Source organism: Drosophila guanche, unplaced genomic scaffold (genome assembly GCF_900245975.1).
Source record: "Drosophila guanche unplaced genomic scaffold, DGUA_6, whole genome shotgun sequence".
Lineage (NCBI taxonomy): Eukaryota > Metazoa > Arthropoda > Insecta > Diptera > Drosophilidae > Drosophila > Drosophila guanche.
In genome coordinates this window covers 16,480,749-16,547,548 of record NW_022995743.1, presented here as the reverse complement: position 1 = coordinate 16,547,548, position 66,800 = coordinate 16,480,749, and the positions used below count along the sequence as shown (strand labels likewise).

General features: G+C 43.3%; 12 protein-coding genes across 25 annotated transcripts; 4 read left to right on the top strand and 8 right to left on the bottom strand.

The window, feature by feature from the left end:
• Window positions 1-13,198: 13,198 nt before the first annotated feature.
• LOC117578626 (probable cytochrome P450 9h1) lies at window positions 13,199-14,927 on the bottom strand. Its single transcript, XM_034264235.1, has 2 exons — window positions 14,172-14,927; window positions 13,199-14,116 (listed from the first exon to the last, which is right to left on the bottom strand). Exons 1-2 carry the CDS (start codon window positions 14,889-14,891, stop codon window positions 13,274-13,276), a joined length of 1,563 nt encoding a protein of 520 aa, XP_034120126.1. The 5' UTR covers window positions 14,892-14,927; the 3' UTR covers window positions 13,199-13,273.
• Window positions 14,928-15,531: 604 nt separating this feature from the next.
• Window positions 15,532-16,859, top strand: LOC117578636 (odorant receptor 49b). Its single transcript, XM_034264246.1, has 4 exons — window positions 15,532-15,972; window positions 16,044-16,426; window positions 16,496-16,705; window positions 16,758-16,859. Exons 1-4 carry the CDS (start codon window positions 15,540-15,542, stop codon window positions 16,857-16,859), a joined length of 1,128 nt encoding a protein of 375 aa, XP_034120137.1. The 5' UTR covers window positions 15,532-15,539.
• Window positions 16,860-17,852: 993 nt separating this feature from the next.
• On the bottom strand, window positions 17,853-18,967 carry LOC117578644 (antigen 5 like allergen Cul n 1). 2 transcript variants are annotated; one of them, XM_034264259.1, is made up of 3 exons: window positions 18,819-18,967; window positions 18,313-18,752; window positions 17,853-18,254 (listed from the first exon to the last, which is right to left on the bottom strand). In XM_034264259.1, the coding sequence occupies exons 1-3, from the start codon at window positions 18,939-18,941 to the stop codon at window positions 17,936-17,938; spliced, it is 882 nt and encodes a 293-aa protein (XP_034120150.1). In that variant the 5' UTR covers window positions 18,942-18,967; the 3' UTR covers window positions 17,853-17,935. The 2 variants fall into 2 exon arrangements, with proteins under 2 accessions (XP_034120150.1, XP_034120158.1); XM_034264267.1 differs by having other exon boundaries at window positions 17,853-18,233; window positions 18,819-18,966.
• A 107-nt stretch (window positions 18,968-19,074) lies between these two features.
• LOC117578657 (antigen 5 like allergen Cul n 1) lies at window positions 19,075-20,097 on the bottom strand. The gene is made up of 3 exons (XM_034264281.1): window positions 19,930-20,097; window positions 19,484-19,875; window positions 19,075-19,421 (listed from the first exon to the last, which is right to left on the bottom strand). The coding sequence occupies exons 1-3, from the start codon at window positions 20,083-20,085 to the stop codon at window positions 19,136-19,138; spliced, it is 834 nt and encodes a 277-aa protein (XP_034120172.1). The 5' UTR covers window positions 20,086-20,097; the 3' UTR covers window positions 19,075-19,135.
• A 45-nt stretch (window positions 20,098-20,142) lies between these two features.
• On the bottom strand, window positions 20,143-21,094 carry LOC117578664 (antigen 5 like allergen Cul n 1). Its single transcript, XM_034264294.1, has 2 exons — window positions 20,522-21,094; window positions 20,143-20,466 (listed from the first exon to the last, which is right to left on the bottom strand). Exons 1-2 carry the CDS (start codon window positions 21,076-21,078, stop codon window positions 20,163-20,165), a joined length of 861 nt encoding a protein of 286 aa, XP_034120185.1. The 5' UTR covers window positions 21,079-21,094; the 3' UTR covers window positions 20,143-20,162.
• A 441-nt stretch (window positions 21,095-21,535) lies between these two features.
• Window positions 21,536-34,447, bottom strand: LOC117578675 (atrophin-1). 8 transcript variants are annotated; one of them, XM_034264365.1, is made up of 5 exons: window positions 34,218-34,447; window positions 34,024-34,164; window positions 22,238-22,361; window positions 22,107-22,175; window positions 21,536-22,024 (listed from the first exon to the last, which is right to left on the bottom strand). In XM_034264365.1, exons 2-5 carry the CDS (start codon window positions 34,124-34,126, stop codon window positions 21,865-21,867), a joined length of 456 nt encoding a protein of 151 aa, XP_034120256.1. In that variant the 5' UTR covers window positions 34,127-34,164; window positions 34,218-34,447; the 3' UTR covers window positions 21,536-21,864. The 8 variants fall into 8 exon arrangements, with proteins under 8 accessions (XP_034120256.1, XP_034120220.1, XP_034120196.1 ...); XM_034264329.1 differs by lacking the exons at window positions 34,024-34,164; window positions 34,218-34,447 and adding an exon at window positions 33,124-33,262; XM_034264305.1 differs by lacking the exons at window positions 34,024-34,164; window positions 34,218-34,447 and adding an exon at window positions 30,335-30,544.
• Window positions 34,448-35,215: 768 nt separating this feature from the next.
• Window positions 35,216-36,390, top strand: LOC117586076 (transcription factor BTF3 homolog 4). The gene is made up of 2 exons (XM_034275935.1): window positions 35,216-35,354; window positions 35,435-36,390. Exon 2 carries the CDS (start codon window positions 35,435-35,437, stop codon window positions 35,945-35,947), a length of 513 nt encoding a protein of 170 aa, XP_034131826.1. The 5' UTR covers window positions 35,216-35,354; the 3' UTR covers window positions 35,948-36,390.
• Window positions 36,391-37,619: 1,229 nt separating this feature from the next.
• On the bottom strand, window positions 37,620-39,692 carry LOC117578426 (beta-alanine transporter). Its single transcript, XM_034263890.1, has 4 exons — window positions 39,527-39,692; window positions 39,153-39,468; window positions 38,048-39,103; window positions 37,620-37,980 (listed from the first exon to the last, which is right to left on the bottom strand). Exons 1-4 carry the CDS (start codon window positions 39,637-39,639, stop codon window positions 37,660-37,662), a joined length of 1,806 nt encoding a protein of 601 aa, XP_034119781.1. The 5' UTR covers window positions 39,640-39,692; the 3' UTR covers window positions 37,620-37,659.
• Window positions 39,693-39,891: 199 nt separating this feature from the next.
• On the bottom strand, window positions 39,892-41,622 carry LOC117578437 (protein lifeguard 1). 3 transcript variants are annotated; one of them, XM_034263952.1, is made up of 4 exons: window positions 41,393-41,622; window positions 40,737-40,843; window positions 40,564-40,665; window positions 39,892-40,497 (listed from the first exon to the last, which is right to left on the bottom strand). In XM_034263952.1, exons 1-4 carry the CDS (start codon window positions 41,409-41,411, stop codon window positions 39,991-39,993), a joined length of 735 nt encoding a protein of 244 aa, XP_034119843.1. In that variant the 5' UTR covers window positions 41,412-41,622; the 3' UTR covers window positions 39,892-39,990. The 3 variants fall into 3 exon arrangements, with proteins under 3 accessions (XP_034119843.1, XP_034119853.1, XP_034119832.1); XM_034263962.1 differs by lacking the exon at window positions 41,393-41,622 and adding an exon at window positions 40,898-41,057 and having other exon boundaries at window positions 40,737-40,819; XM_034263941.1 differs by lacking the exon at window positions 41,393-41,622 and adding an exon at window positions 40,898-41,052.
• A 273-nt stretch (window positions 41,623-41,895) lies between these two features.
• Window positions 41,896-44,887, bottom strand: LOC117578434 (protein lifeguard 1). Of its 3 annotated transcripts, none has more exons than XM_034263926.1 (5): window positions 44,777-44,887; window positions 44,184-44,232; window positions 43,202-43,536; window positions 42,893-43,141; window positions 42,473-42,832 (listed from the first exon to the last, which is right to left on the bottom strand). In XM_034263926.1, exons 2-5 carry the CDS (start codon window positions 44,188-44,190, stop codon window positions 42,473-42,475), a joined length of 951 nt encoding a protein of 316 aa, XP_034119817.1. In that variant the 5' UTR covers window positions 44,191-44,232; window positions 44,777-44,887. The 3 variants fall into 3 exon arrangements, with proteins under 3 accessions (XP_034119806.1, XP_034119817.1, XP_034119795.1); XM_034263904.1 differs by lacking the exon at window positions 44,184-44,232 and adding an exon at window positions 44,020-44,126 and having other exon boundaries at window positions 44,777-44,864; XM_034263915.1 differs by lacking the exons at window positions 44,184-44,232; window positions 44,777-44,887 and adding an exon at window positions 44,020-44,059 and having other exon boundaries at window positions 41,896-42,832.
• A 1,094-nt stretch (window positions 44,888-45,981) lies between these two features.
• Window positions 45,982-48,612, top strand: LOC117587356 (aspartate--tRNA ligase, cytoplasmic). Of its 2 annotated transcripts, none has more exons than XM_034278009.1 (5): window positions 45,982-46,105; window positions 46,503-46,603; window positions 46,684-47,009; window positions 47,073-48,094; window positions 48,158-48,612. In XM_034278009.1, exons 2-5 carry the CDS (start codon window positions 46,523-46,525, stop codon window positions 48,319-48,321), a joined length of 1,593 nt encoding a protein of 530 aa, XP_034133900.1. In that variant the 5' UTR covers window positions 45,982-46,105; window positions 46,503-46,522; the 3' UTR covers window positions 48,322-48,612. The 2 variants fall into 2 exon arrangements, with proteins under 2 accessions (XP_034133900.1, XP_034133892.1); XM_034278001.1 differs by lacking the exon at window positions 45,982-46,105 and adding an exon at window positions 46,166-46,268.
• Window positions 48,613-49,766: 1,154 nt separating this feature from the next.
• On the top strand, window positions 49,767-63,998 carry LOC117589923 (protein vestigial). Its single transcript, XM_034282209.1, has 8 exons — window positions 49,767-50,536; window positions 52,030-52,999; window positions 56,293-56,782; window positions 57,390-57,731; window positions 62,630-62,721; window positions 62,928-63,124; window positions 63,213-63,274; window positions 63,338-63,998. The coding sequence occupies exons 2-8, from the start codon at window positions 52,904-52,906 to the stop codon at window positions 63,385-63,387; spliced, it is 1,329 nt and encodes a 442-aa protein (XP_034138100.1). The 5' UTR covers window positions 49,767-50,536; window positions 52,030-52,903; the 3' UTR covers window positions 63,388-63,998.
• The last annotated feature ends 2,802 nt before the right edge of the window (window positions 63,999-66,800 follow it).

The following is a 66,800-nucleotide window of genomic DNA, read 5'->3' as shown; positions in this document are numbered from 1 at the left end:
GGCCAGCTGTAGCTTAAATGAAAATGGTTTGAACATTTCCCAGGCAATTCGGAGGCTATTCGAAAGCACTGGAGCGTAAAGCTTCCTGAAATTCATTCACAAATGCCGTAGAAATAGTAAAAATAGGAGCCAGAGAGTAGTCAAAGACGGAGTCGGAGTCTGAGTCAGAGTCGAACGAGGCGAACAAGAACAAAAAACACATTAAAGTGTCTTTAAGGCCGTTGCCTGCAGATATTTGCATAAATAATTCGCAAACAGCGCAAACGGGAAGGGGAATTTCAAGCTCTACCTGGGTGACTTTTCACCCATTTCCCGCCCGTTGCAGTTTTCCGCCGTCTCCACCGATATTGTGAACAGTCGGAGTAGAAAATTTCGAAATAGGAAACGTGGGGGGCTTGGCTCAAAATATGCAAAACGGAAGCTGAACGAAATTCCGTGTGCCCGCCCGACCCTATATACGTATTTTATCTGCTGATTAATGTTATTTATTATTATGGAACACAACGTCCTCCTACTCCTTCTTCCTTCTGTGCCACATTCTTCTTCGACTTTTCTTCAGCAGGAGCTTCTGCTGCTCCTCCACTCGACCTGTGCTCTAATTATATTTTCATATTTAAGCTGTCCGTCAAAAGTGCTTGCTAAATGCTTTTATTACATTTTCCACTTGGATTTTGCCATTGAATGAGAGTCATCAGAGAGCAGAATGACAGCAGGCCGAAGGCGTGGAACGAAGAACGACGATATAAACACACACACACACACACCCATGCAATACATAAATTAAACGATATATCATGCTGACATCTTAAATATTGTTAAAAACTGTCACGTTTACGGTTTTCCTTGCTTACTCATTCAGTTGGTTCCCCAAGCAGCAGTTTCACCTTGCCTCCTCTTCCTGTCCGTGTCTCTTTCCCTGTCCCTATCTGAGGGCCGCCGTTTTGGCTGGTAGAGGATTTCGGTCCTGACAGTTAATGGACCATAAGAAATTCAATTAGAGACGTTCTGATGCTGCCGCTTCTGTCCGTATTCTCCGCCCTACTGGTACTACTTCTAGCACTAGCACGGCATTTGTGCGAGTGAGGGTGAGCTCTATTCTTCTTGTGGCATTATTTTTATTAATGATACTTTACGCTACTAGACGAGTATCTGAGGCAGCATTACAAAGCCAAGCCGAAAAGAGGCCAGCCAGCCAGCCAGCCAGCCAGCCATCCGGATGTTTGTCTGCTCTGCACTGCTCTGCTCCATCATTCAAATCAACAATGGGCGAGTCCTGAATGAGAATTCCATTTGAAAAGTAGCCAGCCCCCTCAGTAAAGTATGACCCCGCTTTGAATGGGGAATAGCTCCTGCCTTGTCTGCGAATGTGGGTGTCGGGTGGGTAGAAATGCTATCCTAATTATCCATCCGACACCTAACTCGACTAATACATATTTATTTTGAGGGCTAAGAGAGACTAAAGCTAGTCCGAAAAATCAAAGTTCAACAGCCAATTGGCCCAAACGTCAAGCGCTTTAATTAAGCTAAGCAGCGATAAGCTAAACGGTAAACAGGAATCTAGGAAAAGTCTCCATCAGAAAAGGCTGACTCACTACTGCCACTCGTATATCTCTGCCCCACCCTCAACCGTGTGGGATTGTGGCGTTTGTTTGCTTATTTGCTTTCGTGATTGTGCGCCGGCATCGGCGGTTTCTTCTCTGCCTTCATTAGCACCGCCAAGCCAACATCAGACCCTCCAGTCCCCACACACAACACCTTTCCAGCTCTGCTTATGTATATGTGGGCTCTCATTTACATAGTTCCGTTCCACCGTAACGCTCGTCCCTCTTCACACACGTTAATCTAGTGCTATCGACTTCCATCTGCACATTTGTCTTTGAGCTTTATGCGGCCATAAGTTTCGGGGCCAATGAGGGGCAACCATCAGCAATGAGACAGCAGCAAACGGCAGAGAGCATGCGAAATTCAAGTATGTCAAGAGGAATCAAATAATCTTACCCGCTCTAGCAGCTCCTTTGATTATGGCATTATTAACTGGTCTGAAATTGCTCCACAGTCAAACGCGCCAACACAAATTCCTCGGCAAATAGCCAAACATCAGGTGCCTCAGCTAAAGATACCCTTGAAGCCAATTAATTTCAATCAAATATTATGGAGCTAATATGCATAGAGAAACTTGCTCTTGCTGACAGGCCACTGCAGTGCACTACTTAGTTGGATAGTCTTCAGGGAAGAAAACAGGCAAACATCTGTGAAAACTCTATGTACTCTCTGCATAGGGTAACAAAAAACGGCAACAACAACGGCAACAAATCGATCAATCGGTGCCACTTCGCTTGTCCCATTCGCAGTCTCGTTTTGATAGCTGCAAATTGGTTTTTCTACTTGATGCGATTGCAATGCGATACAAAAACGAAGTTGAAGAAAACGAAGACCAAAACGAGTAAAAGTTGAGGAAGAATGAAGAGAGAGAGAGAAAGCGGCTAGCAGAAGATGCACGCCAGGAAGCAGAAAATGCAGCGACAATGATTGCAATTTATAAATGCAGTCGAGTTGGAAGTATAAATAGAGCAACAAAAACTCCACATACAAAATGCAATGTGTTCGACTATAATATACCATTTGGCTGAATCGTTTGCTGAATAATCAACTATATGAATCCATTTCTTGGAGTTGGCTTTTGTCATTTGGTGTCTCATTTTATTTTCTTGCCATCAACGAGTTCCCCAAATAGTTGTTACATAATCGGGACCAAACTCAATATGCCCCGTAGGATACAGGATATTCAGATACAAGAAAGAATTCCTGAATAGTACGCAGTGCAGTGCAAGCACTTCACACTTCACAGCGTTGGCATTTCAATTATGGCCAAAAGCAAAGTAAACTACTTAGCGGAAAGTGGCAAAGAAGCCACGAGTGCTCCCCCATTTTTATTTAATATACAACAAAGGAGACAGAGAGGGAGAGAAAGAGAGAGGGAGAGAGAGCGAGGGGTAAACTTTCATCAATATTTATCAATTTTTGCTGCACCGCCACCGAATTCCAATTACAGCTCAGGCCAGGCTCAGAAGCCAGCAAACTATTCCCGATGCGATGGCATTTTCCATTGTTAAAGACCGACCAACGTCGTTAGATTTGTTCAGTCAACTGTTGGAAATTTCGTATACTTCAATTATACAAAATGTTCGTTTCAATAAGCAGGCCACAGTTCCAAGGAGCAGCTACAACGCCAGTCCCTGCTCCAGGACACAAGTTCATATTTTGTGGCTGTCGTTTCAGCAGCGGAAAAGAAACCACCCAAAAGGGAAGGAACATTTATTGCTGCTCTGTGACTGCCTCAATGACTCTGCTATGCTGTGCATTGGTGTTTACGCTTCACTGTGAATGGCAGTTGCAGGGATTAGAATCTGTACAGGATATTATGTTAGAATCCTCATCCTTGAACAGGGCAATGGAATTGCGGTTTGGCTGGGAGAACTATGAGTTACCTCAGAAAATTATTTTTATAGGGGATCCTCATTAGACTCTCTTTTTTTTCTTTTATGTGTCTATTTAAATTCCAAAACAATTAATAAACATCAACAGATTCCGGAACACAACTTAAATATTCCTTTTGCATGCCGACAGACTTTCCTTTCCCATCTGCAGCAAGTTTCAATCCAAATATGCATTGCAGCCGCCGCTCCTCTCCTCTGCTCAGTATGTCTACTGTGACCCATCAACCCTGGTCGACCCACCAACAACCATTACATGTTTCTACTTAGTACATTTTCGCAAACTATTTCAATTTGCATAGCAAAACATTTAGCAGGCCAAAAGCCTCTGTAAGCTCCTTCAACTTAATTGTGTTTATTTGCACTAATAAAAGTTTAATTTATACTCGTACTCTGTCTCTATCTCTCTCGTAACATAAAAGAAGCTAAAAGAGTTTTGCATCTTCATTTGAAATAAAAATAGAAATATGTGCAGCCAAGTCATTTGTCATTGTTGCTTGATTGAACAAAGGGCAGCCAGAGTTAATATTTTAGTAAGTGCAAAGTATGCAGATTAAAAAGAGAACCACAGAAACCCCTCGAAAGCGGCAAAAGTTAACTTCACTTCCGAGTAATTGCGCATAGTTCATTCTGGTATAGGTGGGTGCAAAACTTTCGAGAGCTACCCCACAAAAAATGACCAACAGCCAGGAACAATGGCCCATTTGTTTGATGTTGCAAGTGCACTCACATACTGTGAACCTGAGTTTGGAATTCTCATTTTTTACCCTTGCCAGGAGTTTTACAGTTTATGAGAGCGAGAACAGATAACAGTGTATAAAATGAACTTTAATTAAATAACTTCAAAATGCCTTAAAAGTGGTAAGTCGAAGAACATCACGCTAACCACTCGGCGACCATCAAGTGTACATAATAGACAATCGATAAGAAAATATTCCTCTTTCCATTTAATGGAAAAATGTATTCCCGCAATCCTCTAGTTATTTAAAGGTATTCAATGCATTTAATTATCGCTTTATCCATTCAGAGCTGTTGGGAAATACTTTTGCACTCGGACAAGATCTTCATTTGAATAGTTTTTATATTTTAAAGAAAGACATAAAAGTAAATCCTTTTATAATTGACAGTGGTATGTGCCATCAATTGAAAATGTATGTCATTCCTTCTGGAAATATATCAATATTTCTGCTCATAAATCGAATACACAAGAAATAAATATAGAATTTCTTCTGCTCCTGGCAGCCACAACCTACGAGTATTCAACTTGGAGAGGCTTAACCCAAAGAATCAATGCCATTCTTGAAGTATTTATTATTTGATATTTACCAGGAAAAGACAAATTGAATATATTTTTTTTACATCTTGAGCACTCCAAGGAAAATTCACATTTATTGCTTCGAGAAGATTTCATAAAACTTGAAAATGTTGCAAAGTCAAGCGGCTGAAAGAAAGGAAGATTGGGGGCAACAATTGCTAAACTTTTAATGGCTGCCATTTAAGCCAATGCAAATGGGAAGCAGCAGCCGTCGACTGCCTGCCTGGGCCTGACTGGAGTGTGGCATTTATAATATGCCTTTGTGCATTTGCCCCTTGCCCCTTGCCACTTGCACCAGCGTGCACCTGACCACCAGTGGAAAGAGAATGGCGAGGCAAGAGATGGCAGACAGCGTACTGGTTAGTGATGCATAGTCGTGTATTGTGCAACCAAAATGGGAGCCGAACGGACCCAGCGGAGCGCTGCCACAAAGCAGGAATCAATTGAAATCAACATATGCCATGTTTGTGGGGCCGAGCAGGGGTATTCACCCTCCAGGGGAGTGTGTACAACAAAAATCATTGCCGTTCAAATTGCCATGCAGCAGCCACATGCAGACTCTTGTGGTAATTTTGCAATTACCAATGCCTCCCAATGCTCGGAATTTCTGCTCGGTTGGGGCAGGCTCAAACTACAGCTGCCACTGCCGCTGCCACAGAACGTAGAACTGGGGCTTGCAGGCTTAATGCGTACTTGAATATTTCATTCTGTGACGTCGGCCAGCCAGCCAGCTAGCCAGCCTTTAGAGAGAGCGAGGGGCAAGCCAGTCTCGGAGAGAACAATGACAGCCAACAGTAGCAACAAATAAGCTCAAAAATAAACAGGGACACAGAGCTAAACAAATAACAGTAAATAACAGCAGCCGCATAAACTGCACCAGTGCACTGGTGTGTGTTTGAATTGTCTGTGTGTGTGTGTGTGTGGCAGTTGGTTTTTGTACCAGACAATAGTTCATAAAATTCGGTTTATGCGCCAAGAATTTGTGCATGCATTGAGAAGGAAATATTATTGTGATCTTGTGTTAAGATTCTGCTGCTCTACCTAATTGCAACAACCTAACAACCTACCTAACAACCTACCTAATTGACAACCAGAGCTGAATATTTTGTTTTTTTTTTTAAGAGTACTATTTTATTTTATTATATTTTACATACCTCTAGCACTTTCCACATACGGGACAGCTAACGAGTTGGATTATCCGCATTTTTTGGTTGAAATTAATTCCCACCATCGATGATCTACAAACTTAGCTTTAAAGCACGCTCTCTGATGACGCATAACCGTGCTCTTTCTCTCTCACTTTAGCTCTCTCTCTAGCCCCTACAAAACGTTGCACTAATCGTCTGCGCATTTGGTGTTGTTTTCGCTCAGTTCATGGAAACATTCCCTCTGTTCTTTTTGTTGGCTGGCCAAAAACTTTGCATGCTTTAGTCGGGCCAGATACTGAGCGGAAATGGGTCAATGGAACTTTACACGAGTATCCACCATACTGAGTGTCTGCAGGACACCAATCGCCAGAGCTAGAGTCATCGCCATGTAATCGTTGCAGCAAATAAATTTCAAACGCTGTCACATAAATTTGAATGATTTTTTTTTTACTGTTTTTTGCTGTAGAGTTTTAGTTTGAGTTTGGACTTTGCCGCTGGACTTTGCCCCGTTGCAACGCGTTGTAGCTGAAATTAAATTTGACTGCACATTGTTAATAGGTCTGCAATGTGGCCATAAAAGGGTCATAAATTAGTCTGGATCTGGCCAGCAGTGCGGCGATAGGGCTAATGAAAAAAGAGAGCCAAAGAGAGAAGAAAGAAATATTTTTTCCTTTGTTGGTCTGCTGAGAAGTATGCAACGTGTAGGCTGGCTAATTATGTGGCTGCCACATGCACACACAAGCGCCATACAACACACATACACAGGGAGCACACACCCTCAAAGAAATCACTTACTGTCATAATCAAATTGCTCAAGTCGGGCCAAAGTTTGGCATAAACTTGAATGCGCTTATTAAATTTATTTGCCCTCAAAAAGACAAACTTTGTCTGTGTTCATCTGCTCGTACTTTACTTCCAGGTTCCACCCTCTAAGACCTCAAGTGTTCTGCCTGCTCCTGACCCTCCCTCCTTCCACCACTTAAAATCTTTTGGGCAAAGTTGTTGGTTACCGAATTTCAGGTTATCCACCTGCAAAAATCAATAGGCCAAATGACACAAGACCCGTCAACATGAGGCAAATAAGCCCCAGGCCTCTAAATAACAGTTTCCCCACGTCCCGGTATATGGCTGACTGTGGCAGAATCGAGGTCTAAGGAAATAAGTCCCAACAGGGCTGGGGTGTTCTGGGCTGGGGGGTGTAAAAGTTGTCTAACTCTATCAAAGCTCGTATTTGTACAATTTCAGCTACGTCTGCGATATCTGTTTTTATTTTATGACTTTTACTGTTCTAATTATGTCAGTCAAACACTCTCGTGCAGGTACAGTCAACGCTCGAAGAACACATAGAATTTGTTGCATATTTCAAAGTTTATTTTGGTGGAGTGCACACTGTTGGATGTGTATGTGCAGGGGGATGTCAAAGTGTTTTGCCTCCCCAACTGCTGCCGACAACAATAGTTGTCACTGTCATCGCTGAGTTTGTTAAATCCAAATAAACTAATTCCATTAAACCCAAAGCACATGTCTGCGCAGTTGTCAACGAATAGACAGACAGACTTTGTCTGACAGCCAAAAATACCTGTACAATAATTAATTCGGTTAATTGAAATTCCAAATTTCATTGGCCTCCAGTTACCTCTTGCAATGACATTGTTTGACACTTGGCACAGAGGAAATTTGCGAAATGCAATTAATTTCCAGACTTTAACTCTTACTTGAGCTGTCAAACTACTCTCTGTGTTGGAAACCAATTCCACTTATTACACTTCCTTGAGTGGTTTAAATATTATCTCATTTTGAAGGAGATAATTTATTTAAACAACATGATGTGAGGTTGATAAAATATGGTTATATTTATGGCACATTAAACTTCTTGGGTATTCGGAAAATATCTACAGATGTATGTAAACTACGACTGCATTTGGTCGTTGTGTGTGGGGCTTCTTAGGCTGTGATTTGCATTCCTGCATCCCTTCTTCAGCATTATTTATACGAGTAATTACCAAATGCAAATCATTTCGGTCTCCCACACTTTTCACCCGCGTGACCCCATACAAATTCAATTAACTAGCTAATTCTGTATTATTGTTCCCCGCCAAATGCAATCAGCTGTCAGCTACGAGTTCCTGTTGGGACAAAGCCATAAAATAGAAATTAATTGTGTGCATATTCGAATTTGTGGGCAATTGGTAAAAGCCAAATTGCACGCAACGGCAAAATTAAAATTGATTCTTTGTATTGTTCATTTATTATTTGTTTTAGTGGTTTTGCTGGCAAAATGCTCGGGGGAAAACAATCCCAATAAATAACACATAATAAAACTACAAATTAATAAATAGTTACGTGAACCGACGCGGACACACAGACAACATTCGGAATACTTCTCTCAACTTGTAGCAAAAATGTAAAATGCAAATCCAATCGCAATTGTAGAAATTAAGAGAAAAAACAAATGTAATAAATCCATTCAAATACTTAGCATACCTTCCTTCTACGAGCATTGCATTTTATATCATTTGCATACCAATTAAATGAAAAGAAATTGATTTATAAATATTCAACCCGCTGGAAACTTTACGAGTACATACATAAAGTGTAGCAGAAATTATGAAATGTAAATTGGAAAAGCACATTACAGAACATACTACAGTTCTGACGCTGCCTGCAGATAAACATACAGATAAATATTGAAAACATTCCAATTCAACGATAAAAAAAATATATTATAATAATATGAAATAATCGCACAACACTGTTGTTCCTACATGTGTTCAATGTATTTTGATTTCCATTGTTAAACGAGCTTCGAAAGGCTGCCACTCCCATGTAAATTAACAAGATTTCCCTATGCCATGCATTATTTTCAGTTTTCCGAATGTGACACGCATTTGTGTCATATTATGAATATTACGGGAACTTTAAGTAACTGAAAACAGACGCACACATACATACATACTCCGATAATGGAACCTGCCAACGAGCAAACGCTTATGCAAATTTCCTAGTTTCGCTTGTTTTTCCCCAAAAACTTACCCCGTACCATGACGAGAGGTGGGAGAGAGGACTAATGCAAACATTTGCCGCCTTTTAGCAGCATAATTTTCACATTTCTATACACATGCACGTACATATGTATATTTATATATGTACCATATATAAAATATATGTCTCTGTAGCGTAGTGTGTCGGAGTACAAAAGAAAAGCGACTGTGGCAGTGGCAGTGGCAGTGGCGTGTTTATGTTTCGGATGCGTTGCAAAATGACATCCTGTCACATTTCCTCACCGCTATGCGTACGAAAGAGAGAGTTTGTGCGTGTGGCAGAGGTGTACGGGTACGTGAGAGAGATGGTGACACACACATACACATGTGTGATACGTCCGTCATTCCGTCCCTCCGCCAGGCCGTCCGTATGGATTGTCTGCCTGGCTCCGCCTTTAAGCCACGTCACTCCGGCAAGGGCAACCGGAAGAGGTGGATGGAGGCGGCAACAGCTGCTCGACAATCGCACGTTTTATTTAAATTTCACGCACCCATACTCCAACGAAAAATAAAAACCACCACAGTGGGCACACTTTTAGCAAAAGTGCAGAGAAAATGTAATTTAATTTTATTTTCCGTCATGGAATCAGAGAGGAAATTATGATATGTTAAGATGATTTTATGCAAACGGATATATTTAAAGTATGAATTATTTAAAGTAAGTACTAGAACACAAAATACTTCCACTGTGCTTGGGCCACGTTGAGGCAGGTTAAATGAACAAATTCCTCCGCACACCCGCTGGACAGCCATTCTGGAATTTCTTTCATCACACACAGAGAGGCACACACACACACACACATGCTCACCGGCTGGAGTTTTATACGCATTTAATGAGACAATATTGAAATTAACATTATTTTTTATGATTTTGATTTTATAAGTAGGCACTTTGGGCTGTCATAAAAAAGCCGGCATACGGATGTACGGAAATGTCGGCATGCGTACGTAAGTATCCGTATTTATAGCCGCTCTTTTGGAAAATAAAGGAAATAATAAAACGCCAAAAATGGTCCACAGAGCTCGGGCTAAGCCGCAACAAGATTGTTTTCAGGTTGTTTGCACATTTCGGAGGCTGAGTGACTTTGAAAGCAGAGATCTAAGCATCTAATGAACGTAAGCCCTCATGGTAGAAGTTGAAAGAGGAATTCCTAATAACCCAATATAACAAAAATAACAACACATCAATTTGCATTGCTCCATAATAATTACTACAATAAGACGACTGTATGTACTGTATGCACATATAACCATTTAAATCGACTTACTCTGGGAATACCCACAGCAGCTTTCCACATTTCGACCAAAGTTTAAAACCCCAGTGGAGGCCCCAAAAAGGATATAAATTATTTGCATACAATTTTAATGTGCACAAGCCATGAAGAGGGCTCAGTGGGCAATTTGGCTAAGTAGTGCGAAAGGCCACAGGTCGGGGGACAGTAAGCCCATGCCGGGTATTAGTGCAAAAACCGCAAAATGCCAACAATTGGCTGAATATTAACTGTGAAATGCAGTTGGAAATATGTCAAATATATCTACCACATGCATGTATGTATGTATGTATGTGAGTATATCCGTTCATGGAAGGGGTAAAGCGAGGTGAGCATTTACATTAATTGCATTGGCCGCAGGTTGTCCATGAATCCACCTCTGCCACCCTAAACGCATTCACAAATCCCTAAAGTGGTTTAAAGACTTAAATGCAATTAGAGTAATTAGCCCTCTTCGATGTTAATTAAATTTTCGTTTGTGTAATTTGATTGAGTGGAAAACTGTTATCGCATTGGCACAGACGAGTGTTCATTTCGGGTCTGTCAGATCACTACAGATAAGAGCACATACATACATAGATGGAATGTAAAAATACAAATCCAAAAAGCACATAGTGACTCCTGTCAACCTATCTACATCAGCCAATTCTGACCATACCAGAGTGGACCATACTCTAAGTGGAGTTGACAATTGTATTTGTTTGGCTTAAGCATTTCTGTTATAAAAGATAAAAAATAAAAGCGCTTTTTGCTGATTTTATTTGTGTGGCTTAAAAACGCGCTTTGCTGAATTTTTTAAGCACTTCTCTATTACCTTTAGGTAGTGAGCAGGACACGTAAATATTACCACAGCAACCACTCTTGGGCTCCCAACGAGGTGCCCTAATAGGATTTTGTTCCAGTTGAGTGCCAGAATCTCCCCTGTTTTTTTTGGTTCTTCAACTAAAATTGGAAATATGCTCAGCTTATTTTTATATATAGTATGAATATATATTTCTACATTATGTACATTATTTTAAGGCAACAACTTTTTGTGGTCCGCCTGTTAGAGAGAGAGGGAGAGAGAGTAAGAGAGACGTAGAGTTGGCATTGGTACAAGAGCGAGATGCAAGTAAGGTCATAAATGTAAGGCAGTTTCGAGTTGAACTTTATTTAATTGAGTATTTCGGTGTTAAGGCTATGCAAATGCAGACAAGCACCGCACAGAGAGATGTCAGGTTTATGAGAATAGTTGGCTGAGGCTTTCGGAGCTCTGTGGAACTTTCTCTTTAATTTTCGAAAGTGTCGGCGTCACAAAAGCCACTCATATGTTATGCCGAGTTGGAGTTGAAAATTCTTGAAAATATAATTTGCCGTACTCTATTCGATATTAATCTCTGCGAGTATATAACTCAGTAACTATTATTTGGAATTGGATTTTCTCAACCGAAACAGAAACCTAAACATTTTTCTATGATTATTTCAATTGGTATTCCGTTGCAATAGAATGCAATGGGAGTTTGTTTGTGCATGCGGGAGTTTAATGCAGGCCATAAACTAGCTAGAAGGACACCGGGAGAGAGAAAACTTGTGGCAGGGCCATAAAAATGCTCAACAATAAATAAGAAACAAAAAGCGTTGCACACTCCGAGGCGCACTCTGGCTTACATGAGTTTATTATGCTCTACAAGGCATTATCCTCACATGTTAGTCATGTGTTCTGTGCATCTGTGTGTGAGACCCTTAGTGTGTGTGTGTGTGTGTGTGTGTGTGTTTGTGCAGTGAGGCATCATTTTATTTATGCTTATAATGCTGCGCAATGAATAATTATGCAAATGGGCAGGCTTATGGTCAAGCCGCTTTCCGCAGCAACAAATTGCAAGATTCTGCACAATTTACCGCAGACTCAACGACAAGCCACACCACACAGACCCACAAACACACACACAATGGGGTCTACAATATATTCCCCTTTCCCATAAAACAATTTTAAACGTCACTGACGAAACAAAATAATTATCAGCAGCAAAGAAAATGCAAAGCGCAAACAAAAACTTTTCACTTTTTCGCGCCTTTTCAACTTTTCTTGTGGCCTTTGAGACGAAAAGTTTCAGTGCACGCCAGACTTGGAACCGACTCGGAATCAGAATCAGTTCCCACCCTCCCTCCATCAGCCTTTGGCCATTTCCCCACCAACTTTAAGCTTATAAAACTTGGGTAAAAGTCTTGGTGGATCAAGGCTTAATCGCCAGCCGCTTTATAAATCAAATCTTGAAATCAAAACAAAAAGTTTTTGCTTTTGCCTTGGACAAGACGGGAGATTTCGAATATGTATTTTGGGGTGCATAATATTTATTATCTCACAGCTGTTGACTGGAAAATAAATCAATATCGTATTAACTGCTTAGACGAGCAACAAAACTTTTGCCTAAATACTGCCCCCCAAAGCACATAAATAACGAAAATGTCAAAAACTTTTGGTTTCTCTGCTGGTCGGAGGAGCCGTGGGAGTTTCTTGAGCAACAACTGAACTGGACAAGAAGCCAAATGCCCTAGTACCAGGAGCAGGGCCTGTCTGTGACACTTCCCGAGTATTTTGTTATACTCTTGCAGAGGGTTTTCCGATTTTCAGCAACTTATTGTATAAGTCTTACACTTGATCTACACTGATCATCAGCAACATTAGGGTAAAGTGGGAACCTCAAAGATCGCGTCACAACTTAAGGAAATATATCAAATAATAAAAATTCAAATAGGTATACAACACTTCGGCTACCTATATATAATTGGTACTATTTCCAATTACTCTGGATTAACTTGAGACGCTTGAGACTTGACCAGAGAGGAAAATTACGCTTGATGTTAGGAAAGGAATTAATTGAAAAAATCCGCAACTGAAGCTGTCATGGCATGGACTACCCTGCTGTTTGGTTGATTAATGGAAAACTGCTTCAGCTGCATACAAGTTTTAATGAAAAAAAACGGCTGTCGATTAATTAGCTACAATGCAATCGATGGAGTTCAATCAGTTGCGCGGCTCGAATTTGAGCCAAAAGCCATCCTTTGGTTGCAGGTTGTGGCCAATTATGCTATCGAGCAGATTGGTCGATGTCTTCTGGGCCGGCAGCAGCCTGAAGCTCAGAATCAATTGGAAGAGAATGGACTTGAGCTCCATGAGGGCCAGTCGATTGCCAATGCAGTTCCGCGGACCCACTCCGAAGGGCAGGAAGGTGCTGGACTTAATTTCCGACTTGCGCTCATCTGAAAAGCGCTGGGGATCGAAGCGTTCCGGCTCTGCAAAGTTCTCGGGATCGTGGTGCAGCGGAAATATGGGTATCTGCAGCACATCGCCCTTCTTGGCAGAGAACAACTTCTGCCCGCTCTCGTCACATAGGTCGATGTCCTTGTGGCACTCGCGATCCGTGGATATGGCTGGAGGCCACTTCCGAAGCCCCTCCTGTACAACCATGTCCAGGTACTTCATTCGCGTCAACGTGTCATATGTGAGAGGTTTGCCAGCCAACTCCCTGTCCACCGACTGTATCTCCTCGTATAATTCGAACTGAACTTCGGGGTTCATGCAGAGCTCGTAAGTAAGGTAGCAGAGGGCCGACGAGATGATGCTGAATCCAGCGAAGAAGAAAAGCAAACACTGGGCCAGCAGATCCTCATCGGTGAACTCTGCGTACTGGCTGGCGTCCTTTGATTGGTCCACCAGCTGTGCATACCTCAGCTGCTTGGCCTCCATCAGCAGATGGATCATGTCGGGACGCACCACGTTGTGCTCCTTGCGATACCTCATGGCCACCTTCACCAGACTTGTGAAGTAGTCGATCTTCTCCGAATCCAGCACCTGGATGCGCAGCAGCTATGGGACCAAGGGAGCCAATATAGAGATACATAACGACCAATAGCAGACTCACCTTCATTAGTCGCGGCACCAGGGCATGGAGAACAGCCTTGACAATTGCCCAGGCGCTAACCTTTGACAGCGACTGTCCGATGCGAAAGAATTCGTTGTCTTTCCGTCTGAATGAGTTCACGCTGAGTCCAAAGGCGACGGTGGCAATCACATCGTTGGCGAAACGAGTAAAGTAATCCTTCATTTCCAGCTCAATGGCCCCGGCCTTCGATTGTTTCAGCTGCTCCCCAACATGCCTCACTGCCTCCTCGCTGCACGAGTGGATCAGCTGGTACATGACCCTCATTTTGCTCCCGGTGAATGCTGGCGTCAGAATGTAGCGCATCTCCCGCCAAGCGCCATCCTTCAGCGACATGAGGCTCTTCGAGAGAATCGACTCCTGCGCATTATTGTGCATGCTGTGGTGGTTGACGAAATGGTCAAACTCCTTAATGCCCACCAGCTTGATCAGCTCCGGATCACGTAGGAAGATGATGGGATCTCTCAGGGCGTACATGCCGTACACCCTGCTCCCCCGGTACTGCATATGCTCCTCAATCATATACTTCAGCACGGGCAGGCCACCGGCCATAGCTCTGATGGGTATATTGCCCAGCAGGGGCTTTGGCTTGGCATGCGGCACGCCCCTGTCGGTGAGCACATCGTATTTGGCCACGGACCACTTGTAGAGCAGAACGAAAAGCACGGCGAGAAGCGAGAGCGCTACAATCCATTGTTCCATGATGTCAGAAAGAGTGTCTTAATTGAACCGCACAAGTGAAATGTTGGAAATTAACTGATACACGCGATTAGAACGATGATAGTTGAGGGCAAGCTTTCTCTCTCCCGAAAGCTCTCAAAAGCTTCCCGGGCTCCAAAGCGCAGCGCTCTCTTCGTTCCGTTATCAAGCGATCGACCGTAGGTGGTTTTCGGTTCATTACCCACATCGGAATTGGATATATTTTATCTGGGCATACAAATAGAATTAGCATATTAAATATTATTGACTTTGTTATTGTTGTTGGTGCAGTCAAATCATAAACAATTTCCATTTAACAAATTTCCTGCGCAGTGAATGAATTGCAATGCGATTCCATGATGCATTCCTAGTTTTTCTAATGAAAATTTAATTGAATTCATCCCTCGTTACCCCCTCGAATAAATACCAAAAGGAATCAATATGCAGCCAATTAAAGGCAATAAATACAAAACCATGGCACAAATATGTGCAACATCATTGGCAATTTACGCAAAAAAGAAAACCCTTTCAGCTGGGAGTCGATGCAAGACGTGCGCGCCACAACAAACCTGTTGGCAGAGTCTATAAAATGTTATAGCTAAGCGAAACAGCAGGGCATTCCATTAAAGTAGACAACCCAAGTTGAGTACAATGTTTGAAGACATCCAATTGATCAGCATGAACGTCAGGATTTTGCGGTTCTGGGCCCTGCTGTATGACAAAAACGTGAAGCGGTATGTCTGCCTCAGTCTGGCCTCTATGCACATCTTCACGCAGGTGGTGTATATGCTGACCACCAACGAGGGAATCACTGGCATCATACGCAATGGCTACATGCTGGTTCTGTGGATCAACACGGTACTGAGGGCCTACCTACTCATGCAGGATCAGGCTGGCTATGTGGGATTGATCCAAAGCCTGGCCACCGACTACTACGATCTGGCGAGTGAGAGCGACACGTACATCAGTGGCATGCTGAACGATTTGAATCGACAGGGTATGCTGATGGCCAGGGGCAATCTGTTCTTTGGCCTGCTCACCTGCATGGGCTTCGGCCTCTACCCTCTGAGCTCCAGCGAAAGAGGTAAGGCTGCTGTCAAACATCAAATTGTCAGAGGCCATGCAATCATGGCTTTTGTTCCTATCCATTCGCAGTGCTTCCGTTTGGCAGCCGGATACCTGGACTCGATGAGTATGCGACCCCCTACTATCAGCTGTGGTACGTCTTTCAGATGCTCATCACCCCCATGGGCTGTTGCATGTACATTCCGTACACAAGCCTCATTGTGGCCTTCATCATGTTCGGCATTGTCCGGTGCAAGGCCCTGCAGCACCGCCTGCGCCTCCTGGCCGTCCATCATCCGGCAGGTCATCGCGATTCGAGGCACCTAGCTACGGAGATAGCCCAGTGCATTCGCTATCAGCAGAGCATAATCGAGTATGTGGACAAAATCAATGGCCTAACCACCATGGTGTTCCTCTTCGAGCTGCTGGCCTTCTCCGCACTGCTCTGTGCGCTGCTCTTCATGCTCATCATTGTAAGTTCACAGTTTCCCCGATTAGAACTATGCAATCCATACTCGTATTTGTTCCCGTTCTGACGACAGGTCGACTCCAATGGTCAACTGATTATTGTCTGTCTCTACATCAATATGATACTGGCACAAATCCTGGCTCTGTACTGGTACGCCAACGAGTTGAGGGAACAGAATCTGGCCGTGGCCACAGCCGCCTACGAAACAGAGTGGTTCACCTTCGAAGGTCCCATGCGAAAGAATATTCTGTTCATGATTATGAGGGCACAGCGTCCTCCTTCTGTGAGAGACTAAAATGAATAATTAGAATCTCTTTAAACTATTTGACTTTCAGATATTGTTGGGAAACGTTCGGCCCATTACTTTAGAACTGTTCCAGAATCTACTCAATACAACATACACATTTTTTACGGTCCTTAAACGGGTGTATGGCTAAACTAGTGCAACACATTAAACTTCAATATGATTATGCACAATTGTCACGTACGTATAAAGGATCTCTCACTTCAATGTTTAATACCGTTCACAATTCAGCACACAATTTCACAATTCAATGAAAAGTTAATAAAAAATGGGGTTTTTATGAACAATTCACACAGCATTCAATTGTTATACCCCGGTATCCGAAGCATGCACGGGCATATTGTGTATGGGCAGAATACTTTTGATATCTGGCGTAAAACTGTGGTTTTTCCTAAGCTGTTCATTATTACAACCAAATGATGTCCTTATCTTAGTTATCTTTTTAGGTGGTTTACGCGTAACGGGTATCTTATGGTCGTACCAACGACCTTCGACCTGCTGCTGGTTTTGTTCTCCTTCATTTGTTGCATTTTATTGCGCATCATTTGTGGTTCACGCTGCGTTTGTCATTTTTTCCCCACTCGCTTGCAGTTAAAAAATGCATTCACCATATATGTACATATATATGCATGTATTTGTGTGTATATAATAGAGTGCGAATCAAATAGAAAAGAGGAAGAAGGCATGGAAAGTTTGCGATAAAAAAATTGTTTGCTAAAGTTGTCAACGAACTTTTTTGCTGGCTGACAGGTTGCCGAGGTGCGAAAACTGTCAAGCAGCGCGCAGCAGGATGCAGGACCGCCACCAGGACAGCCAGAGGCGAGGAGCAGGAACACCAGAGGAGCCGCGGGCAAAACACATTTCAATTTGCTTGACACTGTGCAGCTTAAATTCCGCAAAAAGGATTTATTCAGTTCATTATAATAGCGATAATGGCAAAAAGAGCCTTTAACTTTGAAACACTGCTGTACAGCAGATGGTCAACACCGAACCACAATTGGCTGGAGAATGCGCATAAAGGAGATCCTTTATATGGCACACCTATTAGAAATATTTTCTTTCTTTAATGGTACTTCCCCTGTCAAAGACTTTCCAAAAGGAAGACGCACCCAAGCGGTGTTTGGTGTTTTTTATTTATCAAAACCCTCCTTCGTTTCTCCCACACATTTTAACTTGGATAATGGTTTGTAAGTATTTGTAATTGATAACTTAATAGATGCCAAGGCCCTGCATGATTGAAGAGGTGTCGTAGATTTCATTGATCGAGCAGAGATTGATGAACATCGGATTGCGTCCGCTGCGGCATTCGGTGGCCGATCTGTCGCCGCTCTGGTATACAGGTGCATTCACATCGCTGGCCCGCACAAAGTTGCACGTCATGTACTGGTGGACACTGAGCAGCCACTGGCCCGCCTCGTTGCTGGTGTTACGGGACTCACGCAGAATGCCGCAGCCAACATGCGTGGTGCTGTCCCTCACGAGCTGTGTGAAGTAGGCAATGCACTTGCTGATGCGCAAGTAAAGAGTTCTGTGAGAGTCAAGTGGGGGGCGGACACTGGAGTTTATAGAGAGAGTTGGGGACCTACCTGCTGATGGGAGGACTGTAGGCGATGATATCGCGCATGGTGCACTCCTTGTACTCGGCAAACATCTGCTCCAGCGTGGCCTTGATCACCTCGTCCTCGGTGTGGTATTCGACTGTGTGATCGGTGGTGCTGCCAGGAACGGGCCGTTCGGGTGCACCCTGCCAGCCGCCCTCGGCCACCACCTGGGCCACGTTGCGGAACTGCTCGCTGTTGCGGCAATGATCGTTGACCAGGGCACACCGCTTCACATTCAGCTCGGCAAAGCTGGCCAGCTCCGGGTCCCACTGAAGCGTCGCCATGCGCGTGGCCGGGCTGAAGCCCAACAGATCGCCCCTGGCAATCCGATCGCGGTACTCGTTCAGCTCGTTAAGAATCATGTTGCGACGATTGGGCGAAATGCGAACCACATGTGCATCCGGACTGCAGCTTTCCGCCAATTCCTGCAACGATCAAGCCAACGCTAAACAATGTATCATCCCTGCTGTCTCCCTACGCCACGCTCTTACGCCAAAATTATTGCAGGCAATGTGCCTCTCCGGGCCGGGACACAGGGCAGGATCGCAGTAGTCAAAGGCGCTAGTGCTCCAGAGGTGCCACAGCAACAGCAGCAGCCACTTTGTGTCCAACATCTCGACAAGGCAGCCAACTTAGCCAGCTCTGACCTCGCGGGCGGTCTCTTATAGAGTTCGCTCCCCAAATCGATTACTGCCCAAGCGGATCTATCAGTTGACCCAATTCGACACCCCACCAGACCCGTTTGGATACGTAGCATGTTCTGGTAGCAGGTTCAGAGTTTATTCACTCATTCAGTGTCAGTTACAACTCAGCTAAATTGGCCGCCAGTCACTTCATCGTCGCCAATGGTATTGGCGTCGACCTGTTCGATGCGATCGCATAGGAATCTATAGATCTTGCTCTTGCCGGAGCTGCACATTTCCCCGGGTATGGTGGCCACCTCGTAGTGCGGATTATTGTTCACGTTGGCCCGCGAGAAGTGACAGAGAAGGTTGAGGGAAATTGTCGCATTGGCATCGGCCCTGATGCGAATGGCGCAGCCCATGCGATTCCCATTGTCCTGAATGAGGGGAACATAGTGGCCCACGCAGGATCTGGTGGTGCGTGCATGAGAGATAAATGGGACAACTCCTCTCTACATCTGCCATTCACTCACCCTTCGGACAGGGGCTGCAGCTTGTGGTATTTATCCATGCGGCAGCCCAGAAGATCGATGTATAGCGATGGCAGAAGCTTATTCATCACCAGATTGGCGACTTTGCCGTTCTGCGCCATCGTGCCGCTTAGCTGGGTGGTGGCCACATAATGATACTTCTCTGTGTTTGAGCAGAACCTGGCCTTCTCATCGCACTGACGCACCAGCAGGCTGGCCAACAGCTCCAGATTACGGTCCCAGCCCATGGTGGGCATACGGCCAGCCACCGAGAAGTTGCCCGCGCCACTAGCCACGTAGTTGCGCATGATATTGATGCTTTGCAGCATGCGCTGCCGCAGGCCGCCGTTCACAAATATGATATGATTGCCCTTGCCACAGTTCGGTGCAAAATCCTGCAAAATTTGTAGGATAAGAGTTTTCCGTTAAACCAATTGACTTGGTCATACCTTGGTCTTGATGCAGCCCACATGGGTCGCTTGGGTTGAGCAGAGATCTGTTCTACACAGGTTCGTGTTCCTCACAGTTGGCTTCAGTTCTCCAAAACCATCCGCTGTGCGTGGCAGCAAGGGGAGCAGAGAGAGCAGCAATAGTGAGTACATCATTCGATGTACCCTTCTGTGTGTCATCGCCATCGTGGCACGAATAACTCAGATCTCGGATCAAGCTAATTTGCTTTTCTTTATTCAGCACCCGTGACCGATTGGGGCAAATGGAGAGTGTCCAATTGCACAGCATTCGGATTGATAAGCTCCTCGAGCGAGCAGAGTCCCTGGTAGTTGGCATTTGCCCCAGAAAAACACCATTCACCCGGATGCACACTCTCTACGTAAACACGCTGGCTGAAAATCTTCCCACGCGAGAATTGACAGAGTAGTCCGTAGGAGTACTGACCGCTGCCGTTGCCGGTACGCCGCTCCATCAACGCACAACCAATATGTTCGGCATGGTCTTGGACCAGCTGAGTGAAGTATCCGCGGCATTTTCTGAAATTGAAGCTCATCTGGGGTAATTCAGTCCATCCCTGGCGATTCGGCTTACCCATCTTTCGGTGGCCTAATCGCATTGATGTGATCGATCGTGCATCTCTTGTGATCGTCCATCCAGAACTGCAGCACATACTGCACAACCGAATGTGCTGTCTTCGCATTGTGCTGCCATCGAGTTCTCCCATAGATGTAGGATACATACTTAAACTCGTTCGTGTTGCTGCAGTGCTCTTGCAAATTATCGCAGCCTCGCAGAGCGAACTTGGCCAGCCCTGCCAGCTCCTCGCTCCATCGCAACGTGCTCATTCTGGCTGCTGGTCTGAATGGAGGATACCTTCCCAGAGCTATGGCATTGCGGAATGAGTTTAGGCTAGACAACAGCTGTGCCTGCAGATGCATGGGAAACTGCAGGATGACCGCACCAGTGCCGCAACTCTCATGAAAGTCCTTGCCAAAGAAACCATAGATTCCACGCGGACATACCCCATAATTCTCACAGCCAATGTGCCTACTCAATGGCGGGCAGAGATCCTTCCTACAGTAATCTGTGGAACCCACTTCATTGCTGATCAACATCAGACAGACCGCTATTCTAAGCTTGAACCGCATCTCAAGAAAATAATTTGACTGATATGTAGGGGAGTCGGGCAAGGCAACCCAGACTGTGGCGTTGTGCGGTAGATTACACGGAATTATTTTAAAGTAGCGTGTTAATCGCCCTCAAGTTGAGGGAAAACGTTTTGCATCTGAAATATCTTATCGTCAGGGATCACCCTCAACTTTAACCAGTTCTAGCGGACACATCAAAATATTCTTATTTTAAACACTTTGGAGGAGCAAACCCAGCAAACACCTATTCCATAATACACTCTTAACTATAAACGCTTCCGTTTCAAGTTCCGATAGTGCACATCGGAATACACAAAATGGGAGTGTATTTGATGTGCACTTCGTTGTTATTATGTTTTTATGTTTGCTTTTATATTGTTTAACATTAACACTTCACGTACATATGTATAGTGGATGTTTGGTTTGTGTATGATTCCTTAATGTAGAAATATATAAATTAAATGTAAGCTTAGGCTGCTGCTAAGACTATATTATATGTACAGATACATACATCACAAGGAATATATAAAAATGGCTTATTTTGCTGTCGCTTTTACTTTGGTCTTCTCTTGGGAGGCGAGAAACGAATCTTGACTAATGTGGAAGTGGAATTCATTTTTGGATAATCAGTGTACACACGATGCATTGGGAGATGTATAAAGAATTACAAAACTAATGAAATCGACGAGTATAGAAGCGTATATCGACAAAAACAGAATAAAATGCTCTCAAAAACGTTTCGCTGAATCAGTTTCAACCGAGGTGGTGGTCTCCACAGCTCTAACGTTACTGCCCGAAGTTGGGGTTGTAGGGCGACTGCTTCTCATAACCAGCGGGCATCACACTTGGCCCGGGACTTGCAACGGCCATGTCGTATGTCGGGGGATTCATATTCGCTGCTCCAGCTCCAGGATATGGGGGATATGCAACTCCATGCGTGTGCGTGCTGCAAGTGTGGAAACAAAATATTAATATTTGCATTTCATTTGAACTTTACTAGGGCCAGGGCCCTAGAGCAAAGCACCTACCCTGGCATTGGCATCGGCATCTGCTGATGTTGCTGTTGCATCGGCATGGGCATCTGAACAGTCACATTGCTGTAGAGGAAAGACATTGATATATAAAATGAAATTTTCATTTCGCACCCCCTTGCACTTACCCAGTGGTCTGTGCCGGATAGGGAACAGCGTAGGCATTTCCGGCCGGATATCCGGGCGGGGGAAGCTGGGTAACCGGATAACCGCCAGGGGCTGTGTGGGTGGCGGATGTTACCACAACGGGAGCTGCAAAAATAGAGATTAGAAATGGGAAACTACAAAACGAAATACTATGCTAAAGTTAATGAAAAATTTTATATTCCTCAAATATATCTAAAAGCTTTATGAAATTCAAAAAGTAGAGTTTCGAACTGATGTACCGATGGACCGATGAGCAACTTCACTGACTTCGTTTTCAGCGTTGCGTCCTAGATTTTTAGCGTTATGGTATACAAAAGCAGTTCATATTTTTGTATCCTCTTACTGGCCAACACGGATCGTATCTAATCAGTGCTCAATGATAAGCCACCTGATAAGCCATTGCCAACGCAGTGATGACTCAGCTGCTCTTATAATGCGAAATGAACCGAATTTGCAAAATTTTTTTTTGTGTCTATTACGATTATTTATGTATTTACCACATTCACCGATTGAGTAGCCAACATTTCGGGCAGCTTTCTGCCGGCGTCGTATGCAAACTAAAGCCGTGGTAACGGTAAATATGGTAAAGCCGATAAACAGCCCCAAAAACATATCGTTAATTTCCGATTTCTGGACAGAAATCGAAGACAACACAAACGCCTACCGATCCCTCACTAAGCAAACTGAAAATGTCACATATGACAGACAGCTCTGTCAATTCTATATACGGAATGTGCCGCCTAATCAATGGCCGATTATGGCCCAACCGATAAGAATTTACGATGACTACGATATATCCATGCACATATTTGCTTTCCTTGGTGTAGTTTTGGATTGCGATTGTTACCATCATTGATTGTGTATCCAACATTTCGGGCTGCTTTCTGCTTGCGTCGTATGCAAACCACAACCGAGGTGGCCACAAATATAGTGAAAGCAATGGACAGAGCTATGAAAAATGCCAACATTTCAAATGCAGAGAACACAAACACCTTCGTGTCAGGTTGGAAAACAAACTGAAAAGCTCTGTCAGTCGAGAGCTGTATTTTTTCCCACACCCAGACCGTGTCTAATCAATGGCCGAGTATGGCCCACACGATAAGCGATTACGTCTGGGCGGGATGACACACAATACATATGTTTAGATTTCTTTGTGACAATAACTTGTGATTCTATACGTTGATTTTTTACCTATTCTCCTGAACTTCTTGACCATGCAGAATAGTGTTAAAAACATACAAAAGCCGACAATTAAAAACACAGTACAAGATATTATGGGAATTATGGAGGAATCCATTTCTATAACAAAAAACCATAAAACACAATGCTTTCCGTTGGAGCACGCGAAAACAAACTGATATATTTATGGTTATTAACACAAATGGTTAAATTGACTATTGACTGATACGGAAATCGGCTGCTTGATTGTATGAATCGTATTTTTTGGAGGGAACTCCCCGTGAGACCCACCTGCACATTTGGTTAGCTGCGCCCTTTGATTGCGTCCGCGGGTGAGAAATGCGGCCACAGACGTCAGGAAGAAGACAGAGAATGTGAAGAAGAGTATCCAATATAAGCCAGAATCATCCATGATATTAGAACTTTAAAGCGACATTCACGGCATCGACTGTGCACAAAGACTAAACCCGAAATGCACAGCCAAAGCGGCTAGATTCGCAGTCGGAAAAATGCCGAGTAATGGCCAAAGAAAAGGGCAATCGCACTCATAAAGATAACTTATCAGAGCACTCACATTCGCATTCGCACTCGCAGTAGAACTACATATTTGCCACGAAACTTACGGCGATCGTTGAGCGCCTGAATGCGACGACGTTGACGACGCCCCAAATACACTGCACTGACCAGCACACTGCTACTCACGAAGTAGAAGAGCAGCTTGACGAGCAATCTCATAGCCTGAACGTACAGGTGGGTATTGTGGTAGAACTCTTCCGTCTGGTAGTTGGTTCCAGCGTTAGGTTGGTCATATTTTGGCTTAGATCACGTCTCTGGCCACTATCCAGGCATAGACCACCACAAGTGCCACCAGAATTGACAGAGATCCGAACTCGAATGCCAGGAACTTACAATTCAAATGCATTCGCTGCGAAATTCTCTCGACTACATCGAATATGGTGGCGTTCATGCTGAGAGGTTTCGACTGAACTAAATGGGTCAGATAATAATTGTCTCGATGGGCCTGCCATATGATGATTAAGTGAGGCGCATAAAGGTTATATTTGGCAATTAGTAAATTGGTAAAATTAACGAATTGATTCCAGCTGGGTAATCTAACTGGAAGCAGTTGAAAGAATACACCAGTGTCATTTATCAATCACAGTCTGCTAATCAGTGTTTTCAAATATGTATATATAATGAAAGCCCAGAGTCATTGTCTGCACTTCACTTGGCATTACAAATCCTTAATCTTTTAAAGCATATTTATAGCGTAAGTAAGAGTAAGTAAATCAGTTAATACGTGGAATACGTGTCTAAACTCTGTAGGACAGACAGAAATATTATATAGTTAATGGTATATAAAGGATATTCATAAACTTTGGTCAAATGTCGTCAAAAGGTCACTCAAGCAAGGTCACCATTTTCATTGACGTTCTGGTATTGAATGGCATAATTGGTTATAAATTAGCAGTTCATTTCCTTATCGCTTAGCCAAAATAATGGTTCATTAGAGCATTCATTAGATCATCTCTTTTAATGTATGCTTAGATGTGTAGCTTCATGTTGGGTTTTCGTAAGAAAAAAAGGATACAAGCCACATGAGAGAATAAAAGATCCAGTCATCTCGCAATCGGTTTTACACAATAAAATGTAAACTTTTTGCGCATACATGTATCTATTATTCTTTATTATAGAATCACTGACACGCATATTTTTTTGTTCATTTAAGGCATAAATTAAAGACATAGCAGATAACCAAGAGTGTTTTTGGTGGGTAAATCCAAAATAACAACAATTTCTTACAGAAGCGAATCGACTAAGTAGATCGAAGACATGAAAAGCTAGCAAGAAAACGCTAAATGACGTCATTCAAAAGCTCTGCCATGACCAGTGGCTGCAATTCAGGTTATTTGAAGTCGAGCTTTTTCCCACTTGCTGCTGGCTTGGAACTCATTTTGATAAGGGAATTACCTATTTTTCTTTGCTGCGAATCTAATTTAGATAATCCTATTTAACAAAGGTGACTAATATTCTGGAGCAATCACAGTATGCAGAAATACTCACAAGGGATGCATAAGTATCAATCTGTTTCATTATATGAAGAATATTCTTAACAACAACTAAAATGTCAAATTAAAATTTAGAAAGATTCAATATGTATTATTATGTGTTCCAAAAATTTTTGAAAAACTTTTTACACAAAGTTCCATTTTGTGGGTACTTTTTTGATCAAACTTTATATAATAAACAGGTTTAAGTACTCCCAAAATCAGACAGCAAATAATAATAAGGATGAATACCATATTGATCACATTAATGGTCACGCGAGTCGTATTATTATCACGATTATCACGTCTTCATAAAATATTGTTCCATTCTATACAACTTGAAACCAGAACAAAACACGTTTGAATACAACGAACTGAAACCATCGAGTGATCAACTAACTCTCGGAGATTTCCTGGGTTCCTGGACTTCCAGTACAATACACACAAAAAAAATAAAAAAGTTCATGCAATCACACCTCTCAGGAGAATTTAGTCCGATAGACCAACTATTTCCTTTGGCCTTCTGGGAGTGACCATGTTCTGCTCTGTTCACGTGTGGAGCCGGTCTCGCGAGATGCTGAATGCAGATCCACTGATTAATTTACTCATTGGCAAGACGTTTGAGTGCCCAAACTCAGCTGAAATAAGCTGATGTCCCCCATTGATTGCTGAACAAGAACATCAAAACTTACGAGAGTGTTAGGAATCAGCGTTCCAACTATGTAATGAGATCTTTGATCATCTAATACATTTCCCTGTCCCTATATGTACACGCAATAATCCAATGGCAGTACCTTCTTCCTTCCCCCGTTTGCAACAACACAGGAAGGACCAGCAGCAACGCAGACAGGGAATGATGATTAGGATGAACACTACTCTGATCACTATATAGAGGTGAAAGGCATTCATTCTATCAAGTTTATTACTATAAGTCACTTTAATTGTATTATATTCCATTCTGTACGACTTGCGAACGCAACAAAAAACGAGAAGGGATGTGTGAGACGCTTCTTACGCGTCACAACTTTTATACCCGGCACTCAGGACTACATCTAGATGTAGAAGACATCGCCAACCACTAGATATCGTTCACATTACAGAACACGTAGTAAAAAGCCTACTAAATAAAATGCATCAAAAAAATTGGATCAGTTAATCGTATTTTCCAATTTATGAGATATTTAAAACAGCAATAAAATTGGTACTTTTTCCCTGCACATTCTGTGCAATAATGACCGTTAGGTTTCACAGCAGATTTTTCGAAAGTGGCGCCATCTATGAAATTTTCTCGTACGCAACTTTGATGGTCACTCTTTTTCTAATACAGAGCGTATTACATGTATGTTCTTTAGCAACAAACTTCTGTCAGTATGTCGTAAATGCAACAACTCAATAGCTTAATGCTACAAATTCATTTTACTTATACAAAATACTAATTGCTCCAGGCCATAAGCCCTTTGCGCTAATTTGGCGTAAACAGCCACCAAAACTGGTCATTGGGACAATAGTGCATCTGCACCTCAGCGGTGTTTTGTCAAATTTTAAATTTTTTCTTCATCTGTCATCTACAACACTTCTCACACCAACAATTTGGTGATCTGATAGATATGGCCATTTCCTACGGAATGGCGTTTTTAGTTTTCTTGTATTTAAAAACTGTAGATTTGGGGGGTTTTCGCCCTTTTGCGGGGGGCGGAAGGGGGCGTGGCTCATTTTTTAAATACACTGGTTTCAGTGTGAGCATACAGCAGTCCGAAGCCAACATTTGGTGGCTCTAGCTCTTATAGTCTCTGAGAACGAGCCGACAAACAGGACGGACAGACAGAAGGACGGACAGACAGACATGGCTCTATCGACTCGGCTATTGATGCTGATCAAGAATATATATACTTTATGGGGTCGGAAACGCTTCCTTCTGTGCGTTACATACAACCGTTATTCGCACAAATACAATATACCCTACAATATTTACTCTTTGAGTACCGGGTATAAAAACACGTTTGAATACAACGAACTGAAACTATTGACTGCAGTGCAGCACTATCATCACAGTAATCCAAACCTCTCAATAAAATTTACTGCAGTAGATCATATCGGCGCTTCGGCCTTCTGGCCGTTTCTCGAGCTTTCTCTTTACCGTGGAAAGCCGAGAAGACGATCGTGGACAGGAGCTGACAGAAAACAAGAAACAAATGCAAATTTCGCAGCCTGCTTTTGGGCAACGTTCGAAAGTCTTACAAAATAAGTACGAACGAGAAGGGAATTTCAGATAAGTATACGTGAGCTACCTTTTACTCCTAATTCACTACCCTGGGATATTTTTATCATATTTAGCTCAAAATTGTTGACTAATCATGAATTTCGTAACTTTTGTCGATATATCGAAGAGTAGGACGAACCATTTTGAATGGTACATAACCAGCGTTTGGAAATTTAAGGAAAAGCGGGTTGTTCTTTACTACGTCTCATCAGAGCCCTCCCAACAACTTGTGGACGGAAAACATCAAATCAATTTTTTATTTACCCTGCAGACATATCCTCACCCTTGACACTATTTTGTTGTTTCCAGCTATTACAAAAAAAATTTATTTATAAGCGTTTTTCGAAGCCGATAGAGGATGATGAATAATTGTTTCAGAGTGCAATAAAAGCCTTTTAATGGTTTTTCTTGTTCTTTTTATACCCGGTATTCGAGGAGTAAATAGGGTATGTATTTGTATTTGTGCACAAAGTATGTATGTAACGCACAGAAGGAAACGTTTCCGACCCCATGAAGTATATATATTCTTGTTATTGATGCTGATTCAATAGCCGAGTCGATTGAGCCATGTGTGTCTGTCCGTCAGTCTGTCCGTCCGTCCGTCGGTCTTGTTGAGCGCCTGGATCTCAGAGATCATAAAAGCTAGAGCCACCAAATTTGCATCCAGACTTCTGTATGATCACACTGTTACAAGTGTATTTCAAAAATGAGCCCCACCCCCTTCCGCCCTCTCAAAAGGGCGGAAACCTCCCAAATCTCAAATTTTGAAGATAAAAGAAAACGCCATTCTGTAGGGAATGACCATATCTATCAGATCATCAAATTGGGATCCGATAGGATCATTATTATGGCCACAATGAAGAAATTAATTTCCAGTGGCTAAACCCACCCTGTCCCGCAGCTTTTGTTGTTTTTTTTCACATTCTCTCATTCACACTCTGCTTCGGCCTTTGCCTCTGCCGCGAGTCTGGAGTGTGTGGATCTAGGGAAGGGCGGCGAGCTAACGGATAGTGTTGGTGTGAGAAGTGTTGTAGATGTAGATGACAGATGAAGAAAAAATGGTACATTTGACAAAGCACCGAACTATGGTCCCAATGACCACTTTTCTTGGCCAAAAGCTAATTTTTTAAAGTTAAAACCAAGACGTGGTTTTTGGCGCTCTGTACTAGAAAAAGAGTGACTACGCGTACCAGAAATTTTGTAATCCAGCAAAATCAGCTGTGAGACCCAGCGGTCATTATTGAAAAGCACGTGCAGTGAAAAAGTATCAATTTTATTGCTGTTTTAAATGTCTCATAAATTGAAAAATACGATTAACTGATCCAATTTTTATGATGAATTTTATTCAGTAGGGTTTTTACTACGTGTTTTGTAATATGAACAATATCTAGTAGTTGGCGATGTCTTCGTAATTGTATGTCAAAGTGAGGCCTTCAATATGTATCAGTTCGTAGTGAAAACTAATTTCTGAAAAAGTTTTTTTAATAGAGTGCCACCTAGTACCACCCTGAAACCTATTGTGTGTTGTAGAGCAATAAATGATTGTTAAAATGTATATAGTCAGAAATTCCACATTTGACCACAACTCCTACAATTTGCATTTATAGATCATAACCTCAAATGAGAAATTGCAATGTTTTTTCGCCATTTGGAACACAGTTAAGAAGAAAATTGTAAAGTAGGGTGCCACTTTGCATTGCCTTTAAGCCACAGTATTAGTCACTAGCTATTTTGGAGGGCTAGAGTTTGATATCCAGTGTAATATTGTTTTATAATGGAAACTCCTATGGAGAATGCTTTATGGGACAAAAACTTCGATTATATTGGATTTTTAAGCTGTTATAATTGGTGCCACGACTTTTTTTTATAGAATCTTGCAATGCTAAACATATTCCCATTCTTATTTTTCTTCTAACATTTGAAAAAAAAATAAAAACCGATTTTTCCTTAAAAAAGGCGGTGCCACGCCCATTTTCTTAAAAAACATGCCCCCTTAGTGCATCGCTAAGGTGCAGATGTAGTACCGAGTGCCGGGTATAAAAGTTGTGACGCGTAAGAAGCGTCTGACACGTCCCTTCTCGTCTTATAAGCTGACAAGCAGCCTACGGATAATGTGTGTGTTACATATACATATACATATACATATACATATACATATACATATACATATACATATACATATACATATACATATACATATACATATACATATACATATACATATACATATACATATACATATACATATACATATACATATACATATACATATACATATACATATACATATACATATACATATACATATACATATACATATTTACAGTGATTATACTATTATTTAGTGATCAGTTAAATATAAATTGATGGAAGAACAAAGTGCTTAAATGTAAAAACAAAGCGAGAAATTTACACTCTCGGTTTGCAGGCACCTGAATCGGGTTTCTACAAGAGTTCTTTAGATAATCAAACTACTCCTTAACAGGTACTTTGGTCTAGTAATATAATTTTATCTACAATTGTTCACAATCATCGCTAATTGTCATCCAAATGCAAGTAGAACGATAGCACTGGGAATGTTAGATACTAACTTGTTTCAATGATACCCTTATCCTTTGCCTTTTGCTCCCTCTTGCGGATGGCAGAACGTATTATGACCGTTAGTATTGCACAGAGAACCACCACGAATATCGAGCACAGGATAATCGTTGAGATCGTCTGATCCCTTTCACCCGGCACATGTGGCATCCTTTACGATTGGTTTTTAATATATGTAGCTACTATATTCGATTGGAAGCTATTTCAGTCTTTCAGAATTGTTCATTTGGATTCAAACTTCTACTCCACAGAATGTCAAATGCTCCTCTTGTTCATTGCGCAGACGTTGGACAGTGACTGCGCGACGAGTGTTGCCTCCTTATAGGTTTTGGTAAGAGTCCCCCCAGACGAGCTCACCCGTATCCCAACAGAGTGGGTTTCGGCATTGGAAGAGCAGATAAGATTAGGGGCCGTAGCATTGGCTGTAACGTTTAACGCGTATTGCGATTAAAGTCACCATATAGTCCTGATACCAAGCCGAATGAGAGCATGGAGCCGTGGGGATCATAAATACTGTCAAGTGGACTGCGTATTTACAGCTCAAAACCTACGTCAATTGTACGAATCAATCAAAAACGAGCTCCAAAATTATAGCCATAAGAAAAGGCCAAAATGTAAATGGGTAAACCAGACACCACCCTAAGCCCTCATGCCTAAGCTATAATCCCCATCTTGAAGGTAAAGTGTGAGCCTATTAAATTACGCTTATCAGAACACATGTAGAGTGGTCGATCCAAAAGAGAGATCAAAACCAGACAGCATCGAAATTCTATGAGAAATCGTGGAAATAATCTCAGATGGTCGTCTAAAGTCTTATCAAGTGCTGGGCCAACACAAAAACTCTGTTTACATCCCATTGTTAAGTATTTCATTCTCGGTTGTTGAACTCATGAGTATACAGACATTCTGATCTTCAAACAGATCATTTTTTATACCCGGTACTCGAATAGTAAATAGGGTATATTGTATTTGTGCACAAAGTGAATGTATGTAACACACAGAAGGAAACGTTTCCGACCCCATAAAGTACTGTATTCTTGATCAGCATCAACAGACGAGTCGATTAAGCCATGTCTGTCTGTCCGTCCGTCTGTCTGTCCGTCCGTCTTTCCGTCCGTCCGTCTTGTTGAGCGCCTGGACCTCAGAGACCATAAAAGCTAGAGCCACCAAATTTTGCATCCAGACTTCTGTATGCTCACACTGTTACAAGTGTATTTAAAAAACGAGCCACGCCCCCTTCCGCCCCCGCAAAAGGGCGAAAAACTTCCAAACCTACAATTTTGAAGATAAAAGAAAACTAAACATTCCATATCTATCAGATCACCAAATTGGGATCCGATTGGATCATTATTATAGCCAGAATGAAGATATTAATTTGCAGTGGCTATTCACATTCTCTCATTCACACTCTGCTTCTGCTTCACACGGCCCCTGCCTCTGCCGACTTTTAACCCACCCCGTCACGCAGCTTATATTTGTTCTTTTTGTGTGCGGGCGCTGCCTCTGCCGCGAGTCTGCAGTGTGGAGGGCGGCGAGATAACGGAGCGGGTTGGTGTGAGTAGTGTTGTAGATGTATATGACAGATGAAGAAAAATGTTATATTTGACAAAACACCGCTAAGGTGCAGAAGTGATACTGAGTGCCGGGTATAAAAGTTGTGACGCGTAAGAAGAGTCTCACACGTCCCTTCTCGTTTCTTCTCTTCCTTCTCTGTTGTCTAAGATGGAGTAAGAAAACGACTATGTTTTCCCATATCAGACAATATTTTCATGCTTCATTATCTGTGCCGATAATATCTAAATCGCCCAAGTCATATTTTGATATAATTTTCAACTTCTATGAGCCTAAAAAACTAAATGAATCGGATTAAATGTAACCTAAATTAATTGTGTTGAAAGTCATAATAATTAGAGGGTTAACTAAGAGATATCAGGAAAGTCATTCCGTGAGTCAGCTACGTGAAATTCGATCTGTAATAATGATACGATAGAATAAATTCGGTGTGATAACACTGGAGCTTGCTGCGGAGTTTGCACACGAATTGAATATACCCCTACTGCCGTGAGTGCCGGTTAAAAAAATGTTTCTTCAAATGAATAGAAATGTTGGTATTGCTCCGATGAAATGAATTCGGTTTGAAAATACAGGAGTTTGCACACGAACTTACCCCTGGTACTCTGTGAGAGTGCCGGGTCCAAAAATTGATCTTCAAATAAATATAAGTTGATACATTGAACTCGTTGTTTACTGCGGAGTTTGCACACGAATTAAATATACTCCTGGTACAATGTGAGAGACGGGTACAAAATTGAATTCGTTGTTTTCTGGGGAGTTGGCACACGAATTGAATATAACCCTGGTACTCTGTGAGTGTCGGGTATAAAAATTGTTCTTTAACAGAAGTCGGTGTATAAAGATCAAGTAGATAAATAAATCTACTCCACTAGTGCGCATTCTAAGTGTGCTTTTTCACTAACCAAATTGACGTCAAAGGTTTTTCGAGGCAGATTGTCGCCCAATGTCGCCCAATGACACACGAAAACACACCCTAATCGAAGTGGGAAAACCACATTGCTAATTTGTAATATTTGCTAATAAATTAAAGCGATAATCTACATATATACATTTAGTACAGCACCCAATGCAAATGGCGACATATGTTATTTGGACACTTGTAGAAACGACGATTAGATTTCGATGGCTCTTGTGTTTGAAGTTGTTCCCAGAACCTAAACATACAGGGCCCGATCGGATCATCTGATGATGACTTTTCTCTGCTCACCCATTGTGGCTGCCAGACGAATTTGACGGGCCCGACGGATGCGTATCAGAACTAGGATCAACATCACTATGAAGAAGACCATCAGAATGGGGAACCAGATATCAAAGTATATATAAATCATTTCGAATGGGTTTTTTGTGCGACGTGTAGGGTTTTAGAGACCAGCGAGTACTGCAGGCAATTACTTTCGATGCCTTAATGGAACCCATATAGGTACGTACATTTGTATGTAGTTATCTATTAAAATAAATTGAAGCGATATCGAGGCAGTGCCACTGGGCGTGAGTCACAGGGAACTTGTAAATAAATGACTATGAGTCAATCTACCTATTGGAACTGCAGGGCATTTAGAAGAGTTTCCCAAAGACAGTGATCGTGATCGTTTCCAGCACAGATCGTTGGGGAAAATTGTTGTTTCAGGGAGTCTACCAAGAGAGTGGGAATAGTCGTAGGTAGTAAAACTCGTAAGGGGAACTCCTGGTCAGCCCATGGCTACACTGCGATACGCAATCTATACACTCGATAAGATATGAATAAATGAAGTTAATTAGACAATTATTTATACATTGATAAAGAAAATTACCTATATACTCTCACACGCGCACAAATATAAACATATAAAACATAATTGATTTTGTTTGCGAATCAGCGAACCAATAAAAGAATCAGTAATAAACAAATTCCAAAGAGAAGCAGTTCACCTTTTTGGAAAGCTTTTTCATACGTCTCTCTCTTTTTTTTGCAATCTCTTAGAAAATTCACTTTTCGTACAAACAAATTTTAGGCTAGCAAATTTGTATTCGCTCTAATCTGGAGAGCATCACATGTCTGCCGACTCCACTGAAGAGGCTATGAGTCATCCCCGCACTTATCTGATTAAAAAATCTGATCTCTACTCACTGGAGAGCACAGCGCCTTGACGCCTGCTCGTGCAGCAGTAGCCGCAACAGCTCATGATGAGGAACGTCAAGACAAAGAACATGAAAACACTCCAGAAATCCATGGCGAAATCGTCCAGGTCGTCAAACTCGAAGTCGTCCACTGCGGATTACACAAATGTAAAGAGATATGTTGATGGGGGGTTTCAAACTTACGTTTGTTTAGCTTCTGGGGAAATATTTAAGCGAAAAATCCACTTGTTGCAATCGGCTGCACAGCGATAAATGCACTGCTCAACCTTCAGTATTCTCTATGCACACGTGTACTGTGCAGTCCTCCAATCAATTTCACTCGCAAAACAGGGCACGCTGTTGGTTTAATCAATGTTTTAATAATCTAATCAAACGGCTAATCTGAAAAAACAATTATTTTGACGAACGGGTTAGTGTTGTAAGCAGTGTGACCGCGGATTTATCGATGAAGTATACCGCACGACACTCAAAAATCTACCTAAATATATCTTTTCATTTTTACAATATACCGTAAATATACCATGCATCTAAAATCATTTTCTTCGAGTTTGAAGTTTTATTTAATATTACTAGGCAAGTTAGGATTCTGAGCCCCAAAACTATAATTTAATCCTATTATCAATAAATTCCAATTCGATCCATAGTCAAAAGTTTCGAAACCCTATATTATTGAAAACTTAGGAATCTCATGAAATATACTATTATATGCAACACAAATTTTTAACGAACAGGTTAGCGTTCTAAGCAGTGTGACCGCGGATTTATTGATCAAATATACATACCTTCTATACCGTAAATATACAATAAATCTTAAATAATTTTCTTAATGGGACTTATATCCAATGTATATTCCACGAAAATGAAAAGTTTTGAATAATTTAAGCGTAGTTGTGGTGAAAGTTACAGTGCATCTTTAAGATGTAGATGGAATTAACATTCACAAGCAATCAACTTTTTCACCAGTTTAAATAGAGGGGGCAAGTGGGTTAATTGTAAATTTAATACTCAATTGGTGTATTTTGGTATATTACAATAACTGGCCTTTTTATATTATTATGACCATCTCGTGTAGGGAAGGTACTGTTTTATATTATAAATACTTGGCAAGAAAGGAAGTAATGATCTTAACAAATGGAATATACGATATTGTCCCTCTTTTACTCGTCGGTATATTTTGAAAGCTGGTATATTTTGGTATATTCCTAGGGTTCTGTCACACTGCGTGTCAATTTTATCATGGCGATTTTCTTTTGACTTTGACATCCACTGGGCGCACGTGTTTTCGGGCATAGCTCTGTGTAAATTTGAGTAAAAAGCAAAGTAAATATCGCAGTGAACTGGAATCAGCGTGAAAAACGGCGTAGACTAATCTATTAACATTGAACTTTTCGTGTGTGCAGATGAATCCGGAGAAGCTTAAGAAGTTGCAAGCGCAGGTGCGCATTGGCGGCAAGGGCACCCCCCGTCGTAAGAAGAAGATTGTGCACTCCACCCCCGCAACCGACGACAAGAAGTTGCAGTCGTCCCTGAAGAAGCTGTCGGTGAATACCATTCCCGGCATTGAGGAGGTGAACATCATCAAGAATGACGGCACCGTCATCCACTTCAACAACCCCAAGGCACAGGCTTCGCTGCCAACCAACACGTTCGCCATCACTGGACACGGTGAGAACAAGACCATCACCGAGATGGTCCCCGGCATCCTCACACAACTGGGTCCCCAGGACATCATTCAGCTGAAGAAGCTGGCCACGGAAATCGCCAATAAGAGCGCCGCCGGTGGTGCTGTCGGCGCTGCTGGGGCGGATGCCGGTGACGATGATGTGCCCGATCTGGTCGAGAACTTCGAGGAGGTGGCTATTGCCGGTGCCAAGGCTGACGAGAAGGCTGGTGAAGTGGCGGCCTCGGCCTAACAAGTCAACGATGTTGAGGCGTAGATACACACACATACACTTTAAACAACAATCCACACACACATACAAAACATAGGACGACAGAAGGAAAGAAGGGGCCAGCGGCTGGCATGCAGAACACACCGTCAAGCGGATCCTCTTCTCCCCTCTGGATAGCTGTGTGGGGGATGGAAGTAGGACTGCTGGCATGTGGTTTGTCACTGGATGCGCCGCGCGCCCGGTCTCTTTTTTTTTCTTTTTCGGGGGTCATGCTACACTAAACTAAATACAAATAAAAGGCATCCTAGCGAGCGCTAAACACAACACGTTAAATTTAATAATTATATCTAATATAATAAGGGAACTTTCAATCTTAGAACTACTCGTAGTGTAGCGGGAAACGAAATGTACAACCGCAAAATGTATTTTCCAATGCGATTAAAGCACGTTTCCTTCTATACGAAGTACGAAAAACCAAAACACAGACAGACATCCCATCCGCAACGCCGCCGTCTCGTATTGTTTCCACCGCCGCCCCCACAAGAAACACACACATACAGTTTATACGGTTTTGAGGAGATATTCAAATTTGAAAAGTGATTTTAGGGGACAACACAAACACTCCAGAACAAGTCATTGCCAGGTTGGTCGGAGGGACAGAGAGTAGGAGGATGAATATTTAGTTATTAATAGCATTAGCTCATACTGCTTTCTATTCGAAATTCAAATCCCAGCCCCAATGATGATGTATCCCCCCACCCGGCATCACAAACTCATGTAAACACGAGAGTCCCTATCAAAGCTAAAACTAACTTGAACCAAAATTGTTGAAAACATTTTTTTAATTTGTAAACGTATTTTTTAGACCATCATACATACATTAAAAGAACTGGAAAGAACAATTTATATTTCTGGACATTTTATTTCTGGCGTTTCTATTTTTTTCTTGCATAATCTTTATTGGTGTGCGCGCGTGTGTGTGTATGCGTAGCAACGCCTTTTAGCAAGGGGGAAGCAAAAAGCACGCGGCAGTCTAAACTTGTTGACATTGAGATTCTGTCTTTAAACTGAGTCTGTAGCTGTTTGTGGTCGCAAGAAGTGAACATAGACCGTTTAAATAATTAAATGATGCCTATGACCCGGCTAGGTTTCTCATAATAACATGATTATACGCCAAAATGCAAAGTAAAAAGCCATATTTGCCTGCGTGTGAGGCATGCTTTTTCTGGGATTAGTATGTGTGCGATTTGTTTAAAATTTCAGTCATGAGTCACTGCCGCAACTCGAATTATAAATGCTTTAAAAGGCTGCGATTCGCAACATCAGCGATTTGCTGATGGGCTGTTTGCCGGGAAAGTTTTGCGGTTGGGTTTCTTATCAGTTCGAACCCTTTAAAACACATGTCCAGAGCAAAGGTTAATGCAAATGTTGAAATATATGTATGCAAACATCAAGTCTAAAAGGGGTACATAGTTTAGTAGCTAAATTTGTAGCAGATAATTAAATTAATTTAATTTCATTTCATTTGGGCGGTATTTTGTTGAGTCTATTGGTATTTTCACCCTGCACGGTCACTTTGCGGACGGTCTTATTGGAATCAATGTAAGTCCGGAAACTCTGCACACGTAGGGCTGCCATTTTTACCAAGAAAATTGATCTGGCAGCACCAGGTTGTTGAATTTGAAAGAACCTCTCAATTATTTTAATTTAATGTTTGTCAGAGTTTAAACTAATTACAATGTTCGCATTTCCTTCTTGCAAATACTGCAGACAACCTTGCAGCTAGCAGGACCAGAGCTGCTACTCTCCACTCGATGATACACTGAGGCGGCACCAACTTCGGGGATCACCCTGGGTCGATTTCCGGGGCGAATCTTCTTGTTGGAGCTCTCCACGCAGCAACAAAGCAAGATACTGAGCGAAACCGCCTCCCCCTCTTCCAGAGTCTGTGGAAGATTCCTGTTTCGAGTCTCTGGTAGCAGTAGGCTGGCGAAACCACCAACAATGAGCAGCGCCCCCATCACAATCAGCGGCAGCGCCAGCATTTGCTGGCCCTGCAACGAGACAAAAACGAGATGAGGAACAGATCGGCATCTGGACACCTTCTCGGACAACACTCACCATGTGATTAATAATCGGAATGACAATGGGCCCGATCATGGCTACCACGGAGCTGAAGCTCATGCCCAGGCCCCGCACCACCGTGGGATACAGCTCGGAGGCCAACAGCGGCAGCACCACAAAGGACGAGCTGATGCCCATCTTTCCGACACAGTACAGCAGCAGGGTGATTTTCGGGAAAACGAATGTGGCCACACAGGCCACTCCGCCCACGAGCATCGAAATGAAGAGAATCCATCGCCGTCCGAAGTAGCTGAGTCCTGGCCAGAGAAGCACATACGTGGGCAGCTCCACAGCCCCGGCCAAGAAGAAGTTCCATATCTCGTCGCCGCCCAAGGCAGGGGCGTAATAGCTAAGACCGACATACACGCTGGTGTTGGCGAACCAGATCAGGGTGATAATCAGGGTCTTGCGGCGCATGTTGGTGCCTCGAAACAGATCCAAGATGCCATAGTGAGTGGTTGCCGACGACTCTGCGGCCTTCGTTGTCACTAGACGGTGCTGCAGGCGCTCCACGAAGTCCCTGGTGATGCGCACTCCGTTCACGCGTGCCATTACTTTGAGGATCTTGGTGGCACGCTTCGTCTGCCCCACGGCCATCAGCCAGCGCGGAGACTCGGGCAGCAGAAAGAAGCAGGAGAACAGCATCAGCAGGGGCATGGACACGGCCAGACTGAGCTCCCGCCAGTCTCGCACAATGTAGATGACGCCTGCCAGGACGACCAGTCCCAACGAGTAGGCGATGTTCGAGACAATTGTGCAGAAGACGCGACGATCGGGGCCCACCAGTTCAATGGCCAGGACGTATGGACTCGCCAGAATAGCCGGCACTGTCAGCCCCACCACAAAGCGAAGCGCCAGCCAGACGGAAAAGTTCCAGGCAAAGGCGCTTGCCGCACAGGCTGCAATCTCCAGCAACAGGTAAGCGTAGAAAGAGGGTCGCCGGCCCCACATATCCACCAGATAACCGAACACGTAGTTTCCCAGCAGTCCACCCACACCAAAGATGACCAATGCCAGTGTCACCAGGTAGCTTCTGTCGCACACCAAATTCCACTACAATCAGAGGAAGTCAGAGAGAAACAGCGAAGATCGTTGTACCCACCTCTTGGACCACTGTGCTGGAGTAAATGGACTTGTCGTAGTGCCAGCCATGCTGGCAGGGCACTATTCGCGCAGACTCCGGCTGCAGCTTAAGCAGATCTTCAGCCTCTTGCCTGATCAGATCAAAAGGCGGTCGGTACTCCAGGTAACGAACGATGTCGCTGTAGTTGCGGGCATACATGGAGCACTCGGCGTAGGCACCGTGACGGTTGCGCGGTATGCTCAGATTCTTCACCAACTGCACATAGTCCTGGGTCCATGGCTCCAGCTCTGGCACTCGACACCAGTGCTGTGGTGTGGCCGCGATGAATAGCTGACTGCAAGGTCACGCCAAAGGCTTAGAATCAGTGCAGGCAAAGAAGAGCAGGTGTTTACCTGTAGGCGTGAAAGGCGCAGGGCAGGGCAGCCGGCAGCAGCACCGAGCATATAATGACTTTCTGGTAGAGGCCGAAAGATCCCACCTCCTTAAGTACCTCATCGAAGTCCATGTCGTCTGCATCCGAGCCAAGCGCGCGCACAACTAACGAACACTGATGCCGCCGGGGACCTTGCTCACTTCCAGGCCAGGAATTGACGATGTTCTGCAATCGCCACAGGGGCTGATTGAACATAATTACATTACGGCCTTTCATGTGTTTTAATTAATTGGACACCGCAGCGTGGGCAAGGTTCGAGATTTGCGAACACAGATGCACCGATCCACACTGCAAAATCCCACCAAAGCGATCACTCGGGCATGTTGGTCTGGTAGTCAAAATTGTATTTCTTCGTATAGGGTGCATAAAATTAAATTACATATTTGTAGAACTGGAACGGGACTGCCTTAAACACGGATGCGTCTATTTGCGGGCCAATCCGATGATGGTCAGAATGTACATAAAGATATTGATAATGTCCAGGTAGAGGTTGAGCGCCGCGAAGATATACTCCTCGGGACTGATTGAGTACTTGTGGTTGCCGCCCAGCATCAACTGCGTGTCGTACACCAGATACACGGAGAAGAGCAGGGCACCCAGCGAGGCGTACACCATTTGGATCACCTGGCCCGGAATAAAGATGGCAATGATGCCAAAGATGATGAAGACCACCAGGCAGCACACCAGCACACCGCCGCACATCGTAAAGTCCCACTTGGTTTGCAATGCAAAGAGGGTAAGACCCAGGGTCACGGCTGCCGTAATTCCAACAGCCATCAGCACCTCATTGGCCTCATACTGTCCGGCCACCATGCCCAGCAGGAAGGATTCAGCGATCGTGAACAGGAATAGGAATATAAAGTTGATCGGCGTTTTCCGGCGAACGCTCTCGCAGCATGCCATGCAGATCATCGTCACAATAAGAACGGCCTGCAATAAAGAAGATAACAGAGATGTTATATCCACAAAAGGATACTCTGTGGCAGCTTCACTCACCAGAGCGATCCAAACGAGATATGGGTTCTTCTGGACCCATTCTTGTGTGGCCTTTGAGAAGGTGAAAACGCTGACAAAACCAAACGTGATCAGCAGTTGTACCTAGGGAGTAAAATAGATCATAGCTGATGTGTTATCTGCTGTTGATTAGCTGCTGCTGCTGGTTCACTTACCATCAAAATGAGGTACACCTTTCTGATGAAGCCTTTTCTGATGCTCTGGTCATCGAAATCGAACGTCTTGTCGGCCTCCCCATCTGTGTAGGCGCCAGTTTCATCGCCTATGGTTGCAGACAGGTTCAAAGGATTTAAGAATTAATTAATCGATGACTAACCGTATTGATAGTGGGTGCTCATGGCTGGATTGTTATATATATATGTATATTTATAGGCTCTCTTTCTCGGTGTGTCTGCCGCCGCAGTTACGTTTCGTGTGAGTTCTTCCGCTTGCAGGTGTGATGGGTCTAATGGTCTAAGCCGTTTTGTCCTACCAAATGGTATCCCATATGGCGGACAGTTTGCAGATTAGCCTAGACGCTTATCAAATCGACTGTCAGACGCACACACCGACAGCTCACCGAAGCTAACCGAAGTGGATGCAGATAACACACAATTGTGTGCCATTGAGTAACCGATTGTGGCCCAGCAAAGGTTCGATATCTCTCTCTCAGTAGGTGAATCACAGACGAGACCGTGCAACAAACAAAATTATTGGTCTCCCAGCAGAGGGAGAGAGAGCTCTGGGCCAATCGGCGATTATCTTATCGGGAACACTTTCTCGCCACAATTCTTTTGGCTCAGCATTCCATTTTTCCCCATCCTGTACTTGCCTTGCTGGTAGTGATACATTTTATTTATATATAGCGGCTATATCGGTGACTACGACTGGTTGGAAATCCCTCGAACTACTGATCAGCAAGCAGGTGGCGGTGACCCGGTTGCACACACAATTTAAAAGACACTCAGACACCCACACACACAATCGTGGTGACTCTGATAAGAAAGTCAACCCAACTAACGCGACAAATGATAAAGAAAAGGTACTTTTATTTGATAAAGTTTCCCCTCTTTTTGTTTTTTTTTTGGTAATCCGTGCGCAAGCGACGATGGCCGTCTGCATACTGATGATATTGTATGCCACTTGTGGCGGTGGCAATGCCCCCCCAGGCTGAACTGCGATGGGGAAGACCTACAAAGGCTGCTCTCTGTGGTTAGAAGAAGCCAACTTTAATAAATAGACGGGCTTTATTGTTGACTTTAAACTCAGTGTCGCTGCAGGGCCCACATCGTTCAGTATTGGATTTACAATTACAGTTCGGTATTCTGTAGTTGGTTTGTTTGCCCTTTTTTTACATAGTTAAACGTATTTAACAATTGCAAGCAGTGTTGCATATATAATATATGTATATGTAGGTATAGTATATGCTCATATAAATATGTATATACGTGACTATTTATTGTTATTATTTGAATGGCATATCAATTTGGTATTTAATAATTATCCTCGCAACTGAATTTCGATAATGATCTGAAGAGGCTGAGGGGAAATATTTGAAGACATTCAAACAGATTTATGCATGTCGGAAACCAGCTTAAATACGAATTACATAACAAAAAGTAAATTAAAATATTAGTTTTGTATTCACTTTACCTTGCAAACTACATTTAAGGAAATTGGAACTGGCCAAACACAACGAGAAGATATACATAGATAGTGGATCGAATTGAGTAATCTTTAAGTTGAAGATTGCCGACATTTCATTTCGTTTCTCAATTTCAGAACAGGTTAGAGGCGAATGAGATTATGCGACAACAATATCGATAAGCCGGCTAAAGCTATATCCGGTTAAAACTGTAAAGAATATGCATTTGGAAATGTGCAGATCGTCTGCCCGTTGAATCGGTCGCCCTTAGTCGCGCGAGGCTCCAATTATAGTCAGAATGTACATGAAGATGTTGATGATGTCCAGATAGAGATTCAGCGCAGCGAAGATGTATTCTTCGGGACTGATCGAATACTTGTGATCGCCGCCCATCATCAGCTGCGTATCGTAGATGAGGTACACGGAGAACAGAAGCGCTCCGAATGAGGCGTACACAAGTGTGATGATTTTTCCCTTCATAAACATGGCCACAATGCCGAAGATCAGGAATACCACCATGCAGGCAATCAGAATGCCGCCCATCATGGTAAAGTCGTATTTGGTTTGCAGCGCAAAGAGCGTGAGGGCTAGACAAACAGCCGCCGTTATACCCACAGCCAAGAGTACCTGAAACCAACGAGACTCGATCAGCAGGCTGCGAAAGCATTAACATGGAGGTACACTCACCTCGGTGGGGGCATAGCGAGTGGCCGATACGCCCATTAAGAACGATTGAGCGATTGTAAATATTCCCAAGAAGATGAAATTTGTCGGTGTCTGCCGGCGAACGCTTTCGCAACAGGCCATACTCAGCATGGTGACCAGCATTACGCCAAGAGCCACCCAGAAGAGCCACATGTTCTTGGCGGCGAAGTTTCTAGTTCCTTGGTGAAAGACGAACAGGGCAACTGCTCCGAAAGTAACCAACAGTTGACCCTGAAAGAAGAACAAATTTTGAATTAAAACAAAGACACATGAAATCGTGTTTTCACTTACCATTAGAATCAAATAGACTTTGCGTATGAAACCGCGACGGATGCTCTGGTCGTCGAAGGAAAAGTTTTTGGGCTGACTCTCTGGATCGTCGTAGGCGCCATAGCCGCCCGCCGAAGGTGGTGGCTGAATGAAGCCCGGCTGCGGTGCATAGCCACCTGGTGGTGGTCCCTGGCCATAGGGTTGGCCATACGGTCCCTGTGGATAGGGTTGAGCACCACCCTGGGCATAGGGCAGGTAACCGCCTTGCGGAGGAGGTCCTTGAGGCGGATAGCCTCCGCCGCCGTAGCCTCCTTGCGGTGGATAGCCGCCACCGTAGTTGTATTGCTGATTTGGATCTGTTGAAGACATTTGAACTTAGCTTTTGTTCTGTTGCTCAATTTCCAAAGATTTTCTTCTAGAGCATTCCACAAGGCGCATTTGGTGAATAGTCTACATTAAAAAAGAACTCGCATTCGCTACCCAGAACTGTGAAATCAGAATGATTCGCTTCGGATGGCTGTGGCAAGTCATTACCCAGAAATGAGAGATCAACGATAGCAAGCATCCAACGATTCTCTAAAGTAAACATATTCAACCAAACCATGATAAGGAAGTACAAATATAAGTTCTTAATGTAAAGAGTACGACATGACAATGATTCAACTTTTAATGGGTTGGAGTTTGGCTGCTCTGAGAAAATCGCACCAGCGAATCAGGTTACGTTTGATGCAATCGTCCAACAAGAGAGACAAGGAGACGGGTTACAAGAACAGAAAGAAGCATGCGATAACCCAAAAAAGCAATTAATTTAGATAAAAAAATTTGCAATAAAAATAGACCTTGGTACTGGGGATACTGAGGGACACTTTGCCACGACATTGCACTGTGGTTACTGTGGTACTGCTCTCGGCCTTTCTTTCTCTCTAAAGATCTCTAACTGATGCTGCTGTGAAGTAGACCCAAGAAACGTTCGGTTAGTCAAGTTTTGCCCCTTGGCACTCACCTTGCATTGCAGAGGTCGCCGCGTAGCACTTAGTGTGATGAGAATTTACCTGAAAACAGAGATGGAAGGGAAAGTGATAACATAAAATAAGTGCTGATGCATCAGCGCCACTAATTAAATTAGCAACCAAATGTGGCTCATTAATGGGTAAACGTTTCGTTTGAAACGCACATCTTGTGGCATGCAACTTCAATTATCAATTAATGCGGGCTCTTCCTGGTAGCTTTATGGATTTGTTGTGGCAAAAATTACGTGTGCAGTGCCCTCAGCAGAGTGTGTACGTGAGCGTGGGAGTGCTTTGCTCTCGAGGGGGATGCCATTTATTAATTTACCTACATACACACAGCTGAAACCATTCGCTTTCAACTAGTCGTTGCTATTAAATTGGTGCAGCTGGAGTGTACACACATCAATAATACATACTTCTCGAGCGGTTTGTTTGTATACGCCAGAAAAATGGTGACTCACTCTTTCACCATATCCACAAATATACCGGGGAAGAACATCACTTGAGAATCAATTGGAGTTGCGTACTTTTCGCATGCCACAGCATAAGATTAAATGTTTACCTTAACTTTAACTTAATTATTTACCTCAGGATTGTTTACGAATTCGTTCACACAAGCAAATTTTTGTTTTTCTGGAATATTCACGAAATAGAGATGTGGGCGAGCTATCGAGTAAATCCTATCGATTGGGATGGCAGGACGTGTTAAAGTAAGGGTGGCGCGAGATTGTTAGATATATCGATATTTTTCTTAGATCGGGACCAGTGTTGGCAGTTTAGCTGTTTTCCCATAGATATAGCGTTTTTAATTTATTTAAAGCGTTGGCAACACTGACAGGAGAGCCTGACAGAGAATTTCCCTGACCATTTACGCGCAGGAGAGAACTTCCCTGATCAAACTTCCTCCATCCAATTAACCCATCAAATGAAAAATTCAAATACAAATTTGTAAAATAAAAGGTCATAAGGTATACATTCCAATAAAAAGGAGTACTTATAATAAGCCAAATTGATTCTTCAATCGGCTTAAATTATTGTTTCAGTGTTAAAAGTCTCTGCAAGCTAGTAATATCAAAAAAATTTTAAATGAGATTGTACATTTTGCAATATTTTTTAAGATCTGCCGGTATATTTTATCGACAAAATTGACAAAAATTCGTGTTATTAAAAAGCTCAACTAGTCCTTGCAAATAGCTAAGTATAGCCTGAAAATTTTGATTATAATGCTATAGTCTTCTCCAGCTGAACTTAAGTAAGTAAATTTGTTCGTTATGTTTTGCATTAATGCTAGACTTAAAATGCAGCAGAATCTCGATATTAAAACCCTATTTTTTCCTGGGGTGATTCTAATTTCTGGTCATTGTTTTTTGCACACCAAATGGGCTGGCCAGAGTTTAACGCAAAACTAATTTGCTATATAAATATTTCATTAAGTTTCATTGAGTTTCACTCAACTCGTAAAAAATCATTTTAAATTTTTTTTACTTCTGTAATTTGACGTTCAGTCATCATCTGACGTTTATTTGAACAAGCGTATGAAGCGTTAAAGTGCTATGAATAGCTCGGGGACTCCCAGTTTTTAATTGGCGTCTACGAAATGCTAAATATTTATCATTCATTCATTTATATTCTTTTATAGTACTTTTCGATCTTCTTTTGGCCGTTTAAATGGAAAAAATACTACAAAGTACTTAAGTTTGGCATAGTAAAGTATACAAATACCTGACAGAATGCTGGAAAAGAGCAATAATTCCCGCAACCCGCTATTTTATATTTCATACCGTTTTTGGCAATTGAAAAACGCTAGATCTATTGGGAAAATAGCTAAATCGCCAACGCTGACTCGCATGCTGCAATCGTCCACGACGCTCGTGAAATTTTTGTTTTCTGTATTAAAAAGGGCGAGAATTTGCTGGTAAGTTAAGTGCAATTGTTCAAACAATGGAAGTAATCAATAAGTGGCGGTGAATCATGCCGAGCATTGTCTCAGCGAACAGAAGCGTTGCAGTTTAGGTTATGTGCGTGCCGTGCCGCTTGTGACAAAGGGCCTCCGCACTCTCAACATATGGAAAGGGAAGGTGGAGGACCGGGTTGCTGACCTGCATTGAGGAAAAGCCGGAAGCCTCTGTCAGTTAATTCGCAAATGGGACATCTCATCCGCTAGTTTCTATTTATAAAGATAGTGACGCAACTCGTCACTCCCCCCTGCCTGCTTTCCCATTCCACTAGTCGCCTGTTGCTTATCGGAATTTATGCGGTTTACGACTGTTTGTTTGTGGTACTGTATCGAACGATAAACGTTTATTTTACAGCTGTTTGTGTGCATTCCAACATGGTCGAAGACAAGGAGAACGTGGAAAGTGGGGAGCAGGTCTCCAAGAAGGGAGCCAAGAAGCTGGCCAAGGCAGCCAAGGTAATTTGTTGATTTTGCGGACGTGGCGTGAGTGTGCGGTGGCGATAACAGCTCTAATGCGTGTACCATTATCTCCACAGAAAGCTGAGCTGAAGGCGGAGACGGCGACTGCTATTGCCGCTAACAATGCAGCTGGCGACAACGCAGTGGACACCGCCGTAGGCCGCTATGGCCTCTCCGAAATGATTCAATCGAAGGACAAACGCACCGAGCGCAATTTCGTGGTCGTACACGAGCTGGGCAGCCACGTGGAAAAAGGATTGCTCTGGGTACGCGGACGCGTTCACACATCGCGGTCCAAGGGCAAACAATGTTTCCTCATCCTGCGCCAGCAGAGCAGCACGGTGCAGTGCATCCTGGCTGTGGGCGACATCATTTCCAAGCAGATGGTGAAGTTCGCGGGAAAGTATGTCGTATGAATTACACCAATCATTATCATTGATTTCTAATCCCAATTATCTTTTTGCAGTATTCCCAAGGAGAGCATCATCGATATCCAGGCCAAGGCAGTCTCAGTGCCCATCAAGATCGAATCTTGCACTGAGCAAACACTGGAGCTGTCTGTCGAACAAATATTTGTAATTTCCCAGGCCAAGGCTCAGCTGCCGTTGCAAATTGAGGATGCCTCGCGGCCAGAGAACGCCGATGATGAGGGGCTCAATATTCGCGTCAATCAGGACACTAGACTGGATAATCGTGTCCTGGACCTGAGGACGCCGGCCAATCAGGCCATATTCCGCCTGGAGGCTGGTGTCTGCCGCCTTTTCCGTGATATTCTCACCGAGCAGGGCTTTACCGAGATCCACACGCCGAAAATCATTTCGGCCGCCAGTGAAGGAGGTGCCAATGTGTTCACCGTCAGCTATTTCAAAGATTCGGCGTATCTGGCCCAGTCCCCACAGCTGTACAAGCAAATGGCCATTGCCGCTGACTTTGACAAGGTGTACACCGTGGGCGCTGTGTTTCGTGCAGAAGACTCGAACACTCACAGGCATTTGACGGAGTTTGTGGGCCTCGACTTGGAGATGGCCTTCAAATATCACTACCACGAGGTGCTCCACACAATTGGCAACACTTTCACAGCCATTTTCAAGGGACTGCGCGACAAGTACAGCCGTGAGATCGAGTCGGTGGGCCAGCAGTACAAGGTGGACGCCTTCAAGTTCTTGGAGCCCCCACTGATACTGCAGTTCTCCGAGGGTGTGGCTATGTTGCGCGAGGCTGGCGTGGAGACGGGCGACGAGGAGGATTTATCGACGCCAAATGAGAAGCTACTGGGTCGCCTGGTTAAGGCCAAATACGACACTGACTTTTACATCCTGGACAAGTTCCCACTGGCGATACGCCCCTTCTACACTATGCCCGATCCCAGCAACTCAACTTACTCCAACTCCTACGACATGTTTATGCGTGGCGAGGAGATCCTGTCCGGAGCACAACGTATACACGATCCGGAGTACTTAATTGAGCGTGCCAAGCACCATGGTATCGGTTAGTATCTTTGAATGAAGTTTTTCCCCAACTGCCACTCTTAAAACTGAATTCTTGCTTCAGATACCACTAAAATTGCGGCATACATCGAATCCTTCCGCTATGGCTGCCCTCCTCATGCAGGCGGTGGCATTGGCATGGAGCGCGTCGTCATGTTGTACTTGGGCTTGGATAACATTCGCAAGACCTCCATGTTCCCACGCGATCCCAAGCGGCTGACGCCTTAAGCACACATCGCCACACAACACCCTGATACTCTATCGATTTGAATTAAATTCGAAAACCCCAATTGTTTTAATTTCCCTGTGACCTTTCCAATCCAACTCCAGTTACTTTTATTTCAACACTGATCCCTTCCTTATTCCCGGCTACAAATACGGCGGGCCCTCTTACACCGCCACTAGCATGCTGCAGAGTTGTTTAACAACACGGAACACTGCAAGAGAAGACTGCCTAGAGTCAGGTTTAATTTGATGATTCGTAAGAAAATAAATCTGTACGCGTGTCTTTGTACTTTATTCATCGAAAATTTATGGTTTTGGGTGTTTTCAAACGGAAGTTCCAAGTAGGGACAAACACTTGTTTAATAGAGAGTCCGATCCTAAGTATGGTTTGTTCTGATTCATGGGTTACAATGGAATATTTAACTCTTTAATGAATGAGAATATGGAACCCTGCTCTCAGATGTGCAATTCACTACCTCTGCTTATAGAAACCTGTAATTGTGTTTATAATTTATAAAATAATGATTTTAAGTAGGCAGTTCGGAGAAATGTTTGTCCCGAAATGTCTATAGAATTTCATGGCTTATGTTTTCCAATACATGGTCGAACAACCGAATGTCTTTTCTCTGCTATAAACAGAGTTCAGTGGTAATAAGGTAATTCCCAGCTACTGTCGATTCTTCGTAATCTCAAGCCAAAACAATCAAAATCCGCTTTCGAAGGTTTTGCACTATTGAAGCAATATTCAATATAAAACTTGATACTAAAACACCAATTAAAGAGTAGCTGACAATCTTAGGGTCGCCGCACCTTGTCAGCCACAATAAATTGTATTCATTTGAAATTAGATTATTATCCATAGGAGCACGTCACGCTGGGAGCTGTGGGGCATGGGGCAATGGGTGCACTGCGAACACTGTTGACACAGTTGGCGCATACTTTTCGGTGGGGAACAAAAGGACGAAGGCGAATTCCTTTCAATCTGGTGTGTACCGGCCTGCCTGCCTGCTATCGGGAAACGGACTTTAAAATCAAACATGGTCGAGTCCATAGACCAGAGGAAACACACGCAGGCATTTACAGTATATCGTATATTTGTGTATGTATGTATGCACTGAATACGTTGCGGAGGAGTTTCCGTCTACTTCAAGACACAATTGAGACGCACTCCATTTTATTTTCACACCGATGCGGGGTGCGGGGCATCGTTAGCTCAGACACCAAACATGCAGCAGCAGCAACAACAACGGCAACAACAGTAATAACCCTCAACACAATCAAATGGGCGGGGCGTCCATGAATAGCTGCATGGTTCACAGCAGTGGTCCCGCTCGCACACCCATCATATCCGGCCACCGCGAGCGGGAGAGAGCACTTCCAAATGCCATTTTGTTTTCGACCTTCTCTTCGGCGCAGCAGCTGGCAACACTGCCAGTTTGTTTTGTATCTTCCGATTGAGCGGCAGCGGAGCTCGTGCCTCGTGATTCCTCTGATTCCTCTGATTCGACTCGATTCGATTCTCAGCTGCTGCCCGCCTGGCCTGTCGCGTCTGCCCGACGTTTATCCGACGTGAAAATTAACAAGAAATTAAATAAGCCCGAAAAGGAATCCCAGTGAGCGATTGCGGCAAGTGCAGTTCATTTTTCAGTGCAATTAAAATAGAGATTTCTCCGGATCCGTCAAGCTGAACGGATGCGGCTCGTAATGCCAAAGTTAAGCGTCAAACTAATGTATTGCCACTAGAGGCACAGTGTTCCCGTCGCTGTCATCGCCTGCCTGCGCCAAGAATTTATGGAATTTGGCATTTTGTGAATTTAGCGAAAATATTTTCATTGAGTGCCCCAAGCAAATGTTTTTACGTGCTATGTCGTCTCTCGGCTAGAAATAAAATGCACAAAAAGCAACGCGAAAATCTCAAATATTCACGTGCGAATTCCCAGCGCTTATAATTTTAATTACTATTCAAATTAACGGCAAACAAAACCAAACGGCAAACAAAACCAAACGGCAAACGACCCCATAAAAGCATCAGTTTTAATCTACCCCTAATACATAAAATATATAATATAAAACCCATGCCAGATTTGTGAATTGGTAAAATTTTTTACATTTTCCAAAAGTGCACCATAATACATGATAAATATCTTGGGAAATATTTAGTAAATCTTGCGGTATTAAAAACCTGGAAAATCTTTGTGGATTATACGACTTTCAATTGGTAAGTTTATCAGCGGAGAGGAGGGGAAACCTATCTTTTACTAGTATAATTGGAAGTCAATTGAAAATGTATACCCTTGATTTCTAATTTGATGCCACTCGAATTGGAGTCATGTAACGGGAGACATGATACACGTTCAATTATATTTCTATCATCGAATTTGTATTATGCTTCACATACCGTCGGTGGGATGTGGGTGACTCTTTAACCATTCTTTCTTTACTACGGATCTTTCCTCAGAAGATTTGTACACCTTAGTCAGATTATTTAAGGAGTAAAAAAATAGTTTACGCTTTCACTGTATCTAATTATTGACTGACAAATTTTAGCCGACGGTAATTTTAAATAAATCGAAATATTAGACATTATTAATAGCACACTTGTATTGCTACCTTTTTCTATATCTATTTTTAAATATCATTTGGTAGGGGATAGTACCTTTGAGGGTAAGGAAACATGTCTTTAAAGTGGACTTAATAGATGAAACCCACTTCAGGGTCTGAAAGGTGGCTCTCGCTCATTCCGAAATTGCCGACGCATGCTTTTTAAAAATTATTGAATAATTTGTATAATTTTCAGTAGAACAAAGTAGTTTCTTGACGTGGATAAGTAAATACATAGAGAAATAAAGTGCAGAAATGCTTCGAACTATTTGTACTTTGAGGTTTTCTATGGCATCGTCATCACATAACAAATAGACAAATATCTAACTTGCCGTCTTTGATAACCCTATGCAGACACACATAAAGCACAAATACAAGTAGTTTCAGGACACTGGGACTGACAATGCAATCATGCTAATTCTCTGTGAGACGAGTGCCTCTTCTTGGAGCTCTGCTTAAACATGAATTGCGTAGGATTCATCCTTGTGCCGCATAATCAGCAAAGAAAACATTGAAAAGGTCGAGTGCCGGAATAGTTCTTTCCAATTTATTAGTAGACAAGATTTGAGTTAAGTTACCATAAGAGTATTGTTTATAATTTTAAAGTTAGAATTTTTAGTTTGTTTTCAACAGATGTAACACTAATGCTTACCAATGCTTTGCATCCTTTTTGATGAAAATTGCAACCATGAGTGAGCTCTGGATAATCCTGTTTAGTTATATATTTTATTATTAGGTCGATTGACCTAAGCTTCAATCCAATATAGTATTCGGAAGTTGGAGGAGCTCTTTTCATCATGTGTCATATTGTTCTGTTTTGGATTGTAATTATTTTACATTAGGAACACTTTTGCAGTTTTTAATCGCTTAAATTGGGTCATATCCTTTGTTGATTATTCTCAGGAGTATTTTAATTTTGAGTTCAGCCATTGTACATGTATATGTACACATGTATAATAAAAATCCAATACATTAACCAAATGTTAAATATTAATTTACATAACGGATCTTCACAGCTTTACATGTATAAACTGTAGATTAATGCAAACTTGTAAGTTGGCTGCAATTAAACAAATTGTTAACGCATTTTTCCACTCTTTCCCCCCACAGCATTTTCGCCGATGGTTCAACGGAAACGCGGATGAGAAGCAAAACTGGAGTTCCAACGCCGAAGGGAGTGACATGGAATGGCGTGGAGTGGCTGTGGCCGTGTAAAATAGAAAACAAACGCAGCAGCAATCAACAATCAACAGTCCACAATCCACAATGTGGAAATGATAATTGCAATTGCCTGGCGGAGCAAACAAAGCAAAAACCACTGAAGACCTGTGAGGGGGAGCAGGAGAAAAGGCCAAGATAGAAAATACTCACGAACGGGAACTCGCAAATTCAAAGAAAAAGACGTTTGTGAAAAAAAGAAAAAAAAGCAATAGAAAGAGAGAGAGGAGAAAAGAGCCAAATAGAAGAAAGAAAAAAGAGAAACAAACAACAAAAGTTTCAACAAAAAAGACGAAAAGCAATTAAAGCTCTGGATACAAACGCGATGGTGTTTTACAATATGTAAATATAATTAGCCGAGCGGAGTTTTCATTCCTGGAATTTCGCCAGCCAACAACAAGACACGCCACCACCACCACCACCATTACCGCCAGCTTTGAGTAGTCGAGAGCAGAGTAGAAGCCGGTTTTATAATAACACCAAGTTAGCTTTTCCTCTCTCTTTAATCTCTCTGTGAGTTGAGCTTAACAGAAGCTCTAGCCGGGCCCAGAGGCCTAGGCGCAGCTTAAAGAAGATTACGATTCCGATTCCGATCGTTTTTCGATTCCAATTGCGACCCGACCCTGACAATTGGTGATTCCAAATTCCAAATCAATTTCCAATCGTTTCGGGACAAAAACTGTGATAACTCTGTGCGTGTATCGTGTACTGTGACTATTAGTCGCTTGGTGTGTCGGTGTGTTGTGTTGCAATTGCGGTTGCGACAATGGCAGTGTCCTGTCCCGAAGTTATGTACGGTGCCTACTATCCATATCTGTATGGGCGCGCTGGACCAAGTCGTTCATTCTATCAGTATGAGAGGGTGAGTATTTTCTAAATATTACGACACATTAATAGAAGGAATATTGTATTTTTTATCAATTATGTGTATGAAATGTTGATGGAAAAATGGTTCATAAGTGTAAAGTCTGTACAATGAATGTTGATTTTAACTTATGAATGGATTAATTAGCATTAACATTACACTCCGTTCGATCGCCAGTTTATAAAGATTGAAGAGTCGCAAAAAGAGTGCAAAAAGATTTCCCAATTGAACAATGAAAATAGTTTTTTAGTTCTTTAAAATCTGTAGAATCGGATTTATTCGAAAGGAATGATTGAAATTTTTGAGCCACTTAAATTGTTCTTAAAAGAATTTATGAATTCTCTACATCTACAATAAATATTCAATTGGAATTTTCCAATTGCTTGCAGGAACTAAAAGAAAAGTGCCCAAAAAGAGTTTCCAGTTTAACAATGAAAATAGTTTTTCAGCTCAAAATGTGTAGAATCGTAATAACAAATTGAAAAGTTATGTTTGTTTACTAATTCTTTAAATCTACAATAAATATTCAATTGGAGTTGTCCAATTGCTTGCAGAAGCTCACAAGAGCAGTTCCATTTTTTCGATCCAAATGTTAACCCACTTTCGAACGTATCCTGCCGACTAAAACTCAAGATCTTCGGCCAAGCAACGAGGCTGCTTCACGACTTCAATCAATTTGTTTTGGGCCAGCTCGAACTGCATAATTAGAAGCTTCTAACAAATCATAAGAATACACGCAGAACGCAAATCGATTTGGGACACCCAAAACAATAAAAATCCAACAGGCAGCCAACGAGTAAAAGAAAGAGAAACATTTCAAAGAATTCCTTTCGGTCAATGTGGGTCTTTGTTCGTATTATTTTTTTGCTAACATTGATTTCGAAGATTTCGCTGTGATTTCTGTGACAAGTACAGAAAAGTTCTCACGATGCCAGAAAGGGCTTCCTCAGATCGAAGTCTGGGGCCCAGGCGACTACTTGGGGTCTGAGCTGTGGTCAGGCCTATTGGCCAGTGTCTGGACGGAGGCTGACGCGGACGCGGACGCGGAGTCGGTCTCGGATTGGGACTCTCTGGCCGCTGTCGCTGGTTCACAAAGAAATTCTTGTGTCGCAAGTTCCAATTATACAAGGCCGCGGCACCAAATCGAAATTGGCCTTTTATGTAAGTAACCGATACGACACGATTCTGATTCTATGCTTTTGCATGCCCATAAAGAGTTGCCCATAAGAGATAAACCCGAGCCCTCAAGCTGGATTTTGTGTGCCAGGGTCTCGGTCTCGGTATCGGTCTGGGTACTGCAGCCACCAATCGCAGATTGAGTCAGCAGCTTCAAGCTGAGCTGGATGACCGGTTTATTTGGCTGTGGGCTACCCTACCCTCCAGTCTACACAGCCGGACAACACAACGCACAATTTTGTCCTACCGTCGACACTTTGTTCTCACTTACCCCCCGACTCCGACTCCGACTCCGAGTCCAACTCTTTTGGGGGCAGCTAAAACAAACAAAAACCTTGGCGATCTCGTTCCCGTTCTGTTAATTTATTGTGTGTATCGCCATTAGTTCTTGCCGATCGCTTTTGGTCACCATCACCATCCCCATCTCCATGCCCAGCTCCAGTCGCAGCCGCAGCCGCAGCTCCACAACCAACCCGATCCTGTTGCCTTTTGTCAACCGACACGGCTGCGATCTCAGATAACACACGCAAGAGACCCAAGGAACCCCGAAAAAGCTGAAAACAAAAACTCAACCTACCAACCAACAACAGTTGTCGTTGCTTCGTCTCTGCTCTGGGCTCTGGGCTCTGGGCTGCCTTTTTGGTGATTTATGCCGTGTGATCGGTGGGTTGAGCGCTCAGCATAATCGAAATATTGTTGCACCTAATAACAGGCGGTCATTGCAGCAGAAACAGATACGCACTCTGTATCTGTTTCTCTCCGTTGAGCATTGTTCTGCCTCGCCTCGCAGGCTACTGCACTTGGGGCACGGTATCCTCCGCTGCCCCACTTGGGCAATTTGGCGACGATCAGCCAGGGGCCGTTGCCGAATCTGCTGTCGTCGTTGATAGTGTTTGGCGATAAGGCGTAACGCATTGATTATGTGCTTAAGCCAGGTGACAGATTCAGATACACGATCTGAGGGGCATATTTGCTGTGTACCAGTCATCGCTGCTCCAGGGATGTCTCAATTCGAATTGTATCTATTTCCAAGCCGCCAACAAGTATTTCTGGTCTGCTTAGACTTCTGCTGAGTCAGCGCTTTCTTCTAATTAAGTTGAAAACTTTAAACAAAACAAGTAGCAAGCCGCAGCTCTGGTCTTTCTTAGAGACATCAGACACGGCGATACACCCACTCCAGACACAGAGAGAGAGAGACACAGACGCAGAAACAGGCCCTTGGCTGCTGCACATAAATCAATGCCTCCGCTGGCTGTCAATGCCCCCGATGCACTCTTTTCAAATGGTTCGTGCCTGGTTAACCCATTATTAACCCTTAGACGCGATAATAATTGGCATGTGCCCCGTCTTTCCTTCCCGCTTGGATTGTAGTTTACAGTTAAATTTAGAAACATTTTCGGTAGCAAATGTAGCATGAAGGAAGGAAGGAAGGAAGGGGAACTCCCTATACCAAGGGGTTATATCGGCCACTTATGAGGAGGGACTGGTGCCCGTGCCCCTAATGGGCTCATTAGACTAGGGACGGGGACGCGGACAGTGAAAGGTGCTGCTCGTAAATCGTTGCGAGCGCCGCATTATGTTTGACACTGCGCTGAGCTGGAAGATTGCGGCGTGATTATCGCCTTAGCCGTGACTCCACTCGGCCACCCAGCCCCCACCCGTTTTTCGGGCTGTGTGGCTGTGGTGCAACCTTGGATGACTCCGTGATAATATGCGCCATACGGTCGTAAATTTAATGGCCTCACTCGCATTTTCCATCAACATAAATATCCCTATTGTGTCATTTTCAATTTGCTGCAACGCGTCTCATAACTCATTACTTGCCACCTCTTAGCATAGACAGCCGTAGGTTTTGGATGCAGACACTCCACACATTTGATTTTAGTAGAACACTTGCAAGAAATTTGAGAACCTTTGGAGTTTAAACTTAGGAACACATCGCAAGATTAATAAATTAAATATTCTCTGCAAATTTCTGTATATATCTGACATTTATTGGGCATTGCCAGATTGGTATCCATCGGTATGCAGAACTTTTATATACTTATGGATTGTACATTCATTATCTCCTACTGACCTCTCTCTCCATATCTCTTTCTCTACCATGCTTGCAGTTCAATCAGGATTTGTACTCCTCGTCGGGCGTTAATTTGGCCGCCTCATCGAGTGCCTCTGGCAGCTCGCACTCCCCCTGCAGTCCCATTCTACCGCCCTCGGTAAGCGCCAATGCTGCTGCAGCGGCGGTGGCAGCCGCGGCGCACAATAGTGCAGCAGCGGCAGTTGCCGTGGCAGCGAATCAGGCGGGCACCTCCGGGCTGCAACTGGGCGTTGGAGTCGGTGGCTCTGGCGGTGGATTGCTGGGTAGCAACGTGCCCGGGAGTAGTAGTGTTGGCAGCGTCGGACTTGGCATGAGTCCGGGTCTGAGTGGAGCCGCTGGACACTCGCTGCACAGTCGGACGCACACGCATACGCATTCGCATCCACATTCGCACCCGCAGACACAGACGCACACCCACTCACATCCGCACTCACACCCGCACCCGCATACGCATACGCATCAAACCAAAGAAGAGGATCTCAACGTGCCACGCAGCGAAGCTGAAGGTGAGTAAGCTCGGGAAAACCCTTTTAGTGGATGATCGATTCAGTGATTCAGACAACAAAATGCAATTAGAGGCGGAAATAAAAGAATAATAATGAGTAGAACCAATGTACAGTGTAAGCTTTCAAAAGCTCTGGCTAATCTCTCTCTCTCTCTCTCTCTCTCTCTCTTGCATAGTAACTGCCTGAAATTTTGTATACAATTCAGCTTTAAGTAATCAACAGTTTAGTTTCTGCCTCAAAATATTTTATACAACTAATTTACTTTCTGTTGTTGCTTTACCACAACCGAATCCAGAAAATTCCAAGCTTAAAATCGATCCCTTAATGCCGTTAACTAGATGGCTATATGGCCTTTTATTTTGTCATCGTCATTCATTCATAGAGAGTGAGAGAGAGAGAGAGAGAGAGAGTGAGCAAAAGTGGATGCCAGTGTACACTCTCAGCTAATTAATTTACAAATTCTTTGAATTGCGGTCGGTCGGGCACTCACATTCCAAACCAGTTAACATTCAATAAATGATATCATATTTAATAATCCCGCACCCCTCACCCTCATTATCCATTATCCGCAATGATTGTGAAATATTTCTCCAATTTCGATTTTCAGCACGTTTGGTGGGCTCTCAACAGCACCAGCATCACAACGAATCATCCTGCTCCTCCGGCCCGGATTCACCGCGCCACGTGCACGCGCACAGCCTAGCGCTGCATGGCGGCGGCGGCGGGGCGCCAGTGGGTGCATCGTCAGCGGGCGGGACGGCCACGGGCGCCATACCCAAGGAACTGCCGACCCTGGATGCCCCACAGCCGGTCGGCGGCAATAGCCAGGGGCAAGCTCAGTATCTGTCGGCCACCTGCGTTGTATTCACCAACTACTCGGGCGACACGGCCAGCGTGGTCGATGAGCATTTCTCCCGCGCCCTCAACTACAACAACAAGGACACTAAAGGTAGGAGCACGAAGCATCCGTCTATTCGAACTCTCCCAACTCCCAAATCTCACCACCCAACTCCAGCTCCGGCGCTCCCTCAGTGGGGAGCCCAGTAGCTCTGATCAAAAGAGCCGCTCGTGTCATGTACTTGTCTCGGCTGTCAGTTTGCGTGTTTGCCCCGATTTGCCGTATGTGAGTGGCGGCAGTGCCTCACTTTGCTCCCCCAATGGCGGCAGTCGTGTATAATTAGGTGAAAAACACAGCAGCCGCAGCAGCAAAAATGGAGAAAAAGTCCAGCTAAGTTATTAAAATGTTCGCGGGAAATTTACGACGTGCAAATTATGCCACTGGAATGTGGGAGGTAGGGCAAAAAAAGAGAGGCGAGAGATTTTAATCAGCCCACACAAGTGCTCTCTCGCTAATGTCAACTAGCTGCGCTCTGCTCTCAACATCAACCACACAAATTCACAAATATTCAATTACTCTCGAGGACAGCGCAAACAGAGTGAGAAAATTAGAAATTCAGAAATGTGTTATGCAGCTGTGATGGAGTGGATTTACTGCTCTCTCTTCATTGAGCTTTGCACTCAAGAGCATCAACATGCGTTTTCACAGTAATTTCACTACTGGAGTAGCAAAATTCAAGAGAGAGAGAGAGATGGAGATGTGGAAAGTAAATGATATCGAGTTGCGGCTACTCTCACAATAAAATGAATATGATACGTACTAGTAGAACACAAACTTAATGGGATGCCAAAAATTTTAAACTACCACAATTAAATATTTGTATTGAATGTAAGAAATGTGCTGGGCAACAGTTGTGCTCTCTTTAATCTAAACCACTGTGTAATTTGCACTCAAACTTAATTGCTAATGCGAAAAGTTTGCTACTGTTGAACGGCCTACGGGTATAACACATTTTGATTGATGCTCAGGCGAGCTTGGTGAGGTCAGGTGGCCTTTTACCGATGCATTCCACAGCACGCCTGAGGGATTTGCGTTGTTCGGTTGAATGAGTGAATTGTTGTGTAGAATTTTATTAAAAACTTATACGGTCTTCCCATTTCCATCCATCTTTTTCCTGCGAAAACTATTTTAAATATTTGAATTTATGCTGGCATATGCATACTCGGGGATAAAAGCAAAACAAAATCGAATCACTTTAAAAATCCACTCACTCGCACAGAGTCGTCGTTGTGCCCTGTCTCCTCCTCGGGATGGATGTCTGTGAATGTGATTGCGACGCAGAGGGAGGCAACCGAAACAGGCGCACAACAAAACATATAAATCAAGTTGCCACTTGCCACTCGCTTGTTCTTTCGATTTCAAAATTAATTACCTCCTTTAATGAAGATAAACGTTTCGTTTGTTCATGCCTGTCTGTTTTGCCTGTCCGTCTATCTTAAAAATACGATGCATACATATGTATGTGTATGCTACACGTACATGTGTACCTACATGTGGATACATCCATACATGTGTCTCCTGTTTTGCTTGTCGGCTTGTTTTTAATTTCTTTGCAATTTCCTTGAGGCAGATGTCAGTTGCAAAGCGAAGCTCGCCGTATTATTATCTTCCTTTTGGAACTCGTAGTGCTCGCATTGTCGTATCTATGTATCTTCCGTGCTAATATATTTCCATTGCTCAATCAATCAATTATCTTCGCATTTGAATGCCGAGCAGGTGTCGGCAGTATCTATGCTAATGTGCTGTACGTGTTCCATCCACTTAACAGTTTTTCTCCATCTCCTCACCGTTTCTCTATCCCCCCAAATACGAACAGTTTGCGTTGTATTCCTTCGCCCACCGCCAATTGCTCTTAAACCTAGGATTTTATTGACTTTCTGTGGCTGCCATTCCAGCCCCACCGCACCACCGCCTCTACGACTTTCACTTTGATTCATTCAATTACCGCTCGCTTTGCGATAATTGGACAATTTCTTGTGGGTTTTTGGCTGTTAATGGGTGATCTAAGAAGGGCATGATTTTGGCTATTAAATGTTGAAATAAAACATTTGTATTTAAATCTCATGAGCAATTATGGCTGCCAAAACATAGCAACAAAAACCACATGGCTAATAATTTTCGTGAGTTTGGGACATATTTTGCATTGCTGTGAAATTAGGCAGATCGGTAGATAATATATTTACATATGCATATGTACATATATAAACACATGTAAACACAAAATTAAAGGCATTGAAACCTTTAATAGCTTAAAGGTTGTGTTTAGCTTATTTTTTTTTGCTTATTAAGGATCGATAGTATGTATTTTTAGATGTAAGGTTGGAATCTCTCAAACGTAAATATTGCTCCGTGAACTTTTATTTGCATTAATTGAGAAATAATTTCTGCCATTAGTCGACCATCTTTTGTCTAATCGATAAAGAGTTCCGCTGCAGAATTAGCTACAATCGATACCGTTAATCGATGCAGGATGATTCGTAACTTCTTACCGCATTTCTACCCCTGCTCTTGGCATTTGCACGCCCATTGTGTGCATTGTGCTCAGTGGCACACATTGCCGTTTATAGATGGTCCCTTAAATAAAATTCAAGTTGTTAAATATACTTGCAACAATATACATATAAACAATGTTTACTTTTTACTCTGATTTCAGATTTGCTTTTGTTTTCATTTCTGTCGCGTTTAGACGTTTTATGTCGAGTCGCGGCTGCTTAATGGTATTTAAAGTTCATTTTGGTCATTTGTCTATTTGGGCACACACACACACACACTCACACACACACTCACACACACACAAGCACACACCGCTGGCCATTTGCATTTGTACTTTTGAAACTATTCAGCATTTATATAGATTTTTTGTTGTTGATCGAAATGTGCTGCTGCTGCTCGCTGTATATATGTGTATATATATATATAAGTTTACAGATATGTATGCATGTGTGTGTATATGTACTATGTATCTGGTTGGAATGTGCTATGAAATGTCGCCGGAATGCGATGCGGTCGATGTTGCTGCTGCTGCTGGTGCTGGTGCTGCTGTTGGTGCTGCGGTTTGTCTGGCGGTGGCAATGCCGAATGCCGCATAGATTCCTCATTACGATTTTAAAATGCATTTCAATTAACTGCTCTCCGCACACACCCTGCCACTGCCACACGGCCGGCACACCACACGTACGGGCGAAAGAGACAAAGGCAGAGCCACAGATGAGAAGAGATAGTGAGACTGAGTGGCACGCTTGCACTTTTCTCTGCTTCCCTCTCTCTTTCTGGTTTGGGTTTTCGTTTCGCGTATCGCTCTTCAAAATATACTCGATTCATCTGCTCCCTTTCGGGGCTGGTCTCTTGTGCTGTGTGCTACGAGGAGTATTTAATTAGATGCCTCAAGAATTCGATTTAAAATTCCTTGGCACCCGCTGCAGCAGGAGAACCACAACCAGAAAAAGACCCAGAAGCAGCCGCAAAAACAGAACAGAAACAGAACATACAAATGCAGATACAGATACGAAAACCGATACAGAAACAGAGACCCAAAGACCGTGCTAGGGTCACATAGCTATTTCGCTTTGGCTGTCTTCTAGGACAATATTTTGCTCTCCTTTCAACTCTGTGGCCATCTCTGTCTGTTCATCGTTGGCGATCGAACCTTATCGGGCCATAAATTTGCTGGCCATGTCGCTGCTGGTGACTTCATTAGGATAAAGGTGAAAGGTGAAAGAGTCAGCAAGGCAGCCAAGCTGCGGCTTTCGCTTTTGGAGATGAAAGTGAAAGATTCACCAAAACTGTGGTCTGAGATGCTAAGACTCTGAGACAAAGACTGTGCCAGAGGCAGAGCCAGAGGCATATATAGCTGAAATATCTTTAGCAGTTTGCTTGTTTGCACATTAATGGGAATTCCTTGGTTTCAGCTGAGCGAGTGAGTGAATGGCAACAGCGTTTGTGAGGCCTGATGACGACTTCTGGCAAGGGAGTCGCTATCAAATCGGTGGCATGGCATGGAGCAGGAGGCTCGGAGGCACGCGGCATCGAGCCGCATCATCAGCATGCATGGCACACTCACAGACGTGCCGGCCAGAGTTGTCGACTCGCGACGGCATCGATGCACAAACATTACACATCCACATCCTTCAGTGCAGCCAACACAATCCTCACTGCCGCACAGCCCAGACTCCTCTCCACTCCACTCCACTCCACTCCTCCAGTTGTTGTATATTTTTCTCTCGAATTGAGTTTGGAATGTTGTCAACGCAAATGCGCCTATGCAAGTTTTTGGTATCAGGCTCCCTCAATTGCAGTCCTTGCCTGCTGCTCCCTTGCTACCCTCCTCGGCTGCTATTTTGGGCCTGTGGCCTGGGGACCCAGAGGGAGCTCCATTACACATAATGGAGATGTCTTTCTTCTGCCTGGCTGTCGCTGGCTGCCGCTGCTGTTGCCGCTGCTGTTGCTGTTGCTGTTGCGGCTGCTGGCGTCGTGCGATTTCATAAACGCGTAGATTTACAACCATTTAATACAAGTGATGATCCTGAACAACAACGCGACAACGACAATGAACGACAACCGAAAACATTCCGCTCAGTTATTTGCAACAAGCCGTGGCGCCGTCATCGAGGCGAGGAAGCTGGCAACCAATCCCGGAATCCCCTCAAGAATTGCCTTGGGCCTGGGCTGCTGCTGCTGCTGCCACTTCTTTTGTCGCACTTTGCCAGTTAATCATTCCGGCAAGTGAATGGAAATTGCACGATGAGGACACCAGTGTAAAACGGGTTTCAGATTTAGAATTCTTTTTGATCCAGAGAAATAAATGAGGAATTAAGGACTAGAAAGAGGTGTTATTATTATCTCTTTTGATGAATTGTAAACACAAAGAACTCTTCTACTAATTCTATTTTAATCAGCCTCAAGCTTATAACATATTCCAACATATTTGTCCCTCGTTTCATGTCTCACAGAGAGCCAGAGTCCCATGTCGACGCGCAACTTCCCACCATCGTTCTGGAACAGCAATTACGTGCACCCTATACCCGCGCCCACACATCCTCAGGTAAGCCACCCGAGCAATGCTGGGTCCAGCTTCAGGTCTAGGTCCGAGCCGAAGCTCAAGCCGAAACCGAAACCGATTAACTGCAATACGTGATGCAATTACAGCTTCAAGGGCGCTCCGAAGCTCCTCTGTGCTGCATTGTCTCTAAATAAGTTGTAATTCGATCTCCATTTACCATCTCCGCTATCCTTATTTCCCTGCCATAGGTCGACTTGTATGGCACGGCGACGGACACTGGCTATGCCACAGATCCATGGGTGCCTCATGCAGCGGCAGCCCACTACGGTTCCTATGCACATGCAGCGCATGCGCACGCAGCCCACGCACACGCCTACCACCACAACATGGCCCAATACGGTAGCCTGCTCAGGCTGCCACAGCAGTACGCGAGCCACGGTTCAAGGTGCGACACACACCCACCCACCATTCCCCTCATCCACTCATCGGTGCCTAACTCTCTGCCTTGATCTTTTTCCCACAACTCTTTGCAGACTTCACCACGACCAGCCGACGGCCCATGCCCTGGAGTACTCGAGCTATCCCACAATGGCAGGTGAGTGGATCGAAAGAGGAAGCTCCTCGACCCAGTGGGGTAATTCCCCTTCACTCTCTGCAGGTCTGGAGGCACAAGTGCAGGAAACGTCAAAGGATCTGTACTGGTTCTAGGTAGAAGCGAAGAATCAACGACCATAAAAATGTATAAACTCCGATGGAGGGAAAATCAAACTCTCAAGATATTAAGGATTGGGGGAAGAGCCTCAGTCGGTTACTGGAATCGCTTCTTAAGCAGCCTGCAGTCTGTGTTTCTGTGTGAGCAAAACAATACAACAGAATAACGAAATTTAATTTTAATTTTACCCGTAATGATTAACGTTAAACTATACTTCGTACACACACACACACACACAAATTGTAAACAATTTTTCGCGCATTAAGCACTAGGATTTTTCAGAGTAATTTTTGATTTTGTAAGTTTAGCATCCCATATCAGCAAGTTAGAGCATACATATACATAAATATAATGCATATACACTCTAAACATAAATAAAATAAATATACAAATACTTATACATATAAATCAATATATATATATACATACGGGTGTGCATTGGCACTCGTTGAGCCTGCGTTGATAACATTTAATAATCGACATTTCTTGTATAGTTAACGCGAACTTGAAAAATACACTTAAAGCCACACAAAACCACAAAGAGTTAAGAGTTTATTTTGTTTAAAAACAATTCAATTTTTGCAATTTCAAACAAATTAGGTTAACAAAATTCAAAACTGGAAAAAGAGCAAAAAAAAAAACAAAAACAAATCAAGAAAAAAATGCAATAAAAAAAGATAATAAAATAAAAGAAATCAAAACTAAATTTGAATACAATCATAGAATAAAGTTTGTTTCAATTGTTGAATCTGCCCCATGGTTATTTATTTAATTGGGGACTGTGCTGGGTGGTAAGTATCCATATAAGAAGAATTTCATGGATTTCTTTCAGTCGAGAGTCAAGACACCACTGCCATTGCACCGAAGCAACTAAGCTCACATCTGTTGGCTAATGATTTCATTCGGATTAAGCCACGAATTCAAATCAGATAAGAATCATAAAGGGAAGACACTAATTTTCATAATCGTCGAATGTGAATGCTTTCCACGCCATTTAGCCAGGCGCCTTATTAATCTTGGGCTATTTATCATCCGAACAGAAGGAGAGGAAAGGCTCTCCGCCCCAGGCCTAACCCAAACCAAAAGTCGAAACAACGAACATCCCAAAGGGAATCTTTGCATAATTAATGAAAGCACAAATCTGAGATAGTGGCCAAGTGGTGGCACAAGTCATAAATAAGCGGCAACTCCGGCAGCAACTGCAACCGTGACTGGGAACGGTGACTGCTACTCTCGCCCCAACCGGATGGACAGGATTGTGGGTTGTCCTCTTTCATTTGTTTTTTCGCTATTACCAGTAGATGTACACAATGAAAGTTAATCAAGAGACAGAGGGGAGACGACATATTATTGACTTTCAATGACTTATCGCACAGTTGGCCAACGCTGCCGCACCGCCCGGCACCTAACTCATTCACTCACTCGATGCACCATGAACAGTTGGTTCAGTCACAAGCAAACGGATCCCTCGATCCTGCTCATGAATTAAAGAAATAAAACGAACGCGCGACATGCTCCCGCTCCATACTCTTTTTATTTTTTACCCACAGTCCGCTCCCTCCTCCGTGGCTGTGGCTCTGCTCTGTGTACGCAACAAATTTATTACTGATCGATGAACCACCAGTGGATGCATTGGCAGATCGCAGAACGGGAACAGAAGCCGGTTGCGGGTCCATTATTTTAGCATAAGAATTCCATAATTCCGAGACATGGCCAGAGGAGTACAGGTCGACGGAGTGAACCTCTCCTCAAGGTGTTCAACAATTCGCCAAATGCGTTTTGCTCTGGGTTTATCGCTTTTTAATAACTTCCCTCTGAGTTTTTCAATTCACGTTTTTTCGCTCTACCTCTACCTCTACCTCTATCAGTCTCTCGCTCGCTTTATTTACCCTTTTTATGTGCCTTTTTGTTGTCACTCAAGTTTCATTTTGGGACAGATGGTTCCGTTTTTGGCGGCTCTACTTCCTTCCTGCCTTCCACACATTGGTGCACGAGTGGACAGTGGCCGAAAGCCATCTCAAACGGTTGCATTTGTGGCTGTTTATTGTGGCATTGTGTGCTAATGAGTTGTATTCGGGTTCGTATTTCTGATGCACGGTTCAGTGGAGTTGGAATGGTGAGTGGAGGGGCTAGAGGGGAGTTCTCTATAGGAAGAGTTTGTCTACACATAGAGTCTGTCAAGTGAAGCTCTTACAAGCTCCAACTACATTTGTCTTTTCTGATATTCCAAAAATTATAATTTATTAAATTACTCTTTAAATATATTTCATTTGATTTATCTGTTGTTTTTTATGGTTTAATAAGGGGAAATTCTAATTTGGGATGCTATTTATTCGAAGAAAAAAAAGCTACCCAAACTGTACCTTCTATGAAGAAACAACAGATATATCGATTAGAAACTGAATTTATCAGCGTCTAATTGGATGACTCCTCTATGACCCATCTATGGCCTGACCTTAGCAGTTGTCCCACTAATATATGGATGTGCCACCTCAAGTTCCCTTCAGCTCCCACTGGCCATTTCGAGCGAGTGTCAACGAAACTGCTTGCCACATTAAATGGAAATTAATTTTACCCCAGATAAACAAGAATGCGGGGAAAACAGATTTTCCAATTTGGTATTCGGTTAAATTATGTTAACAAAGCGCGAAGAACCGAAGTTGGATAATAAATAAGATGGAAAAACAATAATAAAAGACGAACGCAAGACGAAGTGTGGCACGTGGATATTTTTGGAGCATTAGCCGGAGTGGCCGGGGTGAGACTCTTGTGTGGATTCTGCTTGGGGAACGGGAACTTTGACTTGACTTCGACGACACTTTATGGCCATCGAATGTTCGTGCCATTGGCCTGGCCGCAAAATATAAATAAATACATTTTCCCATAGTCTTTGGGGAACGGCGACGGCACCTACGACGGAGAATGAATCGATGGATGGATGGATGGATGGATGGATGGATGGATAGAAGAGGCCGTTGCGTCACGTACGCTTGAAACTCGAATGCATCTCGTAAATTTGATCAAACTCTATTGGCTGTTAATTGAATGCGCTGAATGGAGGATGGTTGGGGATCGCTGCTGGTTAGTCCGCATGGGAGCAAAACACTACAGATACGAGTAGCAGAAATCAATTTTTATAATTAACGTTGAATTAACACATTTCAAGCATATGTTGGATGCGCTGTGGTCTTCCTCCATCCCGCCATTCGTCCATCCGTCCATTTATCCCCACATGCGGCTTTGATTACGGCAGTTCTCTGTTCGTTCGATGGCTCCATGTGGTTTGGTGGCTCCTGCGATTGCGCAGACAATCAGCAGCGTTAAAAAATCCATACATCATTTTCCTGCACCGCAATCGCAATCTGAATCCCCAATCCCAATCCCCTGCCTTCATTTTGGGTTCATTTTG

Coding starts and splice junctions, on each gene's coding strand:
- LOC117578626 (XM_034264235.1), bottom strand. CDS start 14,891: ATGGAACAATGGATTGTAGCGCTCTCGCTTCTCGCCGTGCTTTTCGTT. Junction 14,117..14,171: donor TGGTGCCGCGACTAATGAAG/GTGAGTCTGCTA, acceptor TTGGTCCCATAG/CTGCTGCGCATCCAGGTGCT.
- LOC117578636 (XM_034264246.1), top strand. CDS start 15,540: ATGTTTGAAGACATCCAATTGATCAGCATGAACGTCAGGATTTTGCGG. Junction 15,973..16,043: donor TCTGAGCTCCAGCGAAAGAG/GTAAGGCTGCTG, acceptor ATCCATTCGCAG/TGCTTCCGTTTGGCAGCCGG. Junction 16,706..16,757: donor GGGCACAGCGTCCTCCTTCT/GTGAGAGACTAA, acceptor TTTGACTTTCAG/ATATTGTTGGGAAACGTTCG.
- LOC117578644 (XM_034264259.1), bottom strand. CDS start 18,941: ATGTTGGACACAAAGTGGCTGCTGCTGTTGCTGTGGCACCTCTGGAGC. Junction 18,753..18,818: donor TTGCCTGCAATAATTTTGGC/GTAAGAGCGTGG, acceptor TGATCGTTGCAG/GAATTGGCGGAAAGCTGCAG. Junction 18,255..18,312: donor TACAGTCCTCCCATCAGCAG/GTAGGTCCCCAA, acceptor TGACTCTCACAG/AACTCTTTACTTGCGCATCA.
- LOC117578657 (XM_034264281.1), bottom strand. CDS start 20,085: ATGATGTACTCACTATTGCTGCTCTCTCTGCTCCCCTTGCTGCCACGC. Junction 19,876..19,929: donor TGGGCTGCATCAAGACCAAG/GTATGACCAAGT, acceptor CAAATTTTGCAG/GATTTTGCACCGAACTGTGG. Junction 19,422..19,483: donor CTGCAGCCCCTGTCCGAAGG/GTGAGTGAATGG, acceptor ACGCACCACCAG/ATCCTGCGTGGGCCACTATG.
- LOC117578664 (XM_034264294.1), bottom strand. CDS start 21,078: ATGCGGTTCAAGCTTAGAATAGCGGTCTGTCTGATGTTGATCAGCAAT. Junction 20,467..20,521: donor ATTAGGCCACCGAAAGATGG/GTAAGCCGAATC, acceptor CTTCAATTTCAG/AAAATGCCGCGGATACTTCA.
- LOC117578675 (XM_034264305.1), bottom strand. CDS start 30,491: ATGCCACATGTGCCGGGTGAAAGGGATCAGACGATCTCAACGATTATC. Junction 22,362..30,334: donor TAAGGGTATCATTGAAACAA/GTTAGTATCTAA, acceptor CTATTTTTGCAG/CTCCCGTTGTGGTAACATCC. Junction 22,176..22,237: donor TATCCGGCACAGACCACTGG/GTAAGTGCAAGG, acceptor TTTCCTCTACAG/CAATGTGACTGTTCAGATGC.
- LOC117586076 (XM_034275935.1), top strand. CDS start 35,435: ATGAATCCGGAGAAGCTTAAGAAGTTGCAAGCGCAGGTGCGCATTGGC.
- LOC117578426 (XM_034263890.1), bottom strand. CDS start 39,639: ATGGACTTCGATGAGGTACTTAAGGAGGTGGGATCTTTCGGCCTCTAC. Junction 39,469..39,526: donor TGCGCCTTTCACGCCTACAG/GTAAACACCTGC, acceptor GTGACCTTGCAG/TCAGCTATTCATCGCGGCCA. Junction 39,104..39,152: donor CCAGCACAGTGGTCCAAGAG/GTGGGTACAACG, acceptor CTCTGATTGTAG/TGGAATTTGGTGTGCGACAG.
- LOC117578437 (XM_034263941.1), bottom strand. CDS start 40,919: ATGAGCACCCACTATCAATACG. Junction 40,844..40,897: donor GAGCACCCACTATCAATACG/GTTAGTCATCGA, acceptor CTGCAACCATAG/GCGATGAAACTGGCGCCTAC. Junction 40,666..40,736: donor AGGTGTACCTCATTTTGATG/GTAAGTGAACCA, acceptor TTTACTCCCTAG/GTACAACTGCTGATCACGTT.
- LOC117578434 (XM_034263904.1), bottom strand. CDS start 44,059: ATGTCGTGGCAAAGTGTCCCTCAGTATCCCCAGTACCAAG. Junction 43,142..43,201: donor AAGTCTATTTGATTCTAATG/GTAAGTGAAAAC, acceptor TTCTTCTTTCAG/GGTCAACTGTTGGTTACTTT. Junction 42,833..42,892: donor CTCGCTATGCCCCCACCGAG/GTGAGTGTACCT, acceptor CGTTGGTTTCAG/GTACTCTTGGCTGTGGGTAT.
- LOC117587356 (XM_034278001.1), top strand. Junction 46,604..46,683: donor AGCTGGCCAAGGCAGCCAAG/GTAATTTGTTGA, acceptor TTATCTCCACAG/AAAGCTGAGCTGAAGGCGGA. Junction 48,095..48,157: donor TGCCAAGCACCATGGTATCG/GTTAGTATCTTT, acceptor TTCTTGCTTCAG/ATACCACTAAAATTGCGGCA.
- LOC117589923 (XM_034282209.1), top strand. CDS start 52,904: ATGGCAGTGTCCTGTCCCGAAGTTATGTACGGTGCCTACTATCCATAT. Junction 53,000..56,292: donor CATTCTATCAGTATGAGAGG/GTGAGTATTTTC, acceptor CCATGCTTGCAG/TTCAATCAGGATTTGTACTC. Junction 63,125..63,212: donor TACGCGAGCCACGGTTCAAG/GTGCGACACACA, acceptor AACTCTTTGCAG/ACTTCACCACGACCAGCCGA.